Source organism: Sphaerodactylus townsendi, linkage group LG15, assembly GCF_021028975.2.
Source record: "Sphaerodactylus townsendi isolate TG3544 linkage group LG15, MPM_Stown_v2.3, whole genome shotgun sequence".
Lineage (NCBI taxonomy): Eukaryota > Metazoa > Chordata > Lepidosauria > Squamata > Sphaerodactylidae > Sphaerodactylus > Sphaerodactylus townsendi.
Window position 1 is genome coordinate 23,424,235 of NC_059439.1, and position 62,302 is coordinate 23,486,536.

Sequence of the window (62,302 nt, forward strand, 5' to 3'; positions counted from 1 at the left end):
TTCCTTATATGCAGGTGCTGTAACCACACAGTCAATGAAAAAGACCCAGAATTTTATTGAATGCTTTAGAACACAATATTTTGATTTTCTATGTTAACAGACACTTTTAGAAAAAAAAGTTTAAAAAAGTATTTTTCTTAGAAAAAAAGTATCATGTAAGGTGTTTTTTTTAAAAAAAAATGCAATGAGTGAAATGTTGGGTTGGATAGAAACAGCTTTTCACCTGGTGAAAAAAAGAAACACCATCCCTTTGTACAACCCAAACAATTTATGCTGGAGGTCATGGATCAGCATGAACACAATTAACATACGATGGGGGCTGTAGAAAAGAGGAAATTTGGGTAAGGTGAAGTGGAAAAAAATTGGCTTCATTCAACCCATATCCACTACATGGCTCAACTTGATTTTCCTGCATTTTACAAAAAGACCTCCCAAACAGAGAATTATTAAGAAGAAATGTTTGCTATGTATGGATCACTTCCACCAACTTTATGGGTAAGGTTTACTGTTCACAATTCTCCCAATAATATTTCTCAAAGCCTCTTGGACTTCCTTGTTTCTCAGGCTGTAGATGAAGGGATTGATCAAAGGGGGCAGCACTATATACAAGAGGGAGGAAAATTTGCCCATATCTCTCTTTCCTTCAGACCTTGGAAACATATACACAATCATCAGAGACCCATAGAAAACAGAAATCACAATCAAATGAGAGGAACAGGTGGAGAAGGCCTTTTGTCTCCCAGTAGCAGAGGGAATTTTCAAGATGGCAGCTATAATGTATACATAAGATACTAAAGTAAGAAGAAAAGGAGGGAATGTAAAAATGGCTGCCGAAAAGTAACTCAACATTTTCATGAAACTGACATCACTGCAGGAAAGTTGTAGGAGGGCAAAATATTCACAAAAATAATGGTCTATTTCATTGGGGCCACAAAATGGTAACTTCAAAAGGAAAAAGAGTAACATGAAAGAAACTGCAAATCCATTGATCCAAGATGCAGCTTTTAAGTGCATACAAGTCTGAATGTTCATGACTGTTGCATAATGCAGTGGTTTACAGATAGCCAAATACCTGTCATAAGACATCCCACAGAGTAAGCAACATTCTGTAACTGCCAAGGAACTGCAGATGTACCACTGTGCCAAGCAGCTGTTGAAAGAAATCATTCTGTCCCCAGTCAGGAGAGCCAAAAGTAATCTTGGGAATATATTGGAGGTGTAGCAAGCCTCTAAGAAGGATAAGTTCCCCAGGAAGAAGTACATGGGAGTGTGAAGGCGCTGATCAAAGATAACAAGCACAAATATGAGGATGTTTCCAGTGATTGCCACAACGTAAATCACCAGAAACGACAGGAAAAGTGGTGTTTGCAATTGATGTAAATCACCAAATCCCAGAAGGATGAATGTGGTTATCTTTGTCTCATTTCTGCACATTCTGGTAAATAACCAATCCTGTTGAAAAGAAAAGCATGCCAAAGTTAAGATACAATATGAGGAAGATTAAAGATGCAACTAATGAGGAGTCTGATGAGAATAGTGACAGAATCATACTCCTACTGATAATTTTTCTTCTACTGCAGCATAACCTCTTCCATAGAGTAAGACTGCTCACTTAACAGAAGGGAACTATTAGATAGGAATGGAAAGGAGACAGTGGTGGGATTCAGCAGGTTCGCACCACTTTGGCAGAACTGGTTGTTAAAATGGTGCTTGTAAACAAGTTATTAAATTATTTGAATCCCACCACTGGAACCGGTTGATAAATACCACTGAAAGGAGCCATTACACAGGCAGAAAGCTTGTAGACATGATGACCCTCTATCTACCTGTGGGTTTATGACTGCCTAATTCCAATAAAACAATGGCAGAAAACATCCACGGACATTATTTTCCCATGGTGTCTTATAACAAAATGGGCATTCTAAATGAATCTGTATACCACCCGCCAGGGTGGTGTAGAGAACCAACTTTGCTCCCCCAACCCACATGAAACCTGATGGGTTACTCACAGTTCTCTCAGAACTCTTTTAGTTTCACCTACCTCACAAGGTGCCTGTTGAGGGGAAGGGAAGGAGTTTGTAAGCCACGTTGACATTCCTTATGGTTGAGAAAAGCAGAGTATACTCTTCTTCCAACCAACGAGCTTATAACAATCACTGTTGAAAATCCTGCAGCGTGTATAGATGCTTATTCTGTCACACTATGAGCCATCATTAATTCATCCATGATTTGTTGGAAGGAGTTCAGAATGTGGAACATTTACACAATAAGTAATGGAACTGTAAGTTTTTTTCAAATCAATCCATTTTTTGGCCATTTCTGGAAACTTCTGTTAAATCAGGAGAAAATGGACAACAAATCAGAAATTATTGGGAAGCCAATTGTGTACATAAAAATGTAGCCTTAGTAAAGCTGAATAAATGATCAGTACAAGGAATATGAGGGGTAGTTCCTACACAGTATAGCATCTGCTCGGCATGTGCCCATTTCAAATATGAATTATCCTGATCTATATGTCACTTTGTAAATAGCGACCTCAAAAATCTCCTAAAAACCAGGGTGATGCAATGGCTATAATGGCAGATTGAGACTGACTGAAAATTCAATTTCCATTCAGCCATGAAACTCCCCAAGTGATCTTGGGCCAAAAACCCTCTATCAGAATAACCTAGGATTCCTATAAAGGGAGAACTAGGTATATTACTCCAAGATTGGTTGGGTTAAGTGTGGGATGTACAAGATGTACAAGAAGATGGTAGTTGGAAAAGATAGCTCACCTCTGAAAAACATGAATTGTTCCACTAAGCATTTGAGCTTAACAACAAATCTGGTCCTCTCTCCCTCCCTTCTTTCCTCTCCCTTTCTTCTTCCCTTTCCTTCCTTTCCCTTTCCCTTGCCCTGCCTTCTCTCTTTTTCCCCTCCCCTCTCATGCTTCCCTGTTAGATATCAGGAACAACAGCTTTCCTGAAGCTTTTGTGCTACCGAGAGGAGTTCTTTGTTGAGGTTCTGTCACCATGCTGTTGATTTAATGGAAGGTTTTATACTGAAATACTTTGGATTAGATTTTAAGATGCTGTTTGCCACCCTGAGTCTTGGTTTGCCGGGGTATAAATCTGAAATACAGTTTTAAAAGAGTAAAAGTCTATGGTTCAAAATTATCTTATCTAAATCTCCCAGAGCTGCTGACCTTCACTAGTAGTCCAGCAGAAAGACTCAGTTCTTTCTATTGCATGAAGTTACTCATGCCTACTATTGTTGCACAATCTGTCTTTTATATTTGCTGCGCATGGAAAAGATGTTTCTTGTGCTGGTACACAGATGACCTACTCAACATGTTTAACATTACAAATGAGATTTTATATTTATTAATTTTACACAAGGTGGTCAAACACATCTGGATCAAGACCACAGATGTATTTTTTTAAAAAAAAATCACAAAGCTTTCATGCAGAACTAACTTCCAATGGCTATTGTCTCACTTTGTTTTAAAGGGCATCTCTTGTTTATAATTGCAGTCCAGAGACGGGCAACCATTTTGTAAGCCACTTCTGACTCCAGAATGCTGTATTTACTTACTGATGTGGCAACAATCAAAAATAAATGGAAGATACGATTATACTTGAACAAATACTCTCAGAGAAAGCCAATTGTTCTACCAGCATCTCAGAGGCTCATTCCGCACACGCAAAATAATGCACTTTCAAGCTGCTTTCACAACTGTTTTTGCCATTCCGCACAGCTTCAAAGAGCCCTGAAAGCAGCTTGAAAGTGCATTATTCTGCGTGTGCGGAATGAGCCAGAGATTTGTCTTGGATTTGACTAATGGCTGTGCAGGTAATGATAGGCATAAGCCACACCTGTTGCACCCTTTCTCCAAGAAGTGCTGACAGTGCATTCCTTGCTCATGGCAGAGGTCTGGCCCTGAGTGCCAACCAAAATGGTCTGTTGTGCCACTGTTGGTACCCATAGGGGAGGAGTTCTCTACCCCTGCCATGGTAATTGAACGGATTGATCCATTTAAATAGGAAAAAAAATGACAAGATATTAAGCAAGATCATTTGAGGTATCATGGTTACCTTTTGGGAGGAGATCATTCAATGCTGAGAAAAGGTTCAACCCATTTCTTCTCACTGGATCTCCTTCAGTATTATCAATTTTCTTCAAACAATATCTAGCAGGGTGTTCAAGTTTTGACATCCTCTGTAGCAGGTTTTATAGGTTGTACTAGAAACATAACAATGTGCAGCTTTGTATTTAAATTAAAGAAACTGTATATATTTACCCCAATTAATGTATACCGAGATTGGAATGCATTGGGGAAATTAAATGTCGCTAATGGAACTGCAACAAGTTAAGCTATGTGTTTGAGAATGTGAGTTCATTGGAATAGTTTCTTAAAAAGCTCCATACAAAACTGATTAGTGATCTGGGAAATAATATCTTCCAAAAATAACCCCTGAGATTAATTTGGATTGCTTTTTCACTCCACCCACTCTAACTTACTCCCACATCACAGGCTCTGTCCCTCCTGGGTTTTATACAACTTCTTAGTGTAGCTTTGTTCAGAGGCCAAACCAGATGTCCTCCCTCCTTTTTCCTCAGCAGCAATGCTGGCTAAATGCAACCCACTTGGACTGAGGGTGTTGGGCGCTGTCAGTCATTGCTCCTGGACAGCTAATTGTCAACTGAAGCAAAATTCAAACCAAATTATTTCCCAGGCAGTGGCATTTCTCCCTACTAAGCAGATCCTGGCAAGAGAGGAGCACTGTGAGCCAATCACTTTGGGGAGAAGCCAAAGAAAGCCACAGTTCTGTTCCTCCTTTGTGGAGGGAAACCTTGTTTGTTCATTGCAAGTACTATTACTTGGAAAACAGAGATCTAGGATTAGTTTGCTCAGATGCCTGTTGAATGTGACCATTTTGTCCAGTGTGGTTGAAACTTGAGGATTGTTTAGTAGACAGACAGAGAGGTGCAGTTATAGATAGCTCCCTACTACAGGGTGACTATCTGCTTGAAAAATGAGGAGTGTTCAAAATAGATGGAGAACTGTATTCAGTGAAAAAAATGGTGTCATTATTTTTATATACAGCTGCCCCAGACCTCCTGCATGCATTCCCCATAGTAAATAATGGCTCTGAATTCTGGAACTTGAAAAAAACACATGGATTGGAATCATGAATTGGTAATGTCCTACCTAAAAATAAGTTATTTAAAAATAAGTTATTTAAATTTCTCACTCCATCCACCCAAGATCTGGAATTATAAAGTTTTTTTCTTTGTGCATGTCTTATCAATTTCTGGTAACTGGTGACCAGTTTTCAGATCTTGTGTCTGGTGGCCAGTTTTCAGGTCTTGTAGCATGCTTTTCTAATGAGTTGTACTGGCTACAAACAATGCTTTCACTTCAAGTAGCGTGGAGGTGCAAGATTCTCATGATTTTGTGGACAAGGTCCCTTCATGTTTGAGACTGGAAATCCCACCGACACCATGAAACTTGAGACCCATGTTGACTCTCCTAAGTTTATTTTCTGAACAGTTTTGTCTGCCACAGAAAGAACATCTTCACTTCTAATGCACATGGTGGAGGAGGCAATCATCTGGACCAGTATGATCAATGTTCTTCCATTTTTTGAGATTGCAACATCCTCAATCATCCCAAAGTATCAATTTTGAAACCTCCAGTTTTATTTTCTAACTAGTAATAAAGCTCATTGTATGACCAAATACAAGTGGCTCCTCCCACTTTTCCTCCCCCTGTTGTTCCATATCTCCAACTCCCTCTTCATCGTCCTTCTCTTCCCAGATGCTTGAATCAGCATGCAAAGGTTATTGGTGCCCATTGGGGGGGACCGGCCCCATGTCACCAGCTCTCTCCTCCTCCACCTCTCCTCCTCCTTCAGTTCCCAGTTGCTTGTGCTTCTTCCTGGATGCCTGAATTGCCACACAACTGATAATGGTGCAGTTGAGTCTGCCAGCAGTTGCAACCCTCCCACTGGTAGTGGCCAATGCCTATGCCTGCTCCTCCTGAAGTAGCTGCAGATGGTAGAATGACTGTAATTATTCAGCAGTGGGGGAGAAGGGCAAGCATTAGAGAGAGTAACCCCATTCAGTGTAAGATCCATCCCCACTTTGTGTGTTCACAATGACTAGTTGGAAGTGAATCATGCATGGTGATCAGCTGGAGGTGAGTCATTGTCACCATGGCTAGCTGGAAGTGAGTCACTGCCACCATGGCTAGCAGGGTCATTGCCACTATAGCAAGGTTTTTTTTCATATTGTAGATGAGTTATTTCTGCTACAGACTGATGGGTACATGGACAGTCACACACATTATTTTATTATATGAGATAAGAAATCTAGAAACATAGAGCTAGAAGGGACTACCAAGGTCATCTAGCCCAACTGCTGCACAATGCAATGAATTCAACTACCTCCCCTAGTATTATAATTCTAAAAATGTAATAGTCCAAAGCTCATGCGTAAAGTCTTTTTTGAGACAGAGTTTGTTTAATCTTTCCCATATGATACTTTAATAAGTGAAGCAACTGGGAACAGAAGGAGGAGGAGAGGAGGGGGAGGGGGAGGGAGCTGGTGACATGCAGCCAGGGGGGGGGCAGAAAAGCAGGATGGGTCCTCCCTAGTGAACACCATTAACCTTTGTATGCAAATTCAGAAATCAGGTAAGAGGAGGATGAAGAGGAAGTTGGTGTTTGTGGGCCCAAAGGGGGAGGAAAAGTGGTTGGGTTTCACCTTCTTGATGGACGCCATTAATCCACCAACAGTTTTCTAGAGCCCCTTGTTTTTGTTTGTATAGCGAGCTTTATTGCTAGTTTTAAAATAAAACTAGAGGTTTGAAAATTAACCTCCTACTTTAGGATGATTGAGGATGTTGAAATCTCTAAAATGGAGGAAAGTTGAACATGCTGGACCAGATGTTCCTCCACTATATGCAATAGAAGTGAAGATGTTCTGTCTGTGGCAGACAAAACCTAGAAAATAAACCTAGGAGACTCAGCTTTTGCCACAAGCTTCAGGGTGTTGCTTGGATTAGCAGTCTCAAACATCAGAACATACTGGTCCACATAATCTTGAAAAACCTTGCACCCCATGTTCCTTGAATTGGAATCTTTGTTTGTAGCTGGTATAACTCATTTGAAAAGGAAGCTACAAGACCAGAAAACTGGTTACCAGTTTCAAGAAGTTGGTAAGTGAAGATGTGCACTAAGAAAATAAACCTGTTAAAATTTCAGATCTTGGGTGGGTGGGGTGAGAAATTTTTGTCAGGATGGCTTATTTTTAGGTAGGACATTGTCAATTCATGATTCCAGTCCATGTGTTTTGTCAGGTTCCAGAATTCAGAACCATTATTTACAATGTGGAATGCATGCAGGAGGTCTGGGGCAGCTGTATATGAAAATAATAGCATCACATTTTCACTGAATGTAGTTCTCCCTCTAGTTTAAATGCCCCTTATATTTCAAGCACAGCCCCCCTACCCCCCAACACCATCTATATCTGCATCTCTCTGGCTGTCTATATCTATATCTATATCTGCATCTCTCTGGCTGTTTTCTAAACAATGTTCGTGTTTCAACCACACTGGACAAATTGGTCACATTCAACAGGCACCTGAACAAACTAATCATAGATCTCTGTTTTCCAAGTCATAGTACTCACAAAGAACAAACAAGGGCTGATTCCGCATGGCCAAAAACAGCAGTGTGAAAATGGTGTGAAAATGGTGTAAAAGGGTTTAAAATGGTGTTAAAGGGTTTATACTGTTTTCACACCGTTTTCACACCACTGTTTTTGGCCCATGCAGAATTAGCCAAGGTTTCCCTCCACAAAGGAAAAAGAGAACTGTGGCTTTCTTTGGCTTCTCTCCAAAGTGATTGGCTGACTGTGATCCTCCCTTGTCAGAATTTGCTTAGTAGAGAGAAATGCCATTGCCTGGAGCAATGACTGAAAGCCCCCAACACCCTCAGTCCAAGTGGGTTGCATTTAGCCAGCATTGCTGCTGAGGAAAAAGGAGGGAGGGGGTCTGGTTTGGCCTCTGAACAAAGCTACACTAAGAAGTTATATAAAAGCCAGGAGGGACAGAGCCTGTGATGTGGGAGTAAGTTAAAGTGGGTGGAGTGAAAAAGCAATCTAGATTCAGGGTTTTTGTTTGAATACATTATTTCCCAGATGGCTAATCAGTTTGGTAATAAGCTTTTTAATAAACTGTCCCAATGGACTCACATTCTAAAACCACATAGCTTAACTTCCCTGGAGAACAGCAGTTCCATTACTTATCTTTAATTTTCCCAATCTATTCCAATCTTTGGATATATCAGTTGGGGTAAATATAAATACACTTTTTTTTGCTTAAATACAAAGCTGCACATGGTTATATTAATGAAGTGCAACCTATAAAACCTGCTATTTAGGATGTCAAAACAGGAAAACCCTGGTAGACATGGTTTGAAGAAAACTGATAATACTGAAGGATATCTGGTGAGAAGAAATTGGTTGAGCCTTTTCTCCGCATTGAATGATCTCTTCCCCCAAGGTAATTTTATGACAACTCAAATCATCTTGCTTAATATCTTTTGTCATTTTCTTCATGTTTGAAAGGATCAATCCATTCAGGTACCATGACAGGGGTGGAGGACATTTTCCCCATGGTTGCCAACAGTGGCATATGAGACCATTTGGGTTTGCACTCAGGGCCAGTTCAAGCAAACAATGCACTGTCAATGCAGCTGTGACCAGTGGTGCAACAGGTATGGCTTATGTCTGTCACTCCCTGCACAGCCATTAGCAAAATGCAAGGCAAATCTCTGAGATGCTAGTGGAAGAGTCGGCTTGCTCTGAGAGTATTTGTCCGAGTATAATTTCATCCCCCCTTTATTTTTGTTTGCTGACACACCAACAAGTAAATTCTGGGGTCACTGAAGCCAAGATGATTGTCTGCCTCTGGAGTACAGTTATAAACAAGGGATGCCCTTTAATACAAAGTCAGAAAACAACCATGAAAAGTTAGTTTCTGATTTTTTGAAATACATCTGTGGTCTTAATCCTGATGTGTTTGACCTGCTTGTATGAAGTATAAATGAAATATCATTCAGAATGTTAAGCAGGTTGAGTAGGTCACCTATGTATCAGCACAAGAAATATCTTTTCCGTGTACAGCAAGTCTAAAGGACAGCTATTACAACAATAGTAGCCATGAGTAACTTCTTGCAACAGAAAGAACTGATTCTACTGGACTACAAATGGAGGTCAGCCACTCTGTGAGATTGAGGTAAGATAATTTTGAACCATGGACTTTAGCTTAAAAAAAAATCATTTCAGATTTATACCCTGGTAAACCAGGCTCAGGGTAGCAAACAACATCTTAAAATCCAGTACAATGCATTCCAGTTTAAAACCTTTCATTGAATCAACAGCACGGGGACATAAACTTTGGGCTTCCCAGAATATAATTATCAGAGCAGAGGAGCCTCTACAAAGACCTCTCAGTACCACAAAACTTCAAGAAAGCTTTCCCCCTAACTCCTTGTTCCTGGTATCTCAAAGGGAGGCAAGAGAGAAAAGGGGAAAGGGAGGTAAGACAAGGGAAAGGGAAAGGGAGGAAGAAGGGGAGGAAGGGAAGAAGGGAGGGAGAGAGGACAAGATTCGTTGGTAAACTCTGGCTGACTTAATCAAATGCTTGGTGGAACAATTCATTTTTTTCAGAGGTGAGCAATCCCTTCAAACTATCAGTTTCTTGTGTATCTTGCTCTTCATCAGTGGCGGAATTCAAATAATTTAACAACCGGTTCTGGTGGTGGGATTCAAATAATTTAACAACTGGTTTTTACAAGCACCATTTTAACAATCGGTTCTGCCAAAGTGGTGCGAACCAGTTGAATCCCACCACTGCTCTTAATCCAACTGATCTTGGAGCAATACACTTAATTCTCCCTACTTAGCTTCATAAGAATTCTAGGTTAGTCTGAGAGAGGGTGATTGGCCTAAGGTATTTTCGGGAGTTTCATAGCTGAATGGAAATTGAGTTTTCAATCAGGCAGTCCAGATCTACCATTATAGACATTGCATCACATTGAGTAGATTTTTGAGGTCACTATTTACGAAGTGACATACAGATCACGATAATTCGTATTTGAATGGGCACATGACAAGCAGATGCTTTATTGTGTAGGAATTACCCCCACTTCCCTTGTACTGATCATTTATTCAACTTTACTAAGGCTGCATTTTTATGTACACAGTTGGCTTCCTAATAGTTTCTGATTCGTTGTCCATTTTCTCTTGATTTAACAGAAGTCTCCAGAAGTGACCAAAATTAAATTGATTGATTCTGAAAGAACTTACAGTTCCATTACTTATTGTGCAAATGTTCCATGTTCTGAGCTCCTGGCAACTAATCATGCACGAATTGATCATTGGTCTTAGTGTGGCAGAATAAGTTTTTTTTTTTTTTCAGTTTTATTACGGCCATTAGGCCAGCAAAAAAGAGCAGAGAAGAACAAGAAAAAGGAGGAACAACAAACAAAAGAACAATCGAATTTGCACTGAAATCCACGAAACAGAAATCCACACAAGTGGCAGAATAAGCATCTATACATGATGCTGCATTTTCAACAGTGATGGCTACGAGGTTGTTGGTTGGAGGAAGAAGAGTTGGGATTCATACTCTGCCTTTCTCAACCATAAGGAGTCTTAAAGTGGCTTATAAACTCCTTCTCTTTCGCTCCCCTTAACAGGAACCTTGTGAGGTAAGAAAGACTGAAAAAGTTCTGAGATAATTGTGAGTAGCTAAAGGTCACCCATCAGGCTTCACGTGGAGAGAAGGAACAAAACTGGTTCTCTACACCACACTGGCTCGCAGTGTGCAGATTCATTTAGAATACACATTCTGTTTTAAAACACCTTGGGAAAATAATTTCAGCAGATTTTTTCTGCCATCCTTTTATTGGAATTAGGCAGTCATAAACCCACAGGTGGATAGAAGGTCATCATGTCCACTAGCCTTCTGAATGTGTAATAGCTCCTTTCCATTCCTGTCTAATAGTTCCCCTCTAAGTGAAGAGTCTTACTCTGTGAAAGAGGTTTTGCTGTGGTAGAAGAACATTTTTCTCCGTAGGAGCATGATCCTCACTATTCTCGTCAGACTCCTGATTAGTTGAGTTGTGATCCTTCTTCATATGGTATCTTCACATTTGCATGCTATCTTTTCAACAGGACTGGCTATTTACCATAATGTGGAGAAATGAGACAAAGATAACCACATTCATCCTTCTGGGATTTGGAGACTTACATGAATTGCAAATACCACTGTTCCTGTTGTTTCTAGCAATCTACATTGTGGCAATCACTGGAAATATCCTCATATTTGTGCTTGTTATCTTTGATCAGCACCTTCACACTCCCATGTACTTCTTCCTGGGGAACCTATCCTTCTTAGAGGCTTGCTACACCTCCAATATATTCCCAAGATTACTTTTAGCTCTCCTGACTGGGGACAGAATGATTTCTGTCAACAGCTGCTTAGCACAGTGGTATCTCTGCAGTTCCTTGGTAGCTACTGAATGTTGCTTACTCTGTGGGATGTCTTATGACAGGTATTTGGCTATCTGCAAACCACTGCATTATGCAACCGTCATGAACATTCAGACTTGCATCCTCTTAAAAGTCGCATCCTGGATCAATGGATTTGCAGTTTTTTCTATATTACTCCTTTTGCTGTTGAAGTTACCATTTTGTGGCCCCAATGAAATAGACCATTATTTTTGTGACTACTTTGCCCTCCTAAAAAGTTCCTGCAGTGATGTTAGTTTCATGAAAATGTTGAGTTACTTTGTGGCAGCCATTTTCACACTCCCTCCTTTTCTTCTCACGTTAGCATCTTATGTATACATTATAGCTGCCATCTTGAAAATTCCCTCCACTACTGGAAGGCAAAAGGCCTTCTCCACCTGCTCCTCTCATTTAATTGTGATTTCTGTTTTCTATGGGTCTCTAATGATTGTGTATATGTTTCCAAAGACTGAAGGAAAGCAAGATGTGGGCAAATTTTCCTCCCTCTTGTATATAGTGCTGCCCCCTTTGATCAATCCCTTCATCTACAGTCTGAGAAATAAGGAGGTCAAAGAGGCGTTACAAAATATGATTCGGAGGATTGTGAACAGTAAACCTTACCCATAAAGTTAGTGGAAAGGATCCATACATAGCAAATATTTCTCCTTAAACATTCTTTGTTTAAGAGGTCTTTTTGTAAAATGCAGGGAAATCAAGTGAAGCCATATAGTGGATATGGGATGAATGAAGCCATTTTTTTTCATTCCATCTTACTCAAATCTCCTCTTTACTACAGCCCCCATCTTATGTTAATGCTGTTCATGTTGATCCATGATCTCCAACATAAACTGTGTTGGATGTATAAAGGGATGGTGTTCCATTTTTCACCAGGAGAACAGCTATTTCTGTCCAACCCAACATTTCCCTCATTATGCTTTTTTAAAAAAAGAAAAAAACCTTCCATGCTACATTTTTTCTAGGAAAAAAACACTTTTTAAACTTTCTTTTCTAAAAGCATTTGTTAACACAGCAAAGCAAAACCAAAATATTGTGTTCTAAAACATTCAATAAAATTCTGGGTCTTTTTCATTGACAGTGTGGTTTCAATACGTACATATGGGGGAATCTCACAGGGCTGAATAAACTACTGAATAAGTTTCTGAACAGATGTTCCTGCAGGATGATAAGATGTTGCATGGAAGGGCAAGTTTCAGTGAAATCCCAATCAGTTACACCCTTCTAATCCCACTGAACAAAATTGGTTTTGGTGGGTGTAACTCTACTTAGGGAGGCAGTGTTATAAATACTCCTGGATAACAAGTAATTTTTGCCCACACAACAGGCCTGATGAGTTATTATTATTATTATTTTATTTATTAAATTTAATAGACCGCCCTACCCCCGAAGGGCTCAGGGAAAAAGGGGTGGGGAATCCTTTCAACTTCTATACATGGAGCATCGTGACTTGTCTTGTCTTGTCTGTTTTGGCCCTTTTTGAGCTTCTTCAAATTTCTTTTGAGCTTCTTGAACATTTTTCAGAATTTACCAGGTGTCTGCTTGTGGAAAACACCTAGGCTGATTATGCATGAAGTGTTTGCTGTGTGGTGGAAATGTCTGCTGAAGCAAGATTCCTTGTATGAATGTATCTCCTCTAGCCCTGCTTTCACTTTCCACTCTTTCTGTGGCAAGCAAATTCACTTATAGCACAATTTAATTTTGCTTCATTGGCACAGCTTTGCCCCCAACCTTTTCCTTCCACCGTCAGCAACCCCACCTAGTCTTACCCCCCACTCTTTTGTACTGCTTTGCATGGCTCTCCCTTACCCTACTCCCTGTTGCCAACTGTAGTAATGCACCGCTGACCCAGCAGCACCGTGGTCGAGCGCTGGAACACCTACGCTCCTACGGCCTTCTGGTCGCACCGCACCCCCACTCCTCATCCCCCTATGAGTCACGGGTCATGAACTGTCTGGCTCAGTCACCGGGCGCAGGGACAATGGTCTTGCCCCCAGGTGAGGATTAGGCTCAGGCAGCTGCAGCTCCTCTCCGCCTGCGTAGCCAGGTGAGATCATGCATCACATGATGATCTCCCGACCTCCCGCTCTCCCGGAACTCCCTCCGTTCCTCCCTTCTACACGCCCCCGATAGAATCACAATAAAAGGTGCCAGGAACCAGCACGCGGGAGACTCGCTAGGAACACGGACCTCAAGCGCTCCCGCTTCTGGCGATCTCCCACCAGATGTTATCTCCGCGTCACCGTCTGCGTTCTTGCGCCTGACCACGTGGAGTCGAAGCTTCAAGCTGAATTGCCGAAACCCGGGAATCCTCGAACCTCCACCCTGCTCAATCGTGCAAGCGCCTGGGAAAGGGGCGGCGGTACGAGGAGTCCGCTGGATCGGCGCATCCAGGGACCACCGTTTCGGTATCGCCCGTCCGCTGGATCGGCGCATCCAGGGACTCGAGTCCTAGGACACTCTCTCGTCCGACGGAACACCGGTGAGTATAGGAGCTTGCAAAAGCAGGGCTTATGACAGAAGCACGTTAATCGAACTGAAAGCGTTAGCGAAAATGCGGCAGGGTCTCCGTGAAAGAGGGGAGCTGCGCCAAAGAATTGGTTGAGGAGATTGAAGCTCAATGTCCATGGTACCCAGAAGGGGGGACATTGAATCTTAAGGACTGGGAAAAGATCGGGCGCACTTCTTCGCCGACAGAGCCTCGTAGCGCGCCGATGTCACTGCCTACTGACGTGGAGACAATGTTATCAATAAGTCGCCATCAGCCTGCAGGACCTATGGCTACCCTTTGCTGTAGGCAGCCCTCCTTTCGATCTTTCACCTTCAATTTCAACCCCGGAATTTTCTCTATCCTCGGGCTAAATTGGGACGCCTGTCCTCCTTCTGCCCCCCTTGCTCCTCCGCCCATTTCAAATTCTCCTTTGGCTCAGTCCGCCCCCTCCCTGCTCCGCCTTTCATTTTCCGAAGCCACCATGCTTTTACTCCGTCAGCACCACGTAATGGCGGGTTTCACAAAACTCTCGCAGAGCGTGTTAGCCACGATCTGAAATAGAAAGCCTGGCCGAGGAAGAGCGATGCCGATATTCTCGCGATTGTGCCCCGGTCCATTTCACAGATACCGAGGGAGGATGGCATTGTTCCCGGGCGGGTTGTCGAAAATCGCCCATTAAGCTATAACATCCTCACTGAGCTCCGCGATAAGCGATGCGGGGACGTAGGAATCACTAGCCCCTACGTGAGAGGCATGCTAGAGGCAATCGCGAGGAATCACTTAATGGTTCCGGACGACTGGAAGACCACCTTCCACATGCTCCTGAGCCCTGGTAACAATTTGTGATCTGGGGAGAGCGAAGTTCCGCCAGCAATGCTTTAGCAGGGCAGCCCGCCTCGGCCTACACCACCGCTGACAGCTTTACGGCTTCGATGCCTTCAGTAACCCCAACAATCAGATTGTCCTGCTCTGAGGCCACCCTTACGGTGCGCCTCTGAGTGCAGCTTACAAAGGCGTTTGTCAAGGTCCCCAATTCTGGCCAGCCCACACAGAGCTTCTCAGCGGCCATACGGGCCAAAGCCCCAAGAGCCCTATGCCGAAGTTTGTGAACAGAGCTCCAGGAAGCGCTCAAGAGGCAGGTAGATAGCGAAGAGGCTCCAAAACGGAGGCTCCTCATGCGCCTGCGGCTAAGGAGAAGCGCCTCCACGGAGTGCCGCAGGAGCAATCCACGGCTCTGGGCAAAGACCCTGAACTGGCCGTGACATGCTTAAGGCTTGCCAGGACATCGGATCTTCCGCCCACCAAGCTAGCCTCCTTGCTGCAGTACCCACTCTCCACCGCCAGGGGACAGCCTCTAGGATGATTAAGCTTTAATCTTCTGGCAGACCCGGACACTTCCGGCGAAGGGAATGTAGGCAGCCCGGTGGGGGGCCTATAACCCCGATGGAGGAGGGTCCTCCCCCAAGAGGAGAAGGCCGCCCAAGACCCGGTGCCCACGATGCCAGAGGCTTCCATTGGAGAAGCGACTGCCCGTCGGGAAACTTCGCCCAGGCTGTCTCCCCAGCCTGCAGGACCAAGGAGGAGAATATTAGGAGCAGACCTTGCAGACACCAGGCCCACGCCAATGACCGCCCCACTTGTGGCATCTGCGGCTCACGTGTTACCCAGCCCATCTCCTTCAAGTTCCCCACGAGGTCGCTTGTCGCCCCAACCCAGTATGCTGGCGTAACCCCACCATCCCTACCGGGACTATTGGGCTGGTGCTGCCTAAGGCCTCCGCCGCTGAGCAGGGAGTGTTCATCATTCCCGGAGATAATCGACTCTCCCACGCACCAGGGACCCATCCATCTCCAGATCTGGACGAACATCCCGCAGGAAGGTTGCCCATCGGAACCAGCTGCGCACAGCTGATCCTTCTGCCCCATGCGCTGCCCGCTGCCGACCCAATAAAGGCGACAGGCCCCGGCAGCCAACATGGGCGCAGCCAGCACCACCATCAGCGGCGGTGGAAACACTCCATCGAAGCTCCCGCCCGTTACCTGGAGCTCGCTATAGAGGGATGCATGTTTAAAGGGCCTGGTAGACACCGGCGCTGATGTGACTCGTCATCAGGACAGCCGAGTGGCCTGGACCAGTGGTCGACCGAGGCTTGCCCGCACATCTGGGGGGGGTGGGGGGGAAACAAACCCAGCGGACGGAAGACATCCGCCCGCTCACGGTCCACATTGTGCCCAGGACTGGAGGCGACAGCTCACTTTCGCACGCCTCCCCATCGTCTTGGACATCCATGTTAATCTCTGGGGAAGAGACCTCATGAGCCAGGTCAAAACGACTCTAGTCTGGGATGGATAAATCCATCACGCAGATCACGCAATCACTGATTGTACCTCCTCGAATTGCCTTCGAACTTCCGCCAAAGGAAGCCGTACTCCCCTCCCGTTCCTCTCCCTTCCATTTCTTCAACCAAAAGGGCAGGGGAGGGCCAATTGGCTGACTGGCCCTCCCTGGATGCAAAATCTGGGCCCATCCTGGTACCGCAGCACTGCCAGGATAGGGCCCCAGGTTAAAAAGCGAGGGCTGCCAGCAGACCAAATTCACTCACAAACCAGTTTGGGTGCCTCCAGTGGTCATGGTATTATAGCACCATCATCACTTCTAAGACGCTTGGCAGCGAAACCGCCCTTAAGGAGTGGTTTCAGCCCGGCGGCATTTCCCCAAGATAACTGGATTACAAAATTTTAGCACCATCCAGCCCCCCTGCGTTGGCCACTCAAGGTCACGTGTAAGTACATATTCCCTTACAAGGAAAAACCCTCGCATGTGGAGTCTCTCTGCCTTCAAACGCCTGAATGCCTCGTGGTTCCCCTGACCAGCACTCCATCCCCCCAAAAGAGCTCCAAAAGCCCGCTTTCATACTACTGGATTAAGCATGCATACCCACAATTCCCCCAGGGTCCGCCCACCCCCTGCCCTCCCTGTCAAATAATTTTAAGAAAGAGGGATAGGCGGCCCCCAGCAGAATTGCATTAAAAGCAACCTTCAACTACACGCAGTCTGTAAAATAGCCTCACACATTTAACTCTAACTCAAAATAAACTCGATCTTGATCCCCCGCCACCCGCTCTAGAACCGAGCCTGGCGGGACCCGGCCCCCTCCCATAACCTGGGGAAGGGGATGTGTTTCAGTCCTTATTCCTACAGGCTCCTGTGGATTCCGACTCGCCATGACGGGCCAGCCCATGGAATGGCGCCAGGAGGAAACCAACCCCATCCCAGAGATGGAACACATCTCTCTGAAGGATCCCTTACCGTGCTTTGCCCCTCGGAATCGAAGGAACGCCGGCGCCGACGCCCAGATGGTCCAAAGACCCGGATGACCTGGGGAAACGTCAAAAGCAAACCGGCCAGCCAAGCTCAAGAGCTGCTGCGCCAGCAAGGCCACCCCCCGAGACACCCGAGAACCTCTGTGCCAGCTCTCTTTGCAATCATCACCGCCAACTCGGCGGCCACCATCCTTTGCCTCGCTCTATGCTGCCACTCCTGCCGATGGCAATCGGAAAGCACCCTGACCGAAAGCTTTTCACCAGACCAACATCTGGGAGCAGTTTTTAGCTGCCGCTGCCAGCGCCCCCCCCCCCCTCATCTTTTCTGCCTGGGCCAGTCGCACCTAGGAGTCGGGAGCTTCATGCGTATGGCTTCCTGCCTGCTCCCCGTTTGCAAAGCCCCTGGAGACTTCTTTTTTATGGAGTTCCTGGTTTAAGTCCACTTCATGAATGCCTCATCCATCAGGTATTCCATGAGCCGCTGACTGGGGACCCGCTGCCCAATCCCCTCCGGCCCGTGGCGGCTCTCTCCCTTATCACCAAGACTGTCGCTAATCCACGAGTCCAACACCTGGCGCTTCGCGACCGTCGGGCGTAAAAGCTTCAACTTCAAGGAGCCGCACTCCAGGCCCATTTCATCGGCTCTTACGCCAACTCGGAACTGTACAGCACATGGAGGACATTCCCCCGTACTTGGGAACATCCTGCCTCTCTAAGGGCTGGTTCTTGGACCTGCCACCAGGGAAAAGAACTTTCAACTACATCCCCATACCGGCTCTCTGCGGGACCCTCGTGCATGCCTCTAGCCGCCTCACCATTATACCACCTCAGGCTCCGCCCCAGGAGCCGGCACCGCCACGCCAAGCCGCCGCTATCGCTCTGCCTTTCGGATCCCTCCTGCCGGAGCGACAGCTGGGTTGCCCTCTCCACAGCCGATATCGCCTCCCTCGCTGTTTCCCTAGTGGGAGTCCCTGGACTCAGCCTCTTACAATGCTAAGACTATTACCGGCTGGCCTGTGCCTCTTGCGAAGTCCATCAATTCTACCTCCAATCCACTCTGGATGCCCTAGCCTCCAAACAACAGGAACTTCGCTGATAAAGCGGCCCTAGATGTAATCGATGTCAGCTTTCATTGATTACTTGTTGTTCTAATACAATATTCTACCAAAGTTGTGAGAATGTACATAATATGTGTTGTTTTAATCTCTCCTGATAACTCCCAATTGATTTATATGAAAGAGATGGCGCGGAATTGCAAAAAAGTTGTATCCAGTCTAAAAGTATGATGTATTGCCCCATTACCGGTGGTCAGCCCTCTGGGAGTTGGCTACGTCGGAGGAGGATCGGTTGAAGTGCTATCGCATGCCTCTGCATTGGTTTGATTTGTATGCCTCGCCATCACGGGTCTTGTTTTGTTCAATGTTAGTATCTAATTATTGCCTGTAACGCGGTGTAAGAAGCCCCATCGACTTTCCCCTGCCCGCCAACCAAGTTTCTATCTTTGCACAAGCAGCTCGATCCAACTTCGACCAAACAGCCGGAGGGGACAAGCGTCCCCCTAAATCGCCCTCAGCATTTTTCGACCTCCCCTTCTAAAATGTAAAAGCGAGGAGATCGTGGGTAATGCACCGCTGACCCAGCAGCACCGTGGTCGAGCGCTGGAACACCTACGCTCCTACGGCCTTCTGGTCGCACCGCACCCCCACTCCTCATCCCCCTATGAGTCGGGTCGCATGAACTTCGTCTGGCTCCAGTGTCCACACGGGCGCAGGACAATGGTCTTGCCCCAGGTGAGAGATTAGGGCTCCAGACGGCTTCACGCTCCTCTCCTCGCTACGGCCGCCAGGTGAGATCATGCATCACATGATGATCTCCCGACCTCCACGCTATCCCGGAACTCCCTCCGTTCCTCCCTTCTACACGCCCCCGATAGAATCACAATAAAAGGTGCCAGGAACCAGCACGCGGGAGACTCGCTAGGAACACGGACCTCCGCGCTCCCGCTGCTGGCGATCTCCACCAGATGTTATCTCCGCGTCTCGTCTCGTTCTTGCGCTGACCACGTGGGTCGACTTCACCAACTATTTCTCACTGCTTGTCCTGTCCTATCATTTTTATTGCCCATAGCCCTTATATACATTGTAATTTTATATACAAGCAATCAGTGATTCCAGACCACAAAAGGAAAAGCAAGAGTCTCGACGCTCAGGTTTACCACACATTGGGAGACAGACAATAGTGAACCTGGAGAGTTAGCAAATAGCAATTTACAATGTCCTTTTGTGGTTTTGCAGTTTGCACACCCCCATTACTGCCCACTCACTTCCCCCCACTCATAAAAGACAATCAGCGTTCAGACAAATTGTATAGATGCCATATTCAAGACTTTTCTCCTGGCCTTTTTTATTTTGGTACATTGATCTATTGATAGATTGATGAATTAATATATCATCAATCTATAGGTAAAATTAAAGATAAAAAATAAAGATTGTATTAAAAATTAAAGCACACATTCTCTATTTTGCAGGATATAGAACCTACGAAATATGACCTCCCCACCCCCACCCCCGATACAAGCAAAAAACCAATGGATAATGCCTGCCCCTCTCCAAACAGGGCACTGAGTAATAAAGTACAACATACCCTGAAAACAAAACTCCCCAGCAAATTCTTTTTGAAGTTGTATAATCGTCTAGAGTGGGTTTTTTTTAATTTAAGCAATATTTATATAATGACGCTTGTCTTGATTTTTCATTCCAATCGATGTTTATTTGCTTTTAAAGGTACTTATTTGCTTTAAAATATATAGTATTTTGTTGGAGAATGAGCAGTTGGTTCTGCATAGTTTAAAAATAAAACTGATTTATTGATTTACACTTTTGTTGCCATACTCAAATATTCCTCTAAGGACAATAATTACACTAATAGTCTACAACATTTAGAGCTATTTCTGAATTTACCATTGTGTTAATTAGGGGGAAACTAAAAAAAGCTGTTGATTGCATTAGCTTAAATACAGTGCCAGAAAATACATTGTTATTTTAATGAAACACACTCTATAAAAGAGAAGGCTAAGGGGTGCCATGATAATGATGTTTAAATATTTGAAGATATTTCATGCTGGTGATGGAGCAAGCTTGTTTTCCACTTGTTTTCTGCTGCTCCAGAGACTTGGGTCCAAGGAAAAGAGATTTCACCTAAACATTAGGAAGAACTTCCTAATGGTAATGGCTGTTTGAAAATGAAACATGTTGCCTTGGAGGGTGGTCGAGTCTTTCCCCCCAGTTTTTAAACAGAGACTGGATGGCCACCTGCCAGTAATGCTTTCACTGTGTCTTCTTGCATAGCTGAGGTTAGACTTGGTGGCTCTTGTATTCTCTTCCAACTCTATGAAAACATGCTGTGCAAAACATCGAAACTGGCATGCTTTTTCGACATTCATGAATCACTATTTTGGGACAACCAGCAATACTGAAGGAGATCAGGTGAGAATAAATCAGCCAATATATTATTTCAGCATTGAATAATATCCTCTGAAAAACAAATTTATTACTCTTCAAGATTAATGAAATAGCATTACCATATAACCTTCATAAAACCATCAAGTCCTTTGCCTAAAACAGTGGTGGTGAACCTATGGCACGGGTGCCAGAGGTGGCACTCAGAGCCCTCTCTGTGGGCACGCACAAACAGAGTGCCCCCCCCACATCTAGGCTGGCCTGGGCTGCTGGGTTCGATTATTAGCATTAAACCTAAGACCCAATTTTGGGGAAGCAGTGTAGGTAACCCTGTTAAGCGCTATTAAACCCCACTGATTTTCATGCGAAGAACTAAAGCACGATCCTTTACCTGGGAGTAAGCTCGGTTGCTGGCAATGGGGCTTGCTTCTGAGAAAACCCTCCTAGGGTCGTGATTCACCTGTTGGAAGAGTTGCACGGTTGCTTCAAAGAAAAGCCACCGACTACCACCCAGCCTACTCCTGAGTAACGCACGCCTCGGAGCCCACCATTTTTACTGAACGAAAACCTCAGTCTTCAGATTAAATTGCCATGTTGGCACTTTGCGATAAATAAGTGGGTTTTGGGTTGCAATTCGGGCACTCGGCCTCGAAAAGGTTCGCCATCACTGGTCTAAAAGTATGTAACTGCACCATTCAGTCGTTGAAGTGTCCTCAGCTGCAACAAGATTCCTTCTGGCAGAGAAAATCTCTACCATTGGAAGCGGGATAACATTAAATCAAAGCATTCAGTTCTTTCTCAAAAGTATTAATCTTTTGTATTTGTTTTGTGTTTCATTTTTTCAGCAGGAGTTGACTGTCAGAGTAGCCTGATGTTAGGAAATAAGACAAGGATAACAGAAATCATCCTTCTGGGATTTGGAGACTTGGCTGACTTTCAGATTCTTTTTTTCTTGACATTTCTAGTGATTTACATTGTAGCCATAACTGGAAACATTCTTATCTTAGTGCTTGTTATCTTTGATCGGCACCTGCATACGCCCATGTACATTTTCCTGGGGAATATCTCATTTCTGGAGGTTTGCTACACCTCCAATATATTTCCAAGAATGCTTTTGAATCTCCTGACTGGGAAAAGAGCGATTTCTTTCAGTGGCTGCTTCACCCAGTGGTATCTCTGTGCTGTTTTGATAGTTTCAGAAAGCTGTTTGTTCTGTGCAATGTCTTATGACAGGTATCTGGCAGTCTGCAAACCTCTCCATTATGCAGTTATGATGAAGACTCAAAATTGTGTCCAGTTAGCAGCTGCATCTTGGATCAGTGGATTTACAATTTTTTTGGTCTTGCTCATTCTGATGTTACAATTAAATTATTGTGGCCCTAATGAAATTGATCATTACTTTTGTGACTTCATGCCAATCTTAAATCTCTCCTGTAGTGATACCAAAATGATTAAACAGTTGAATTATGTTGTGGCTGCTGCTTTTGTGCTTTCTCCATTCCTTCTCACCTTGACATCCTATGTATATATTATTGCTGCCATCTTGAAAATTTCCTCCATTACTGGGAGACAGAAGGCCTTTTCTACCTGTTCCTCTCACTTGATTGTTGTTTGCATTTTCTATGGATCTATAATTGCTGTGTATATGCTGCCAAAGGCTGAAGGAAAAAGAAACACAACAAAATTTCCCTCTCTTCTGTATATAGTGCTGCCCCCTCTTGTCAACCCTTTTATCTACAGCTTGAGGAACAAGGAAGTCAAAGAGGCTTTGAGAAATATCATTGGGAGGATTTTGCATTACAAACTCATCTCATAAACTAGTGGATGAAATACTATTTATTGAAAATGTTTTATTTATTATTTATTTGAAATAATATTATTTATTTACAAGAATGTTGTCTGTTTTTGGTACATTGATTCTGAAGCAACACTTTCTAATACTGGGACAGTTGAGCTGATTTATACCAAACACATATCATCAGAGGTGGGATCCAGCAGGTTCTCACCAGTTCCTGAAAGTGGGTTACTAATTATTTGTGTGTGCCGAGAGGGGGTACTAATTGGGTCTGTTTTTCCATCTCCACACCCTCGCCTCCCCGAGAGGCATCCTGCCTTTGAACGTGAAGGTTCCATATAGCAATTGCGACTAATGATGTAACTCCCTGGACTGGGTTAATCCCTTTCAGGTACTGCAATTCATTGATTCTCAGCCTTTTGTACCTTTTATCTCACCAGTCTTTATCAAAGAACCTGTGTGTTTCACCATTGCTGTGTTCAGATTTGTGAGTTGGGGAATTTTCTATAATGTGATGATAATTTAGAAATGACCTGGTGCAAAAAAAAATGGGGGTCATGGTGGGGTGGCTTACCATGTGGGGGGGCATCCAACTCAGGTTTTGCCCAGAGCTCAGGTTTGCCTAGGTATGCCTATGCCCCCTTTGCTGAGGCGGGGCTGGCGAGGGAACCTGTTAATAAAATTTTTGGATCCCACCACTGCATATCATCCACTGTATATTTTAATGTAATCTTTCTTATGTATTGTCGAAGGCTTTCACGGCTGGATTCAACTGGTTCTGGTGCATTTTCCGGGCTGTGTGGCCATGATCTGGTGGATCTTGTACCTAATATTTCGCCTGCATCTCTGGCTGGCATCTTCAGAGGTGTATCACAGAGAAAGGTGTAAAACAGACTTTTCTCACTGAAACACCACTGAAGATGCCAGCCACAGATGCAGGCAAAATGGTAGGAACAAGATCCACCAGACCACGGCTCCACAGCCCAGAAAACCCACCAGAACCAGTAATCTTTCTTATGTTTCTTTGAAAACAGATAAATCAAGTGTTTCCCCTGTGGAATAAATAGAACTGTAATCTAGCATCCCTTTTGAAATGTTTCATTATTCCTATGGAGTATCAGGATTTTGTAGTCAGGTTTTTTTTCATGAAATTCACCCAATTTCCTTGTGTTCCAGGCGGTTTTTTTCTTTGCAGGCTCCATGATAGGCAACACAATCTTATTGTATGGCTAAAGCAGTGGTTCTCAACCTTCCTAATGCCGCGACCCTTTAATACAGTTCCTCATGTTGTGGTGACCCCCAACCCTAATTATCCATTTTACAGATGGAGAACACTGATGCAGAGAGTCTTAGGCGACCCATATGAAAGGGTCGTTCGACCCCCAAAGGGGTCCCAACCCCCAGATAGAGAACCACTGAGCTAAAGGAATCCATCTTCCTTTTTATTACTAAATACAACAATCACTCTATTATTTCTATATAATTATTCTGTCACTTTTGTGGAATCACAGGATTTACTATAGTCATTTTATTTCATGAAATTTAGCCCCATTTTCCTCATTAGTACAGCCTGTGTCCCAGATGACCTTTGTCTTTGAAAGCTCTATGACCTGTAGCATAGTCTTATTGGGTGATTCGAGCAGACACCACTCTTTTTATCAAGAAAAAAAAATATTGTATGAAACAAGAGATTAATAAAAAGTCAATGTTAAAAAAAATCAGGGGTATGATTTTTCAGGTGTGAAAGTCCAGTTTCCGAAAAAGTGAGCATACATGATTTGCCTGCAAGATGAGTGGATTTTCAGTGAAAAATCCTGCCCTGTTGTGGCTATATCCACAGAATGCATTGTGTGGGGAGGAGCTGTCATGACAGTTAGATCATGGTGATCATATCCTATCCAGCAGAGGTATGAGTCAGCAAGAAAGGAATGATCTGACAGCTAGAGAACAGCTAGCAAACTGGTTCTATCCAGATGCAATTGACCTATACAGAGACTGGTGGAACCATGTATATAAGCAACAGCAATGTACTGTGTGTTTGTTCCTTAGGGAAACAAGTGCCTGGCGAAGCACTTTGTTGGATTGCTTAATATACTCTGTATATAGTATCTTGTACGTAGAGCAACTCAACGGTAAAAGCCTTCTGTTGAAAGAAACAGCTGTGTGGAGTTTTTCTTCATGAAGGTGGGGGTTTGCTGTACATAGCATATCTTTTCCTACACCGTTTTTGCCCTTCTTTTTTCACTTTGTACAAGGGCTGTGGCTTGCCAACACCATTTCCCATCTAGCTATTTGATGTATTTATACCCTTGGCTGTCTGAATTCATTCTCTTTACTTAAGGACATAAATGGTCACGCACCCCCAGCAAGAAACTGGCATCCCAATTCATTGCGCAGTTGCAAAATTCACTTATTTTGTTGACCCTTTTTAAAGCTTTGATGCACCCTGGGGTTAACCTCCTGGCCATTTTAGATCCTGCCTCATCAAAGGATGACGTGGGCAGTTTTTCTGTTGCGTGTGGATGTGTGGAGATTCGTTCCACTAATAAAACCGACACTTATTTGTTGGAAAGAAATCGGCCACAGCCCAATTTATTTAACAATATCATAACTTCGAAGCTGGGCAAGCATAACAGAGCACATCCTGGCCCCCAGGCAGCAAACCGCTGAACCTGGTTATAGGGCAGCTCCAGCTGACCCCTCAGGCCCTTCGGACAGAACCCCCATCCGGCACATCCCCCAAGGGAACTGGAACAGGAAGTTACTAGGTGCCACATGGATGCAAACCCAATTTGTGACACCCCTTCCGCCGGGCAGTGAGCTCTCAGCACGGCCCCAAGGCTTGCCCTAACAAGCTCTATCACCACCTCGGACCTCATATGGAGGCCCCCAATGTGGGAAGGTCCAGCATGCAAGGTACTGCCTTCCCCAATAGGATGTGCTCTTATGCCCAAAACACACCCAGTGAATTGCGACAAAGCATAACAATAATACCCAGTAACCGGATAAACAGGGAGGGAAGGGAGGGCCTTTTGTGGTGCCAGCCTCGAAGAGGCAGGTCTCTGCCGGAGCAGCCTTTATATGGGCTGCCTGGCCCCTGTCACATGGCAGTTCCAAGCCACATGACATCTCAGCTGGCCGGCAGGGAGGAGGCATTGCACTCCTTCCTCCCCCACCGCAACTGCGCTTCCCGGCTGAAGCCTGGGGGGCGATTTAGCACACTTTCTACAGGCTGTGCATGGGCAAAAATCCGAGTTAGTAGCTAATAATGGCCATTCATCTTCTTATACATGCCTTTAGGGAGTTGATACCTTCATGCCTTTCCACACTAAGACTATCATTATTGGAATCATTGTTCACTTTGGCCCAATTGCTTGTGCTTCTTCCTGGATGGCTGAATTGCCACATAACAGATAATGGTGCAGTTGAGGCCACCAACTGTGGCAACCCTCTCATGGGGAGTGGCTAATGCCTGTGCCATCTCCTCGTCAAGTAGCTGCAGATGGTAGAATGACATGCAATTATTCAGCAGCGGGGGAGAAGGGCAAGCTTGAGAGAGAATAATCACCACATTCTGCTGCTTAGTTTGTGTTCTTTTACCCATTCTATGTAAGCCCCGCCCCCTAAGCCATGTGTGTATAATGACTGGTGGGAAGTTAATCATGCATGGTGATCAACTGGAGGTGAGTCACTGTCACCATGGCTAGCTGGAAATAAGTCATGGCCACTATGGCTAGCAGGAAGTGGATCGTTGACACCATAGCTAGCTTTTTTCATCTTGTAGATGACGTGTTTTTCCTGCCTTCTGATGGGTGGATAGACAGACATACACATTATTTTATTGTAATAGATTAGAAACATATAGAATTATATAGAATATATATAGAAACATAGAGCTAGAAGGGACTTTTAAAATCATCTAGCCCAACTGCTGCATAACGCAGTGAATTCACAACTACCTCCCCTAGTATTATAATTCTCAAAATATAATAGTCCAGTGATAGTGAACCTTTTCGAGACTGAGTGCCCAAATTGCAACTCAAAACCCAATTTTTATCCCAAAGTGCCAACATGGCAATTTAACCTGAATACTGAGGTTTTAGTTTAGAAAAAACAATTGGTCTCGGTATGCAAGCGCTATTCAGAAGTAAGCTTGGTGGCAGTCGGTGGCTTTGCTTTGAAGCAACTGTGTAACTCTTCCAACAGGTGTATCACAACCCTAGGAGGGTTTACTCAGAAGCAAGCCCCATTGCCAGCAACCAAGCTTACTCCCAGGTAAAGGATCACATTTTAGTTCTTCACATGAAAATCAGTGGGGTTTAATAGCGCTTAACAGGGTTACCTACACTGCTTCCCCCAAACTTGGTCATAAGTTTAATGCTAATAATCAAGCCAAGTGGCCCAGGCCAGCCTAGATGTGTGTGTGTGGGGGGGGCATTCTGTTTGCGTGTGCCCACAGAGAGGGCTCTGAGTGCCACCGCTGGCACTCGTGCCATAGGTTCGCCACCACTATAATAGTCCAAAGCTCATGTGTAAAGTCTTTTTGAGACAGCATTTGTTTCATCTATTCCATATAATACTTTAATAAGTGAAGCAACTTATTCTGAAAGCAACCTAATAGCAAAAAAGACAGATTTGAACAAAATCACTGTTTAATGCATTAATGCAATTAAAAAACCAAAAATATATTAGGGAACCTTCCTGTTTCAAAAATCAAAACACCCACATGCACCAATGCAGCTTGGTGAAACTGATGAATAGTGTTTCCAGCTTCACATCTGAAAATATCTGGAGAATTTGGGGGCGGAACCTGAGGACAGTGGGGTTTGGAGAGGAAAGGCACTTTAGTGGAGTATAATGCTGTAGAATCCACCTTCCAATGCAGCCATTTTCTCCAGGTAAACTGATTTCTGTCAGCTGGAGATCAGTTGGAATTGCGGGAAATCTCCAGCCACAACCTGTAAATTAACAGCCTTACTAATAAACACCAGCCAAACTAACAGTGAGGAGATTTTTTAACATATGCCTGTCTAATTCTAAGGGCGCAAAATATAAACTTTACCATAGACAAAGTAACACATCTCTCGTTGCCAGCCAAGATAAGCAGCAGATGAAAATCATGCGAACAGCCAGGAATCCTGTTCAATAACTATATTTAGCAGAGGAAAAGTGATCATTCCCACAACATCTCAGTTTTGTTACACGTTAACTTCAGCCCTGTTCACAAGTTACAATGAATGCACATACAATTTGAGTATGTACACTCGACTGTTCTTTCTGCCTAGATTAATTCTCACAGTACAGTCAATTCAGGTAGAGCTGAACATGTCAAAGAAACCCCATATTTATTTAGGTACTTGTCCCTCATTTCATGTGTACAATAAACACACATTAGTTCTCATAAGACATATGTAAGCATGTACAGCCAGGATGTACACAATCACATGTGAACAGAGCTTATATTAACTAATGTCATCTGACTTGCTTTGTATGGCAGAGCCTACCAACCTTATTTCTCAGTGCATCCTTTACCTCTTTGTTTCTCAGGCTGTATATGAAAGGGTTAAGCAAAGGGGGCACAACTGTGTACAGGAGAGAGGAAAACTTTCTCATGTCTTTCTTTATTTCTTGCTGTGGTATCATATATGCCGTCATCAGAGACCCATAGAAAATAGAAATCACAACCAAGTGAGAAGAACAAGTAGAGAAGGCCTTTTTTCTCCCTGTAGAGGATGGGATTTTCAAGATGGTTGCTATGATGTGTACATAGGAAACCATGGTCAAAAGAAAAGGAGGGAGTGTAACAACGGCTGCCAAAACAACGCTCAGCATCTTCATCAAACTGGTATCGCTGCAGGAGATTTTTAGGAGTGGGAAATACTCACAAAAATAATGATCGATTTCCTTGGGGCCACAAAATGTTAACTTCAACATCAAAATAAGCAATATTAAAACAATTAAAAAGCCATTAACCCAAGATACAGCTGCCAGCTGGATACAAGTCTGGGTCTTCATAGTTGTTACATAATGGAGTGGCTTACAGATTGCTAGATATCTGTCATAAGACATCACACACAGCAAACAGCATTCTATTATTTCCAAGGAACCAAAGATAAACCACTGGGTGATGCAGCTGCTGAAGGAGATCATTCTGTTCCCAGTCAAGAAACTCAAAAGCAGCCTTGGAAACAAATTGGAAGAGAAACAGGCCTCTAAGAAGGAGAGGTTCCCCAAGAAGAAGTACATAGGGGTATCAAAGTGCCGATCAAAGACAACAAGTGCAAAGATGAGAATGTTTCCCACAACAGTTGCAATGTAAACGACTAAGAATGCCAGGAAGAGAAGAACCTGAAACCTATATATTTCTTCAAATCCCAAGAGGATGACTTCTGTAATCGTTGTCTGGTTTTCTAACATTATTACAAGAGTGATATTTCTGTCCTTGTGGTGGTCTGATCAACGTGATGTTGAGCAGAATTTGGCAGACAGGCACTGGTAACAGGCAACTTCAATGATCATTCTTCCCAATTACACTCTCCAGTTCTTGTGCTGGTATGGAGGGGAGCTGAGGAACCAGAAGTCCTCTTTATCGCTCTCTTCTGATTTCTGTGTCAGGAAAAATGTAATGATCTTTGCACAGTTTAATCTTCAGGTTACATGATGTTACCTAAGATGAGAGGGGCACAGGACATGATGTATTTATGATGTGTCTTTATATCTAGTCTTTCTCTGAAGAATGCAGGGCAACACACATTTATCTCTTCCTCTCATTATGATAATGTTATAAAGTTAGGCTAAGAGAACGTGAAGTGGCTGAGGACTCTTAGGCCATGTCAGGACTTGAACCAGCTGACAACACCAGATTTTCAAATCCCTTGAGATCTGGGGGTGGAGTCTAGTGAGGGCAAAATTTTTGGAGAGACCTCATTGGGGTGCAGTTCCACATAATCCACACTTAAAAGCGGTCATTTTCTCTAGGGAAACTGATCGGCAGAGAGCAGTTATAATTCCAGGAAATCCCAGGCCCACCATTTTAGTCTCATATCCTTTTCACTTTGGCTCCTTCCGCACATGCAAAATAATGCGTTTTCAAACCACTTTCACAACTGTTTGCAAGTGGATTTTGCAATTCCGCACAGCTTCAAAGAGCACTGAAAGCAGTTTGAAAGTGCATTATTCTGCATGTGCGGAATGAGCTTTTGTTACAAGTGATAGTTTGTGTGATTTGCACCCAATAGCTAGCAGTACAAATATATTATATTATTCATGAACTAAATAAAACTTTTTCTTGACATGAACCATGCCTTACAGTCTCAATTTTAATCTAAAACTAAGTATGAACTATTACTCTAAACAATTCAATCTTGTCCTTGATACTGAGTCTTACATTCTTAATGGAATCTAAGCATATGCTCTAAATGAGTTCATCATGTTTATATGCTTTGTTTTTCAACATTTCAAGCTAATCAGTCACTGGCTTAAGACCTGATCTCAATGTCTTCTTGGGCTTCGTGGCTTCAAAAAGTACTATAGTAAATGCATAAATAATAACAAACATGTAGTCAAATGCCACTTGCAAGGGCTTACTATGCATAACAATGAGTTACACCACTGAAAGGCTCTGACTTTATACAGAGCAAGTCTTTCTCCATTCTACAATGTTTACATATTTTCTTGAAGACATAAGAATAACAACGCTTTCATATGCTAGGCTACAGACTTGTTACAGGCATTAACGGGTTGTTGTGGGTTTTCTTGGTTGTGTGGCAGTGGTCTGCTGGTTTCAGCAGTTGAAATATTAGGAGCAAAAACCACTAGACAGTGGCCACACAGCCCGGAAAGATGACAACAGCCAGCTGATCAAAAACTCCTGTTTCTCTTGATGTGGGCAAAAGTCTTCAATGAAGTTTAGTCCAACATCTCACACAAACATTTTCATTTACAGAATACACTTCAAATATAAGGGGCTTTCTTTGCTTGAAAAGATGATATCCTGACTTGAAATTTTATCTGGAGAGAGAGAAAGAACCTGACAAAGTAGAGATGTTAAGGAAGGAAGCTGGTAGAATAATGGACAGTTACCTTTCTGAGAACCTTATTCAATGCTGGAAGGCTTCATGGATCCATTCCTTTTGGGTGGACAAGGGTAGAAGAACACATTTTAGGATGTTTTACTCTAAGTCACTCAATAGCATTATTTCTTTCAATTCCAGGAAAATACACCTAAGAGCTTGCACCAGTTTTGATTGTATACTATGTTCCCCAGAATGCATTCAATTAAGATGTAAAGGTCTCTTCTAGTGTATTTGAATAAAAGAAATTGACAATTATATTTCTTTTTGCCTGCTAATTAAAAATGCAGGTCTCGTTGCGGTGTTATCCTGAAGTAATACACTAAAAATAAAACTCAAGGGAATTTAGGTGATGAACATGAAAATGTAAATCTCCCAGGGTATGGGTTTTGTTTGTTAACCCAAACTCCTCTTTCACCTGGAAAATAGTCTTTCAACAAACACTAATGTATTGGAGAGAAAAAAGACATTTTTATACAGTTTTCTCACTCTACCCTAACCACACTCTGTAGGTAGAAGGGAATCACATGTAGAGTTATTTATTTATTTATTTATTAAGTTGTATTTATTTATTCAGCTTTTATACTGTCTTTTCCTGACAAGTGAGGCTCAAGGCAGCTTCCAGTAAATTTCCTAAGAATTAAAATGTAGAAATACCAGTAAAATCTGCATTAATAAAACTTGATGGTGCTTTAACACAACAGGAAAGGGAAGGCTGTTAAAATTCTAATATGGAAGTGAAACAAAATATAACTATAAATAGAGAAAAGGAAGGAGCAGAGGGGAAGGGAGAAAAGGAGAAGGAAGGAGGCCAACAAGATGGAGGCCACTGTTGTCCTCAACCATAGGCCAATTTGTCAATTTTGGGCTCTTGTTGGCATAAGAACTTTTTTGTTGTTCTCCATTTGCATGTTTTAATGTGTTCTAGATGTAATATGTTGGATAGAACTTTGCCATTATGTTTGTTAGGAGTTGGTGTGAGGGCAATAGCGAATGACCACTGGAAAATTGTACTTTAAAAAAACACCTATTCAGGTCCTAAGGGGATTCATGAGTAACTGTAGAATGTCTGGCTTATCTTTTGTGCATTAGGGTGCTATTCTTATAATCCAGTATCAGTTTTAGATGACATTTCTTATAGCAGGCCTATCCATTGGAAGTAACGGGGGTGGGGATGGGGAGCAGCTTCATTTTGTAAGGGGTCAATGTCGATGTCTACAACTGACTTGCACTTTTCTACTGAAGAGCTACAGAGATGGGCATTTGGTATGCTGCCAAGTTGTTCAATATCCCATAGTCATTACTAGTGAGTATGTTGGAGAAAATTATGACCATATTAGTGTGGGTTGATGCCTCCAAGAACCTGCAGGTTGTTAGACAGTAATGTGCTTGGATTAGAGTGGCCAACTTCCAGGTAGTGTCTGAGAATCCCCCAGAATTGCAGCTTATCTCCAGACTACAGGGTTCAGTTCTCCTGGAGACCATGATGCTTTTGGGTATTGGACTCTATAGCATTGTACCCCACTGATGTCTCTACTCCCAAAATCTCCAGGAATTACCCCACCCAGAGCTGGCAATCCTCTCTGATGTTGTGAGAAAGATTTGGTAAGAACCAGGGGCGTACCTAGGCAAACTGGCGCCCAGGGACAAAACCTGAGTTTGCCCCCCCCCACCCGGCGTATGGGCAGCCACCCTCCCCCACCATGACCAAACAATGATTTTTTGTACCAGCTCACAAAACACCTCCCACTCCCATCAAAACATATATGGCTCTCTCCCCACCAACTCTTTTCCTAATTTCCTAATTACAACCACCCTATGAGGTAGGTTGTTAGCCTGAGAAACAACTCCAAGCCAGTGCAAGTGGGTATTAAGCATGTAAATCTCTCACAAATCACCCCCAGCAAAACATTTACCAAACAAATGTCAGCATCATCTCTCACATAACACCTCCAGTGGAATCCACCCCCAAACAGCATCACTTTCAATGGTGTTTAAACTAGGGAGCTCAGATTCTTTTAAAATCTACCTTACAGGGAGAATCTGGGGTCCCCGGTTAAAACAAAATGGAAAGTGATGCTGTTTGGGGGTGGATTCTCCCCAACCCTGAAACAGCATCACTTTTGAGGGTTGGAGATTCAGATGAAACAAATAGCAGATTCGGCTGGAATCTGGGCAAATTTGGGCACATTCGGACAAAAATTGTCCGATTATGTCCTGCCCAAATATGAACAAATGTGAATGCAAGGTATTTGGGCTTTTGGGGGGAATTATTGGTGTTTTTTTGGCTTGCATTTTTAAAGCTAGCGGCACCATGATTTCAGGGCATCATCCAGAGACTGCCCTGATGATATCACCCAAGTTCTTACTAAGAACCTGTAAAGCTTGAGAGATCAATAAAGTGGGATCAAGGTTAACAAATGAATGGGACATATTTCATGAAGGATCAATAGCAGGGAAAACCATATTATCCCTGGTGACTTTGCAACTTGAGTAAAAAAGGCATATGGAACAGAGCTGACTCAGTAATTAGCAGGAGTGGTCAAGCAGCAATCCTCCACCATCTTTCAAAAAGATGGCTAAATCTATCAATGTTGTGGAGAGGGAGATTTACATAAATTTGGTTTGTCAGATATAGCCTCTTGATTACTTTTTTTCTCATTTCAAAGTAAAATTTCTCTTTCATTACTCTTTGTTTTCCCTTTGAAGAAAAATCACACCACTGTGTGGTTCTCTAGTAGGAGGATACAATGGTATATAGGAAGACAGCACCTGCCTCTGAGAATCTACAGAGTGAAATTCTGATATTTTGTAGAACCTTCCCCCCCCTGCCCTTCCTCTCTGAATTTCTCTGATCCGAAAAGGACTCCACATTCCTTTAAGAGGGAAGTAATGGATTGTAGAATGCAAGGAGAAATTGGGTAGAGAGTAATTAAGAAAAGTTATCTTGACATTGCAAATTGGATCATAGTCCTTAATCTCCATCAATATCACCATAGTTCATCTCTGAGGAGAAGAAATATGGTAATATTTTCCCTTTAGACAGCTCATTATATGTATCCTTTAGAAGATGTACACAGCTAGCTTCCATTGCTATCTTGGGACATGTTCCCTGCATCTCTGTAAGATAAGTAATGGACCAGGTGATATTGTATCTATGATAAGTCACACACTAGAAAAAGGTCAGCAGTGCACAGGAGGACTGAGCTATCTCCCGGAAGACTCCTTAAGATAGTGTTATTTTGGAATTTGCCTTCTGGATTTCATGAATTTTAGAGCAGACAAGTGTCCTCATCTTGCTTCTGATCTCACAAAGGTAATTTAAAAAATCTGTTGCAAATGTAGTTCTGCTCAGGTGCCTTTCACTTCAAAGGGAATGGGCAGGATAGAAAAGACATGTAATCCAGAATAACCTAAAGGAAGTCCCATAGCAAAGTCAAATCTAGGCATTTTTTTCTCCATCAAGGTAAATTACCATGTCAGGTGTTCTATCCTTTCATCTTCCTCCATGGTTATTGAGTGTTTCTAAACCTTAAGGTCTGCAAGTCCATTAACATCTGGAAAATAACCTCAAAGGTGAGTAACAAAAAGTGGTGGGTGGGAGCTGATGATCCACATGCACAATCAGAGTTAAATACATAGATCTTTCCAGATTCTTTGAATCTGTTAAAATGTGACATATGTCTGCATGAATGGGGTTTCTTGGAAAAAAACACCCTGAATTTAAACTCAAACTAAAGATGCCAACATTTCCGCAAGGTTCTTGAATGTCATTGGCTGACTTTTGCAGATCAAATCAGCTTCTGAAGGTACAAGATGGAGCCTGTTCTTTGTTTTGGAGAGGTGTTCTTCTGGATGTTCAACAAAGACATTAATTTGATGGCAGTGTCATTTCTCTGCAATGTTCTCAGTGCATAAAGTAATTACTGTTTGTTTAATGTTACAGTGGCTCACAGATCATTGTTTTGGTGGCGAAATTGATCGAATGGAACATCAAAAAAGGGGGAATCTAACTCTTGTCACCCACTTTATACTCCTTGGTTTTCAAGATCTGAAGAATCTTCAAATCCTCCTTTTTCTGGGATTTCTTCTCATCTATATTGTGACAATAGCTGGAAATTTTCTTATCGCTGTGGTTGTTGTGACTGATCAGCATCTTCATACCCCCATGTATTTCTTCCTCGGCAACCTGTCTTGCTTGGAGATCTGCTATAGCTCAACCCTCATCCCGGTAATGCTGGAAACTCTCTTGAGGAATGGAAAAACCATTTCATTCAGCAGCTGCTTCCTACAATTATTTTTCTTTGGCTACTGTTTAGGGGCAGAATGCTATTTGCTGTCTGTGATGTCCTACGATAGGTATCTGGCAATCTGTAAACCACTGCATTATGGGATGACTATGAGCACCACTAAGTGTATCCAGTTAGCAGCTGTGTCATGGATCAATGGTTTAATAGGTATTTCCATTATAATGGTTTTGATGTTGCAGCTGACATACTGTGGACCTAATGAAATTGATCATTACTTTTGTGACACTGTTCCACTAAAAAAACTCTCTTGTAGTGACACAGGGTTAGTGGAATGTGTTAATCTAATCTTGCTGTTTGTATATACAATGCCCCCATTTCTTGTAACTTGCATGTCCTATGTATTTATCATAATGGCCATTGTAAGAATTTCATCCACCACAGGAAGGCAAAAGGCTTTCTCTACCTGTTCTTCTCATCTTATTGTTGTTTCTACTTACTATGGTTCTTTAATGACTGTGTATCTGTTGCCAAACTCCTCTACATTGAACAAAGCTTTTTCTCTCTTGTATACAATCCTTCCCCCTTTAGTCAATCCTCTCATATACAGCTTGAGAAACAAGGAGGTGAACCAGGCCTTGAGACAAGCTCAAAGCAAGTTGGTCAATTTAAGAATATTTCACAGTGTGCTAGCTTACTTAGTGAATGCTAAAGAAAAATAAAAGAAAACAAGGAGGAACTGTGTGATGAATTCCAACATTTAGCCTCATTTTCTGCAACTGAATTGCAGACCACAAGGAGTTAAGTCAGGACTGCTTCTGATTGGCTGGCTGTGAAAGGCAGAATTCTAAAGGCTGCGTGAGGAGATTTTTGAAGGAGACTGCCAGGGGGAATGTATGTGTGTTTGCAGCTCAGTTCTCTGGGGATTTTGAATTGGTTCCAAAGTGAGCTTGTGAATGGGGGTGTGCTGACTGGGCTTCATTCTTAGTGGATTAAGCTACTCTGTTTGAGGGACTGAAGGGTCAGATTAGAAAGAGAATCTAGGTCCCTGGGGTGAACAAAACCAGTGACACTAAATAAACACATGGGTTGCTTGGTGGTTTATCTCTGAAAAAAAAACCCAGTCAGATACTAAGCAGTGAAGATGAGAGTGCTGGATTGTTATCATAGAGATGTAAAGAGAACAATAGTCTTCCTGAGGGATAGCTGGAATTATTTCTCTAGTAAGCAATATGTGGGCTAGACATATATAATGGAGAGATTGTCTGCAAGTTAGTGCTTAAAGAAACTATCTTGAATTACGTACCTGAGGGTAAGACAAAACATATGAGAAATTTCAAGTGAAGCAAGAGTTCCAATAAGATGTGTGGCATTTTTCATATCCACAACCCACCTTCAGTGGATTATTTAATTTGGCTAAAGGTTCATAAATGTGCAACTATCATTTAAGAACATAAGAACATAAGAACAAGCCAGCTGGATCAGACCAGAGTCCATCTAGTCCAGCTCTCTGCTACTCGCAGTGGCCCACCAGGTGCTTTTGGGAGCTCACATGCAGGAGGTGAAAGCAATGGCCTTCTGCGGCTGTTGCTCCCGAGCACCTGGTCTATCAAGGCATTTGCAATCTCAGATCAAAGAGGATCAAGATTGGTAGCCATAAATCGACTTCTCCTCCATAAATCTGTCCAAGCCCCTCTTAAAGCTATCCAGGTTAGTGGCCATCACCACCTCCTGTGGCAGCATATTCCAAACACCAATCACACGTTGCGTGAAGAAGTGTTTCCTTTTATTAGTCCTAATTCTTCCCCCCAGCATTTTCAATGAATGCCCCCTGGTTCTAGTATTGTGAGAAAGAGAGAAAAATTTCTCTCTATCAACATTTTCTACCCCATGCATAATTTACTCCACTTGTCTTAGTTTTTGGTGGAAAATGAATTCCAACGGGCGACAAATCAGACCTATTAATTTATAATCAGGATGAATAATTCCTTTTGTTCATTACAAGTTCCTTAGAGTTTAAACCAGGCTTCAGCAAGATGATGTAACATTTGGGGAGAAAGATGCAAGCCAGTATTCCAGTGTTGGAAGCCAAGATGGCAAAGACTTCAATAGCTACCCTGTTTTTTCCCTTGGTGCTCAAGTAAGTTGTGAGAAAAGAGATCCAAACACTGCAAAACACAAGCATGCTGAAGGTGATGAACCTGGCTTCATTGAAAGCATCAGGTAGGTTTCTGGCAGAGAATGCTAAAGTGAAGCTGATGATGGCCAGAAAGCCCATGTACCCTAGGACACTGTAGAACATGGTGATAGAACCTTCATTACATTCCATGATGATTTTCCCAGGCTGCGAGTTCATGTCAACATCTGGGAAAGGGGCAGAGATTGATAGCCAGGCAATACAAATCCCCAGCTGAAAGAGGGAGAAGAACAAAATGATAGAGTTGGCCATTTTTCCCCCCAGCCATTTTTTCAACTTGTTCCCTGGATGTATTGCCATGAAGGCCAGAAATACAGTGATAGTTTTTGCCAACATGCAAGAAATTGCAACTGAGAAAATGACTCCAAAGGCTGTTTGCCGGAAAAGGCAGGTCGTCTTCCCAGGCTGGCCAATGAATAACAGGGAAGCAAAGTAGCAAAGCAGAATGGAGATGAGAAGAATGCAGGTGAGATTTTGATTATTGGCTTTGACGATGGGAGTGTTCCAGTTCTTTAGAAAGATCTGTATAACCAGTATTGTGGCAATGGCAAGGGTAATGACAAGAAATACCAAAATAATCCCCAAGGGCTCTTGATAGGACAGGAAAGTTATAACTTTGGGGATGCACCAGTCTTTGTTCTTGTTTGCATACTGGTCTTCTGGGCATTTGATACAGTGAACTGCATCTGGAAGAGACAAGAAGAACAACAACAGTTCAGCAGTCACAAAAACAGAGCTGGGACCGGCCATCTTTTCTGCTGGTGAAAATGGAAGGAGGGATTTCTCTCTGAGCATCTTCTCAAAGACTCAAAGACTCTGGCCATTTCCGCATGGCCACGATCAGGGTTGGGTTGGCATACATGACGCCGACCCAACCCCCCTGGGACCGTTCGCATGAACGGTCCCAGAAACTACTGGGACGACAGCGCCACGCTGCGCTGTCGCCTGATCGATTTACCTTCTCCACGACCATCCGGCGCATCGCGGAGGCCAGGGGACACGCCCCCCCACCCTGTGCGACCACTCCGGAGTCGCAGAGAAGGTAAGTCGATGGGGAAAGGGGGGAGGGATGGCGTCTTCCAAAAACCTCGCTGGGGAAGCGAGGTGGGAAAACGGCGGCTTCACAGCAGCTGTGCCCCCCCGTGAGAACAGATTCCTGGGGATGCCGTTTTTGCCATCCCCAGTGCGTTGTTTACGGCCCGTGCGGAAAGGGCCTCTGAGCTGGAGAATATGGGACCCACATGAACAAATGCCACGTAGGACATGGTCTGTAATAAGGAGAATTGGGCTAGATTGAATGAAAAAAAAGGCTGGATCTGTCAAACGGAGGCTGAATAGAAAAAATAACACCGGATATAAGGGAGCATAATCAAAATAGATGTTTTGTTGGAGTTGCATATTTCATTTTTAACTAATATATCCTAGCCTTTAGGAAGTGATTGGATAGACTGGTTAAGCCAATGCAAATACATTTAGAAATATTAAATTGCGCTCCAAGCAATTCTGCACCATTACTTACCCGACTGGTTAGAAATCATGTTTTCCACACACGGAGAGCAATCATAGCAGCAGAGTGGTTCCTCTTGCCGAACTATCCTGCTATGTCCTAGAGGGCATGTCTCAACACATTTGGAACAAGGCAGCATCTTGTCATAGAAAATGGAAAAGCATGTAACATAACATTCAGTAATTGGACACCTGCAAAAAGCCCTAATCTGTCCTTCCTGTAAATGACAAACCTGCATCACTGCATTTCACAACCTTACTTCTACTTGATAGTATGTGGATTCCATTTCAAATCCCCAATGGGAAGATCTTATCTTTTACTTAACATGGAGCATGTCAAATTTGGAACAATGTCAAGAAAAAAATACTTACCTCTATAGCATCGTTGATGTTTATCAAAGGACATAGAGGTATATGAAGCAGTTTAAGACTATTAGTCAATCTGTTATGTATCCCATAGGTCCCCAAACTTTTTGAGCCTTCCAGCACCTATGCAATGTGCACACACAGTAGGAGGTGGAGCTACAAAATGGCTACCGCAGGAGGCAAAGCCAGCTACAAAATGGTTGCCACAGATTACGTTCACTCACATAAGGAAGGTCCTCATGCTGTGGTAGAGTTGCGACCAAAGCATTATTTTGTTTTGTTTTTTAAAAAACCTGCGCAGCCAATTAAATATCCAATAGCCAACCAGAAGCCTTGATAAATTCAATAAAATAAAGCCCTATATATGGTGCTGCCCACTCTCCACAAAGTTTTCAAGGGTGCCAGGAAAATGTTATTGGATGTCATGATGCTCATGGGCACCACATTGGCAGCCCCTGGTCTATTTTGATTGGCATTGATTCTCCACATTTTCAGAGAGTCTCATAAAAAGTTTCTATCACATGACAAACTTCAGCTATGCAATTACAATATTCAGAACATATTAGCTAATTCAGCAGCAATGTTAGAATCTAAATTTTAATCCTACCTGATTAAATCTATTGTTCCACACAATGGTATCTTGATCAATAGTGAAATCTTGGGCTGCTGAAATACTTCCAACCTGAACACCAAGGAAGGAATTGTTCGGGAAAGTGACCCAGTTGATAATATCATATGCTACCAACAATTCCCCATTCACAAATGATACTTCTTCCAATGCACTGTTGTTAAAGCTGAGGTTTTCCAAAAAGAAGTGGAGCTAGATTGGAGAGTTAATAAACTGAGTCCATTATATTTGTCTGCTCAAACTGACATTCAATAAGGTGCAATAAACCTTCTTATCCTAACCCCACTTCTTTTTTTGCTTGTGCAACATATTGTGCAATCAGTACCAAAGTTCCCAGAAGTCAATTTAGATGGTTCTCCATGCTCAGAATAACTTCCTGAGGAACAATATGGGATAGGAAGGAAACTGTTGTGTAAGATCTTGTTTTCATATGATGGGTTGGGAGATGATGTACAATCTCTTCATTATGTGAAACTTTTAATTTCTGTCAGAAACCATGGCTGGTACTTGAATCATTGATGGAAATACAATTAGATAACTCTCTTTCCTGATCAAAAGCTGTACTAAGTAAGGCACTAAGTAAACATTCTTTGACTTACATTGCTGCCTTTGATCACAGAGAATTATTATTACATTTCATGTTGGTATAGTTTGGGGATTATGAATGCACTGTTTTAATATCTTGGACCTTTTTGTACGATACAAATGATTAATACTGTTTGACACCTGAGGAAGACCAACAGTGAAAATGTGCCTGGTTACAATAAATAATGGCCTTAAAATTGTACTTGTGAGACTACTATTTGGGTCAAGATTTTTTAAAGAAATCTGAGAAAACCAGATTTGTATTCCCAGTTTGCCATGGAATCTTGCTGGGTCAACTTGAGCCAGTCACACACTGCTGGCCTAAACTACTTCATAGTGTGAGTGTGAGGATAAAAGAGTAGAGGAGGATGTACTCCTTCGGAACCTCAGTCGAGAGAAAGCTGGGGTACAGATGAAGTAAACAAATGAACATTGTATTTTGTTGTGTACTTTGACACACCCGGAGAAATGGGTTTGGCATTCATGTTCCAACTTCAGAAATTCCAAGCCTCCCCCTTGGAGTCCAAGAAAGCATATATGGATCCCCCCTCCATATATATAAATCACCTTTCCTTTTGGTTCAAGGCAGCTTATGATAATATTAAAGGTACATAATATATGAATTTTACTGTTCGTGTTGGAAGCCACCCTGGACCCATAAGTGAAGAAGAGCATATAAATTTTATGACTGACTGACTGAATGAATGACAACGTTACCCCCAACCAGTTGTTTGTTGAGTAACAACATTACCTGCCAAGGCTGAACATTCATATAAAAGTTGCCTTTATATCCCATTGTTTTTGGCCTTGGCAAGTAGACGATATCCAAAGCGTGTGCTATAGCATAGATAGCATTATAAATATTGTAGCTCTGAGTGCTTATTTCCATCTCAAACATAAACCTAGACAGGCTGTCCAGTTTTTCCTTTCCTGTACAAATTTTGCACTTGTTGATGTTTTCAGCGGGAAGGCAACATTGGAATGCCATTTTCCAGAATGTGCAGACAAAATACATCAGTGCCTCATCAAGCTCTAAGGTCTGGAGAAAGTCCTGGAATCCTGTCACTGCTTTTTTGTGACCTATAAAACTTAAGGCACCTTGGAAGGTTGCTGGGCAGAAGCGATTCAGGTGCGGTGTGCTTGTGAAATCCCACTGTGCTGTTGTGATCCAAACTTTCCCAATATGTTGGTGCCTTTTAAATTCATAAACATTTAAGAGATTTTCCAATGGAACCAAAGATTGAGAATTTCCACTGACAGCAATCACATTCACTTCAGGCAAAAGAAGGGCTGACTTTAGCTTTAACATTAGTTTGTGTGGTCGGAGGCTTATTACTGGAATTCTATACATGAAGGCAACACAAATGTTATTTTGTTCAAGCAGAAATGTCAACATCTGGGTAAAACTTTCTCCATCATTGTCATCTGAAGCAATGAGGCCAATCCATGTCCATCTGAAATACAATAGCAGTTGGACAATCCCCTTGTACAGAATAGTTTCACTTGGAGCCATCCAGAACAAAGAAGGGTGATGAGTTTTATCTCTGAATGAGGATTTATGTGCACCATAAGCGAACTATTGGGGAAAGCATGAGGTATTCGACACAGAAGAAATAATTGTAAATAGCCATACTAATGCCAGTTGTAATTTTCAGTGCTATGTTCCACATTTTCACTGTTAGATTAAATTTCATATGCTAAGAATTACACTTCTTTTCTACCAAGTGTGAGATTCAGTTTCATTTACTTACAAGTGATTTACCGGTTAGAAATATGTATGGTATCATTTCCTTCTCCTTCTGTATTCTATCCCCCATATCATCATCCTTGACATGTAATTGGGTTGCTACAACACAAAACAATGCCTAAAATCTTACCAGATAACCTTGCAAGACCTTGCATGGAATTTTGTTAGGGCTCCCAGATCTCCTGCTGTAGCAGAAGACCTGTCAGCAGCAGCCCCTAGCCCACACTGCTGTCCAGTAAGATGGCAGGGGATAAAAAAAGGTGTGAAATCATATTTTTTCAGCAAATCCTAAAGCAGCATGCAGACACAATGGTGCCATTTTGGGGAGGGACATCATGCCACAATCCTTGGGTCCTTAAATGTTTTCAAAATATGCATGAATACAAAACAGTTCCAAACAATAACACAATATCTCGTACTTCAGTTCAAACAGGCTGTGGGTTCAGTCCTGTTTCAACCTTCTTCATCAATGTAAGCAATTTTCACGCAAGACCTGTAAGGGTTTTTTTGGGTGGGAGGGGGAGGTTGTCTGATAAGATGAAGAATGATCTGCTATCTAGCTCAGTCTCTTCAGAGCAGTCACTGAGGCAATTTTGCACTTCTACTGAAACAGCAGCAAAGGACTGCATTGCTACTAAACTTCTTGAACAGAATAAAGAACTAGGAGACTACATGACAAACATTTAGGTTTTTGATTGAATAAGATCACAGCATTATTGCAAGCCAGGCTGGTATTAGTCTTTTTGCATGGGAATTTAATGTACTGACTATGATTTATACATAGCCACATTAATCCAGTTAATGGATATTTGATTAGAACATAACTTAACAGTAAGATGATTCCATTGATATCCCAGTTACTTACATACGTACCTGTGAAATCTTATAGATACTCAAGATGGTGGCCATTTGGATGGAGTTTGTTATAGAACGTCCCCCAATAACTGACAAAACATCTTTTTTCCTAGTAAACTGTAATACATTAACTTGCTTTCTGAATAGTAAATCCAGAGTTGTTTTGTATGGGCTCCTTGAATCAAATACATCATCATAGATATGGAATCCTAGGGTAATATTGGGCAAGATCTTAGGATTCTTATTGATTTCATGGATGGCAAAAATCAAGGCTAGGATATGCTGGTAATTTTTTTGTGCTGGTCTGCAACGGAAGTAACACTGAGAGTTAGAAACTTCTGTCAAAGGTGAGATCTAGTACATAGTCTCTTAATCCTGACTGCTGCATTCCCCATGGAAGGCTGATTTGTTACAAGGTTTGGGGGTTTCCCATAAGGATTACAGTTGCCCATCTGAGCTAGATTTGGCTATAAATATGGGACACAATCCTTTTGAAGCGTGCAAAAATAATTTTGGGGGATAAACAAGCTGTGGCCAAGAAATGCTACCAGAAATAAAATGGTAGCTGTGTTTACTTTCCACTCCCACCCTTCCCTTTTCAACCCTGCAGAGCTTGTTGAATTCTGAAGGTAAAGGCCAAGTAGTTTCCGTGCATGTTATTCCAACACATGGGATAACATCACATCACAATGTTTACTAGACCAACTACATTAGTGAGTTAGTTTGCTATTGCCTTCCCCAGTCATCTACACTTTACTTCCAGCAGGCTGGATTCTACCCTTTGATTTAACAAGCAACACAAGTGGGAATGAAATGTCAAAGTATAACATTGGCAGCTATGCACCTGAGGCTGATATGAGCAGCGACAAGTGTAATATTACCTTTAAAAATAAATAAAGTAAAATGTCTTTCTCTGGTGTACATAAACACACATGATACAGTACTGAAGACGGCTATGAGGGACAATTAAATAAAATGGGCTGCCACAGGCATGAAAATATACAAATTTGAAATATCCACATTTCTTCTGCAATCTGTCTTAATTTAATTTCTTTTACATTGATTTTCTGACTCCTCTACTGAATAGCTAAGATGAGAACTCTTGATAAAAATTTCTAACACCTTTCTTAATACAAGTTTTTGAGCCTTTAACGAAACTACTAATAGTAGAAATTCAACTAATAGATCTTAAGCAGATACATTAATGTGGAAAACTGTTCCTGTGGCTATGTCTCCTCCTCTCACAGAGCTGTGGACAACTCTAGTTATCAGTTGAAAAATGGGGTGGTTACTACTATTTCTCAGCTGCTAAGAAGAACTTACTGAAAAGAGTAATAGTTTCTGTATGGAGATTTCTGAAAAATGTGTTGCCTAAACTGAGGACGGGTCAGAGAGAAGATTCCTCCAATTACAAAATCTCCTGGCCTATGTAGATGGTTGTTATAAATTTTGCACTTCATGTCCTTAGACACAAGAAGTGGGAATAGAAGCAATAACAATAACTTGATGGAAAATGCATAGCTACCCAGTCCATAGCACATCTGCATTTTGAACTATACTTCCAGGTACAATGGTCTCTACTTCATGTCTCTTGCTCAAACTTTATACATTTTTCCATGGAATTAAACAGAAATAAAATTAGTGGACATAGAGATTCAGTGAGCAGGTTTGCCCCATTTGTGGTTGATTTTGTCTTGCTCGTCCGTACAGCACACCACTAGTTCTGAATAATTTTAGAAGTCAGATTAGAATATGTTTTATTGCTCACTTTTCAAGAAGGATAGCTAATAACAGTGATTTCGATAATTACAGTGTAGGTGCCTGCCTGATGCATCTGGAAGTGGGGGGACATAGCTGTAAACAGCATGAAATTGCTATGGGTGATTTTTTTAAAAAAATGCTATGGGTGATTCAAAGATGTGTAAAAATGCACAATCAGATGTTGGCTAATATTCCTTGATGTTAAAATGCTGACTGATTTCCACCACACTTCTTGTACTACTTTTCAAACCCCTACATCAGTGTGGAGGCTACACTGAGGCCACTTCCGCACAAGCAGACTAATGCACTTTCAATCCACTTTCTCAATTGTTTGAAAGTGGATTTCGCTATTCCACACAGTAAAATCCAGCTGCAAAGTGCATTAAAAGTGGATTGAAAGTGCATTATTCTGCATGTGCCGAAGTGGCCTGAATATTTATCTGTCGTGCTGCTATGACTTCATATTGCACTGCCGTAGGGATTTCATGGCCAACCTAAGCAGATCGCAGAATTGGTTTGGGATTGTGGCCCACTCCCTCTGAAATACTGGAAATGGTTTATATACTTAATTAGTGGGTTGTTTCCACTTTTGCTGATATCAGATGTAAAGCTGCCGAGTAAATAAAACCATGAATACTCTGGGGAGAAAACTCCCTATGGTTGGAAAGCTTCGTATGGATATAAATTACTCCTACATGCAACTGTGCAAGTAGAGCTGCTGTTATGACCATTCAAACAATTTTCAAGTGAGTAAGAGATTTTTGTTCATATAATAATGAGAAAATAATATTTCCAAAGACCATGCAATGTGGATGTAGTGAGACCTTTTGAATGTGGCAAGGTCAATTACATTGGCTGCTTGGCGGGCATCCCTGCATGGGCTATGCAAATGGGATTTCCTAGCTGTTATCTTGGTAGCACTTGTAAATAGGATAATTTCAGCAATTCATTGGGCCCTTGATCACTGAAGTGTCTACCATGCCAAAATTATGAAACTGGGTTTGATTCATATATTTCTTTCTCAGTCAGTATTCAACAGCTGCAAAAGGAAATCCACACATACCAGCATCATGTAGCAAAGTCAATGGTTTCTTTTCAAAAGCTATTTATAAGCATAAGCATAAGCATTTTATTGTCATTGTGCACGCACAACGAAATTTACAGCAGCATTCCTCGATGCACCCAATTTCAGACTCATACCCCATCCTCACTTTCCCCTTCCTCCACCCATCCCTACACAGCCCCAAACACATCAACACGAAGCCGCAGAGTTTAGCATAGCCACAGCTCTAGAGTAGAGAAGCTGTCTCTAATAAGCCTCTTTGTCCTAGTTTTGATAGACCTGTATCGTCTGCCGGATGGTAACAGTTCAAAAAGAGGGTGTGCTGGATGAGATGGGCTTTTTTTAGGCTTCGGGAATTATAGAGTTCTTCCAAGGAGGGGAGAGGGCAGCCGATAATCCTCTGTGCAGTAGTGATCACCCTTTGGAGCGCCTTTCTATCTGCCACTGTGCAACTGGAGAACCATACACAGATGCAGTAAGTTAAGACACTCTCTATAGCACAGCGGTAAAAGGACACCAGGAGTTTTCCATTCAGTTGTTTCCTTAAAAGTTGTTGTTTCCTATTTCTAGCAAGCCATCAAAGCAGACATTTCCAATGTAGATATTTGAAATTAAACTATCATTAAAATAACTTAAAATGTTGCTACAGCATATGTTTTACGAATGTGTGCCTAAATTCATCATCAATGCATAGTTGTCTGTATCCTGAAGGCTGGAATCAGCAGATTGACAGCACAATCCTGAAAGGAGTTTCGCCCTTCTAAAAACCATTGGAGCCAGTAGCTTTAAAAATAACAAAATAGCAGGAACTGAGCAACCATATTCAGAGTTATTCCATTTCAGTTGACTTGACTGGATTTCAGAAGACTTCTTTTTTTTGCTATCAAATCATAACTGACCCACAGTGATGTGCAGGGTTTCCAAGACAAGAGATATTCAGAGGTGGTTTGCTATTCCCTGCCTCTGCATCACAACCCTGGTATTCCTTGGAGGTCTCCCATTCAAACACTAGTCAGGGTCAGGGCTAAGAGTATGTGACTGGCCCAAAGTCACTCTGTAAACTAATCCAAAACCCTAACCACTACACCATGCTGGCACTCTCTTGGTGGGATTAGTCTGAAATAAATCTGTTTGTGATCTTTTTTCTGCAAAGAGAAAAAATAGCTTTTAAATAATATTTCTATCTGTAATTCTCATTCTTTTAACAATTTCCTTTAAAAAAAATGTATCATCTCCAGGGCGGATTCCCCATGGGCCAAAAACAGCAGTGTGAAAATGGTGTTAAAGGGTGTTAAAGGGTGTAAAAGGGTTTACACCATTTTCACACCTCAGTTCTTGGCCCTTGCGGAATCTGCCAAAGCTTGGAATCAATTGTCTCTAAAAGGTCACTAGATTTGGGATCTTTGGCCCTTCAAACCAGTTCTGAAAACTTATTTTCCTATACATCTCTACTGTTCTTATTATGGCTCCTTGTTTGTATTGGAACAGCCTATTTATTCATCTTGCATTTTTTAATTGAAAGGCAAATGTATACTGGCTAAATAAATCTACTGGTATCATAGGAACATCTCTCTCTCTCTCTCTCTCTCTCTCTCTCTCTCTCTCTCTCTCTCTCTCTGGCCCTTTAAACACATGCAGAATAATGCACTTTCAATCCACTTTCAATGCCCTTTGCAGCAGTGTGGAATATCAACATCTAATTGCAAAGAATTGTGAAAGGCCGTTTCCGCATGGCCCATTAACGACGGCCTGGGGTAAAAGCGCCCGCCCCCCCAGGCCGCCATTACGATACCAAGCGCCCGCTGCTGCAACGCCAGCAGCTTAGCGACCTTCAGTTTCCGTTCCCTCCCCAGGGCGGCCTCAGGCTGCCTAAACAACAACCACTTTAAAGGGTTGTTGTTGGGAAAGACGCTGTCTCCAACTTCATGCGCCCCCACTTTCACGATAATGTCACGCAAATAAAGAGTGATGATCTGCTGGGAAACGATGCGCAGCCCTGCCCACACTGTCCTCCGACCTCCAGGTGGTCCGGAGGGCGAAGCCGGAGCTTCAGCAGGCAACTTGAGCGAGCAACAATATCAATGAAGCGCAAAAATGAAAAGATGTCGACCATCTTGGAACGCCGCCTGCGCGTCCATGTCGACCTCTGCTTGGCCGATTCGCATGCTTGCATCGCGAGCGGGCTTCCACCACTACGCCGCCAGAACTCTTGGCATTGATGGTGAAGCCTGGAGGCCGTCGCTTGGAAGGAAGCTTGGCCAAAGTGGATTGAAAGTGCGTTATGCCCCATGTGCAGAAGGGGCCTCTCTCTCTCTCTCTCTCTCTCTCTGGATCCCTGTTGAGCACTATTCTACTAAAAGCTAACAAAATGACAATTGATTGGGAATGATGGTTGATTTATCATCCAACTTCCATGAGGTCATCAATATTATTTTCAATATTATTTACTAGTTTTCTTATACTGCCCAATCCCCGGAGTGCTCTGAGTGGTGATATCTAGAATGCATTGTGCTTTTTGACTGTATTCGTTGCAAAGCAATGTTTATTGACTTGGGAACTGCATGTATTGCCCATATATTTATGAATCTTGTTCAAAGGAAGAGGTACAGGAAGTAATTTTAACTATTTAAAGACAGGTCACATAAGAGAGCAGAAGAACTAATGTAAAAGAAAACAGATTATGAAACATTTTATGTGAAAAAAATTATGAACATCAGATTATGTTTTTCTCTTTCTTTTTAGATTCAATCTATGGAAAAGAATGTGTGGGAAAACCAAACGATGGTTACAGAATTCATCCTTCTGGGATTCGGAGACAACCCAGATCTTCAGATATTTCTCTTTTTGATAGTCCTTATTATCTACACGGTGACCATGGTTGGGAACATCCTCATCGTTGTTCTTGTTGTGACTGACCAACACCTGCACACACCAATGTACTATTTCCTGGGAAATCTTTCCTGTTTGGAGACCTTCTATAGTTCTACCATTCTCCCCAGGATGTTGGCCAGTTTTGTGACTGGAAACAGATCCATTTCTTTCATTGGCTGTTTTCTACAGATGTATTTCTTTGGTTCTCTTGCTGCAACAGAATGTTTCCTCTTGTCCGCCATGTCATATGACAGATACCTGGCCATCTGCAAACCTTTGCATTACACAACCCTGATGAACCATAGAGATTGCCTACATTTAGTTGTTGGGTCTTGGATAAGTGGCTTTCTAGGAAACAGCATATTGTTTCCTCTGCTGCAGTTAACATTCTGCGGAAGAAATGACATCGATCATTTCTTTTGTGACTTCAACCCCTTACTAAAATTAGCCTGCAGTGACATTCATAAAATAGTCATTTTGGCTTTTATCATTGCTTGCATATTCACATTGCCTCCTTTTCTCTTGACTGTGACATCCTATGTTTGCATCATTGCCACCATCCTGAGAATCCCCTCTTCTGTAGGAAGGCAGAAGGCTTTCTCGACCTGCTCCTCCCACCTCATAGTGGTCACCATTTTCTATGGCACACTGATGATTGTCTATATGCTGCCTAACACCCAAGCACTGGGAGACCTGAACAAAGTCTTCTCGGCCTTTTACACGGTCTTGACCCCTATGGCAAATCCCCTTATATACAGCTTGAGAAACAAAGAGGTCAAACAGGCCTTGAAGAAAGTTCAAGAAAAAATAATGCCAGCTAGATTCCTAAGCTAAAATCAAGGGTGGAATGTGTTCCTGTCCTCTCGGTACATTCAATCTGCTATAACATAAAGAGTAGCCTGTGTTGTAATAGTTCATAAAACATCAGTACTTGATAAGCTGAAAGGATTGGTTTCTGCTGCTAGCTTGATAGATATTCTCAGCTTGTGCTCCATTAAGGAGGGTTTTTTTTAGATCTGTTTTCTTAACAGCACTACGTTAAGGACTACGTTAAGGACATTTAGATATGTTTACTTAACAGCACTATGCAGCAGTGGCGTAGTGGCTAAGAGCAGTGGCTAAGAGCAGGTGCACTCTGATCTGGAGGAACCGGGTTTGATCCCCAGCTCTGCCGCTTGAGTTGTGGAGGCTTATCTGAGGAATTCAGATTAGCCTGTACACTCCCACACATGCCAGCAGGGTGACCTTGGGCTAGTCACAGCTTCTTGGAGCTCTCTCAGCCCCACCCACCTCACAGGGTGTTTGTTGTGAGGGGGGAGGGCAAGGAGATTGTAAGCCCCTTTGAGTCTCCTACAGGAGAGAAAGGGGGGGGGGGATAAATCCAAACTCTTCTTCGTCTTAATTTGTTTTCATTTTCACCTGACTGTTTGATATACGATGAACACTTGCTTTTTTTCCTTTTGAGTGATTAATATCAGCACTTAGGCCCCTTCCACACATGCAGGATAATGCACTTTCACTCCACTTTTACAATTGTTTGCAAGAGGATTTTGATATTCCACACAGTAAAATGCAGATGCAAAGTGCACTGAAAGTGGATTAAAGGACATTATTCTGCTTGTGCAGAAGAGGTTTTAATTAGTTGCCCAGCTCTTTATCTTTTTTTTAGCTTTCTTCTATTTCTCCTTCTGTACATATCAGCTATATAGACGTGGGACGTTCTTAGCATTTTTCTTTTATATACTTTTTTAAATGTTTCTCTTGCTTCTATGTAGGCAGTACAATATATAGGTTTATCTAGTTCCTTGAAATATTATTTTGGGTCCAGGTCCTAGAGACATTCAACCTGTTGTAACATAAAGAGTAGCTCATGCTTGTACTAACTTGTAAAACATTGGTTAGTAGAAAGGGAAAAAAATGATCTAGAGATTAAAATTGAAATTAGTTCATTTCTGTTTTACAGGTATAATGAAACTCTGGCATCTGTCAGTTCCTCTATAGAGCATTTCAGGAATTTACCCATGTGGGCAGCTTATAGTACCTCCCTGGTTGCAGTTAGCAGCTTCTGAGAAATAATTTATGAACAATGTGTGAATGCTGGATTGTTCTGTTCATATTAACCATTGCTTAGAATTAGGTAACAACAAAAGAAAAAGTTAGAATTGGGTAATTTGTCCTTAAAAAAACTGATTTAAGTAAGGTCCATGCATAGTGGTCTATTATACTGTCACATTTCAATTTGTGGTTTTCCATTGATGACAGGAAAATCCAGGCAGTGAATAATTACACAATATCCAGTGGCATGGGCACCAACTCTTCTGATTCTTTAACTTTGGGAATATGGGTGTCATAAAATTAATCCAAAGTAATTTCTAGTAGCTTCATTAGGGGATATGTTTTTACATGGGATGAAATTGTCACAAGTCATATCCTTCACCCAAGTGATGTTCCCTCCCCCACACACACAACTGAATTTGCTTTTTCAATACAATAAAGACCTCTGAAAGATCTCAGATCCTGATTCAGTGATTCTCTTTCATGTACAGAGAAAGACAGGATCTTCTCTTAAATCTTGTATAAGCGTATGCTTGTTTGTAAGTATGTCTTTGGTCTTTACTGTCATTCCTACTGAACATATCAGAAGCCCTCCAGGCTACCAAATCCTGCTGCAAAAGGCCAGGTCAATCACAGGAAAAACAGGACTGACCTGGCCTGTATCAGATTTGGGGAAGACACTGATCTGGATTGTTTCCGATCCTACCTGAAGGTCTGGTTTTAGAAGGTGGTTCTGGAGAACTGGAATCCAGGCCATTAGCCTTTAACCTGTGAGGTCCCTCAAGGTTCCATATGCCTTTAATTCTTTAATATCTACATAAAACTGCTGGGTGAGTTCACCAGGATAAGATTTTTGTAAACAAAACAAAACAGAAATATCTTATAATTTATTGCAGTAAACTATCATGCACCCAGCTTTTTAAAGGATTCTCATCAAATTCTCCTTCTTACTAGAGTCCACATAAACTTTGTTCATGCATATCCCATCATCCCTAACAGAGCCTTTGTGGGTAGTCAGAAGGTTCCTTTCTTCTCATTTTTACAAGTAGAAGAGCTAGTTACAGATTTCCATATGTACAGATTTTCTCATTCAGTGGGGAGCCCATTCCAATACATAAGTGGGTCACACAAGCAGTATCACCACCAGTTGTAGGTGGATCCAACCAGCTTTTCTGCAGGTTAAAATGGAAAGAGTATGTCTCCTCTTAACTGTCCAAAAGGCTATGCTGGAGATCATGTGACCCATGTTGGAAAAAAAATGGAATTTTACAGGTTTCCTGGCTAATCCCAGGAAAGCTGTAAAAACTCTGAGCTGGTGCCTAAATGCAGTTTTGGTGCAGATGTGGGCCAATTAGAATGTTGTATTTTGTATGTTTGAGTTTGTTAGCCACCTTGGTGGTTCTTGTGAGGGCAGGAAGGCAAGATAAGATTTTTGTAAACAAAACAAAACAGAAATATAATTTATTGCAGTAAACTATCATGCACCCAGCTTTTTAAAGGATTCTCATCAAATTCTCCTTCTTACTAGAGTCCACATAAACATTGTTGCATGCAGATGGTGAGACCCTTCTCCGGCAAATGAAAACACTACAACGACAGGCTTGGAAAATGGATTGGGCCGCAGCCCAATTTATTAATATATAATAACAAACTATATACAGAGAAGCTGGGCAGCTAACGGGTCGCAACAGCAAGCGATCCCCAATCTCTATTGGGGCCACCTGCTGGAAGCGGGAGCCCCAGGGGCGAACCCCCGGCTTCAACCCTTCCTGCTCCTGCTGAGGAGACGGGCACCGGCTAAGCCTACCGGCCGCCTACTGACCCGCCATCCTCCCCAAGCTTGCTGGGGTGTCGGGCACCGGCTAAGCCTACCGGCCGCCTCCAGTCCCATCCCGTCCCAACCCAACCCCACTCCCTGGGGTGTCGGGCACCGGCCAAGCCTACCGGCTTGCCAACCGGTCCGCCACACCCCCCGGCCCTTCCACAGGGCACAAGCATGGGAGAACTGGCCGGATGGCTCTGTTTCTCCCCAGATGTTGTGACTCCCGTTGCCATCCCACCAGGCTGCGACAAAGCTAGCGAAATAACAACCTTGTAACGTAGGGAGGGAGGGTGGGCCACGCCTTTCCGAGTCTCGCCACCAAAAAGGACGATCCTTGGGTGTGGCGCCCTTTTATACCTAGGCTCCTCCCGCCTTTTCAAGCTCGGAGCCAATCAATGCAACCCTCCTGTAGCATGCTGGCCAGCAATACTTTGCAAGCAACCCCTTTTTGCCTCCTTTACTCACCACAGCCGCAATGGCTAGCCCCGGTGATTCGGTTGCTGCTATTTCATGCAGATCCCTTCATCCCTAGCAGAGCCTTTGTGGGTAGTCAGAACGTTCCTTTCTTCTCGTTTTTACAAGTAGAAGAGCTAGTTACAGATTTCCATATGTACAGATTTTCATGCATAGTGTTGGGTGTACACACGCTGGTTGCATGAAATGATTTTCCATGACAAGCACATGGTGAATGCTGACAGCTGTGACAAAGTCAGTTTATAGGGTGCACAAAAGAAAGGGGGAGATTGAATCGATCCAGTTGTCCCCCGCCCTAAACCTTTGATAGGTGCTACTACTGGCCGGAACACTGCATGCTCACCCAGAGACTTAGAAAGGATTCACTTAAGTCCATGTAGCATAGGTTTGCACATAGCTCCACATACTAATGCAATATGGGTAGCTGAAATTCGTGTATATCCTTTTGGATGTATCTCCAATTCACATCATGATCAACAAGTGCCCACAGTTCCTCAGAAAGGAGTGGTGAGCAGCCCAATCCAGGAGGGTGGAGGCGAAGGGAACCTGGGGAATTGGTTCAGGCTTGCATTGGTGCCCACCTCACTGGCACAAGTGGCATAATTACTGGTAGAGGGGCTTAAAAAATGAGGTGTTGGCAAGTGGAGTACACCACCACAGCTTTAGGAGTGCCACCTGAATACCTGGAAAGAGGGCTGAGGCCTCGGAGTATGCGCTGTGCAGAGCCCTAAATTTTGGCTATCGGCACATCTGTGAGGAAATTATAAGAGCTAGGGGAGGTACATTGTACCCTGGGAGTGAAAGGGTGGCATAAGTCCATTTGGGTTGTGCCTTGCTCCCTCCCCAAACTTTCTGGAAGCATAGATTGGGCTGTTTGTCTCCTTAATCTTCGCATCTGCAGCCACCTGATTCACATGGCTATTATATTTAGTTGGGTCCTGAAACCCTGAGAATAAACCTTCTCAGCATCTGAAAAGAATTCTGTGGGGAATGTGGTAAATAATGCTCCTTTTTACTAACTCTGTAATTTACAATGCCAGTAAAGGCTTTGGAATTGGAATGTGGTAAATATCCTTCATAACCTCCCCAAATATATTTACTACATACTGTCTCTGACATGCCTTTTGTCCATGGGAGCTCCACCATGGCCAGCATAACCTTTGTGGGTGGTCAAAGAAATATCTCCATTATTTGCCAGTTAGTAGGATACCACCTAGTGTGTTTAATGTCTCCAGGTCTAAAGAGTTTAAAGTTTAAGAACCAACATTCATTCATTCATTCATTCATTCATTCATTCTTTCTTTCTTTCTTTCTTTCTTTCTTTCTTTCTTTCTTTCTTTCTTTCTTTCTTTCTTTCTTTCTTTCTTTCTTTCTTTCTTTCTTTCTTTCTTTCTTTCTTTCTTTCTGCTACATGAGTTTGATAACTTCAATAACAACAACCTTAATTAGCATATATATAGTACTATGACTTCAGTCATGAAACTTTGTGACTGGAATGTGCATGAAAGAAATGTAACTGTAGACATAATGGTGAGAAGTTCCTTAGAAGTCTCTAGGAGTTTTTCTTCACTTAGGGACAGTCTGCAGTTCTCTCTAAAATAGAGGATTCCTGAGAAATTCATCTGCCCATTGTTCTTTAAACTAGGCATATATGAACTGGGAGATGAAAATGGAAGAATTATAATTCCCATTTTTCTATCAAGAAATATGCCATGTAAGAGAGAAATCAAAAAAAGCATTATAAGTTGAAGCAGTGTTTTAGATTCTACTTTTCCACTTCAATAGCAGAAGAAATCATCTGGTTTGTGCTACTTGAATACTTGTTGAATATAGCAGTTTTACCTGTTTTCTTGAGAGATTTCCTAGGAATCGTGGAACCTGTGGTGAATTGTTTCATTTTTGTGGTAAGTAAAACTTTTCAATATAACACAAGAACGATCATCCCAAGAATAAATCCATCCCTGCATCCACATCCCTGCTCTCATGCATCCCTGCATCCCTCCGTCCATCCCTGCGTCCATCCCTGCATCCCTGCATGCATCCATCGTCCTGCCCGTCCTAAAGTCCCTGCATCCCATCCATCCATCCTCCCATCCATCCATCCTCCCATCCATCCATCCGTCCATCCGTCCGTCCGTCCATCCATCCGTCCATCCCAGAGCATCCGTCATCCGTCCATCCCGTCCGTCAATCCCATCCGTCCGTCCGTCCGTCCAAATACATCCATCCATCCCGTCAGGGACAAAGAGACAGAGGGAATGGCATGCGGACGTATGTCACCATTAGAATACGCCATATCATACAAGATTTCCGTGTTATTTTTTTCTGGTAAAGTTAAAATCTTATACTAGTTAAACTGTTTCCGTTAACTAATAAAGGAATGATTTAAAATATCACTTTATAAACTTTAATGTGAGTTTCAAATGCTCAACTTTGGCTACATTAAGGGTCTAATGTAAACTAACAAGTCCTAATTGTTTTCTACCTGATAATATATAAGGATGTTTAGGATGTTGGCAAGTTAATTCCATTGATCCATTTGTAATCAAAGGGTGGATGAATGTTCTTAGATCTATTAGCATTTTATAATTTCAAATTGTCAATTTGTTAAAGTTATACAAATCCCATAGATTTCAAAGGAAGGAACATTTCCCATTAAATAGCAATGAGACTTTCCAGTGCCATCCCAAGCAGAGTTATAACTTTCTAAAAAAAGTTAACTTCAGTGGAGTTTGAAGAATATCCCTGTGCTTAGGAAGACAATATAAAAATGTTTAGCTTTGGATGATTATGTCCAAAGGAAGCATCATTTTAATTAGGGTATCAAATTCCGATTTTACACCCTGTTATTTTTTTTTAAAAAAATTAAAATCAGCATTTCACATGCAATTACTATATTGCAAATTAGCTATAATCCGTATAATACTTAAATGGTTTTTTTTTTTTTACAGTCCTTCAGTTGCTATAACTGTTTGCCTGGCAGGACAGTTAGAGGTACTTTAAGACATTTTCTCTTTAAATAAAAATAACTCTTTTAAAGCAAGCAGTTGATACTCTGAAAAAGATAGCTTTTGGCGCTGCTGGCTTTTATTGCCTAGCTGATTTCTTTGGGATGCAAACCTTAATTGCACAGATGGTGCAGTTCTGGAGCAGAATTACAGCCTTCAAAGTTTACTGAACTCAATGAGTTTAGGGAGTGTAATTCTTCGGAACTGCATGATATATACTTGGGGTCTGTAAACTGGAGGTAGCCATAAATATTTCTCTCGGGTCATAAAGAATTTTTTCAATCACCACTTGGAAATATGATGTAGGTCACCTGTGTGGGAAAAAAAAAAATGTTCAGTGATAGGGTGCCACCCCTAAAATAATCCTGTTCAGGATTTTTATAGGATCTCAGGGACTTGAACAGAGTTGATTTCTTCAACTCCAATATTATTCCCCCTTTGAGTTTTCAATATTCAACATATTTTGGAGCTTACTCAGTGTATGACAACCCTTTTTTTGTGGGGCGCCCTTTATTTGGGAAATTCTTTGAATATGGGAAGAGTCCTAACTAGACTGCAAATGGCCTTCTTCCCCCAACCCCCCACATTCATAATCATCATGGGAGATTAGGATAGCAACTTTACTGTGAGATGTTTGATGACGAATTAGGGTTTTGCATGGAGTCACAGATAGGGACAGAGATTTTGAAAAAATCCCATCAAAATCTTCCCCTCCTGGTGTGATTTTCCAGTCCTTGAAAGACTGATAACCACTTCCTTTAACTGACTCTTATACACCAGCTAATGATCCAACTGATGTTGGTCCAGCAATAACTACGAGCTCTGGTGAATAAAGGAAGGGATTGGGCAGCAAACCTCAGAATAGCAGTGCCAAAAGACATCATCAGGAGAAGTCCTTTGCTTCTATGCACACGTAGTTGTCCTGCAGGGCAACACATTTTAGTTTCTGTTTGAAACACAGTTAACTGAGACTAGAGGGGCTCACTGGTGTGCCAACAGAGATCCTCTTTTCAATTGTTAACATTCCATCCCATGTGAAGCTGCTTTTTACTATTCACCTATTTATTTAATGTGGTTAATTTACCAAATCCCACATTTTTCAGTTTAGCTTGTAGAGTTCTCTCCTTTGGCTGTCACTGACCAATTATTGCAGATTCAAGTATTATCCACACTTAGAGACAGAGAGTCTTCCCTAAGAGTATATGAAATATATATAGAAATATTGAAGTTATGCAGATTAACTAGATCTCAACACTTTTAAGTGTGTGTTTTTTTATGATTCCACAGTCTCAAAATACTAAGTGTAACTTCTGCAGGTTTATATACAGTGAGTTCTTCATAATGGGTGAATTGGATGGCAGGGGATGGTCTGGGTTAGAAAGCATCAGTGAAAAGGAATTTTTGTGGTATGTATGAAGGCTTTTCCAGAACCAGCCTTTGTGTGATTTGTATCATATGAGTACACAAGTAACACCAATGAGTGTTATATAGGGAGTCATTTATATAGGAGTCAAATGTTCTGAGGCACTAGCAGTACTGTGAGCATAAACCCCTTAAAAGTTCATTTTATACATATTAGATTTGTATATAGTATGCCAATGTGGTGTAGTGGTTAAGAGCAGGTGGATTCTAATCTGGAGAACAGGGCTTGATTCCCCACTCCTCCACCCGAGTGGTGGACTTTTATTTGGTGAACTGAATTTATTCCCCTGCTTCTACACCCGAAACCTACTGGGTGACCTTGGGCTAGTCACAGTTCTCTCAGAACTCTCTCAGCTCCCCCCACCTCAGAAGGGTCCGTTCTTCCCAGCACAAATAAGACATCCAGAGGACACTAAAAAGACATATTGGGGAGGATATCTGCAGTGTTTCCCCCAAGACATCCAAGATGTCTGTTGCGGGGAGAGGAACGGAAAGAAGTTTGTAAGCCACTTTGAGTATTTTTACAGAACAGAAAGGGGGATATAAATCCAAACTGTTTGTCTAGGTGCTGCCATATGTGATATTTTTACTTTCAAAAGGGAGTCAAGAAATATTTGCTCATACGTAAGGGCAGTATGGAAGATATTCATCCCAAATAGTTTAAACACAAGAATTTTTCACCCATGAGAAAGGCATGTTCATGCTTTTGATGCAAGTCTAGCCCATTTTCTCAGTGAGTTGGATCCTACCAGCATTGCTATGGGTCCATAAAGGGAAAGAGGTGATATCTCTTAAATCCCCTAATCACTGCAGCATCCATCCCACATGACTCTTTATCCATCCAGATCTTCCATTTCCCAGCATGGTCAAACATTCACTGTAGATACTGAGTAGATTTACTTAATGCTGAGAATAAAGCACAGACAGTTTAAGAACTCCTAAATTCTTAAATTAACAGTTCATTTAATTTAATTTTTCAGGACTGTTTTCATAGCAAGAACACTGGACTTCCGAGAATTAAAAGGAAACTGCTAAATTGATTGTCATCATTTCATCATTCAGCGAAGTGTCAACAAAGACTGCCCTTTGATTGTATTTTTTTTCTTCCAGATGAAGAAAATAATTTTACCAAGGTCAACTAATTTTACTGAAGTGACTGAATTTGTCCTTTTGGGTTTAAGCAATCATCCTGACCTGCAAGTGCTATTGTTCATTGTATTTCTCTTGGTTTACATAGTCATAATGGTGGGCAATATGCTAATTTTCATTCTGATCCTGGGAGATCCATATCTTTACACACCAATGTATTTCTTTCTCAAGGTCCTCTCGTTCTTGGATGTCTGCTATTCTCCAGTTACCACCCTCCCAAAATGCTACGGTGAATTTCACCAGCCGGGAGGACAACAGAATTTCCTATACTGGCTGCGCTGCCCAAATGTTCTTCTTGCTTTTCCTAGCATCTTCTGAATGCTTCCTCTTGGCAGCTATGGCCTATGACCGTTACGTGGCCATATACTGCTCTGAAACCCACTGATGTACATGAATGGGATTTATGGAAGTGAGAAAGTCTGCGCTTATTGACAGTCCTCTCATGGTTCTTTGGCAATTTGGTGTCTGCTTTTAGACAGTGTGGGTTTTTAACTTGCCCTTTTGTCGGATCAAAGATCAAATCCAATTACTTTTTTTCTGTGATATTCCACCCCTCATTAAAGCTTTCTTGCATTGACACTTCTTCATATGAGGATGCAGCTTTTTACAGCAACAATCCCTAGTTAGTTTTGACCCCTTTTAAATCATCCTTGGCTGTCCTACATACTGATTGGCTTCCATTTCCAGCGTTCTAAAAGATGGCAACAGTGGAAAGCCGTAAAGAAGAAGCCTTCTCCTACCCTGCTCTTCACACCTCTTGGTGGTGATTTTGTACTATGGGAGTGGCAGCCTGATCTATCTAAAGCCCAAATCCACTTATTCACAGGACAGTAACAAAATGTTGGCTTTGACGTACACTACCATAACACCCATGTTGAACCCAATTATCTACAGTCTGAAGAACAAAGAGATCAATAAGGCAATGAAGAGGATGGTGAACAAAACAATTCAAAAAACACTTTTCCATAGGACTTAACTTATTTATCATGGCTGTTTGGTGGTGTATAATGCTAAATTGGCTATATTATATTTTAAAATGCTATGCAATCCCCAGAGTCCAAACAAACACAAGAATCCAGTTTGTTTAAAAGACAGGGGCATGCACAGTGGTGGGATTCAGCAGGTTCGCACCCCTTCTGCAGAACCCGTTCTTAAAATGGTGCTCATGAACAACCAGTTGCTAAATTATTTGAATCCCGCCACCGGCACCGGTTGTTAAATTATTTGAATCCCACCATGGGGGCAGGCACCCTACCACTCTACACAGTAAAGGTTGAAGTCTTACAAGAGGTTGCTTATGGGGCCTTTATCTTTAGAATGGAAGAAGCCACCAAAGTTAGAGGATGGTTTCTTAAGGAGACTTTATTTTTAATGTGTAGAGTGATAAGATGCATGAAAACTTGTTGAAATTGGATATAATCCCATTCTTCTTTCTAAAGTAGAAGTCCAGTTCTTACCCTCTAGAGACGGCAGCTACTTTTTCCATCTATGCCTATCTTTTTAAAAAAGAGAAGTTCTCAGGAGATGGCAAACATGGTGGCAGATGGAAAGTTCTTTACAGCCTGTCTGTTGGCCAGCAAGCCAACTCCAGTAGAGAAATGAGGAATTGAGCTTTGAGGCTGTGGTCATGTGGCTAAGGCAGAACAATATGAAACTGAATCCAGCCAAGAAAGGCTGATTGGAATGGTTGATACTCTAGAGGAACTAAATCCACTCGTCCTAGATAGACTTTGCTTTTTACGAGCAAGTTAAGAGCTTGGGAGCGCTCATGGACCCTGCCCTACTGTTTGAAAAGCAGGTTGGTATGGTGGCCAGGAGAACCTTCTATCAACTGCATCTGAATTGCCAACTTTCTTTTTACCTAGACTCAGCTGACCTGGCCATGTTGACTCATTATTCTCTGACCTCACAATTGGATTACTGCAACATCCTGTATATGTCTCTGACCTTGAAGACAAACCAGTCTATCACCAAGGGGCTAGCCACTGGGGACATATGCTGCCCACCTTGAAACAGCTACAGTGGCTGCAAATCTGTTTCCAATTTCAACTCATGGTGTTTGTTTATGACTTTTAAAGTCCTTCATAACCTGGGAAGCCATATTTGAGGGACTGTGTGCCTACTATAGTCACCAAGCAGCCATCTGTTGACCATCCCACCAGTTACCCCGTCTAGCATCAACCTGAACCCAGTCCTTTACTATCATGGTTCTGAATCTGTGGAATCGACTTCTAAAGAGGTGACAAGGGGTCTCTCTTTGAAGATCTTCAGGAGGTGCTGCAAGGCCTGCCTCTTTGTTGAGGAGGGTTAAATGGCATACATCTTTTCAGGGGGGACAAGGGAGAGATTTGGGGTTGGCTTTATTATTTTTGTTATTTTTAACAGAACATGTTTTTTATCGTTACTGTACCACAAGGACCGGAGAGATGCATATTTTAATAAAAGAAACAGTCGAAAGCAGAGGACTTGTGAAAACTTACAGCAGGCATTTTCTTTTTTCCGGATTCCTTCTTTTCTTTCAAATCTATCAACCTTTTCCCCATTCTTCATCCTTCTGTACTTGTTTTTCCTACCTTCAGCCTATCCTTCTCCTCTCAGTAGAGCCAAGATGCCATAGAATGTGCCCTCCAAAGCTGCCATTTCTTCAGGGGGTATGGTAATTCAATTATCAATTGTAATTCCAGGAGAACTTCCCGCTTGACCTGGGAGTACTTTTTTTCTTACATTGAAGGTGCCAAATGGTTGGGAATCAGGGTTCTTGAATAATCATCTCATCCCATACTGTCTAACTCATGGCCAACCCAATCCTGCTATACCATTCATTTAATACATACAAATATAAACAGGGATTCTATCTTTTTTAAACTCTAGAATTGCTGTACTTCAGACCGCAGACAAATCGCGCCCCAGGCTTCAGCCTGGTGGCGCCGTTGCAGAAGGGGAGGAACGAGGGAAAGCCTCCTCCCCCTGCCGGCTGGCCAGAGTCAGGGGCCTGGGCAGCCTATAAAATGCTCTGTTATGCCTGCCCAGCTTCAAAGTTTTGTTATATGTTAATAAATTTGGGCTGCGGCCGATTTCTTTTCCAACAAACTTGTGTCATGGTCATCAATTGAGCGAGTCTCCACACATCCACATGCAACTACGGAAAGGGGGGCCACTTGGCTACTTTGGTTGTATTCTATGCCCAAATGGAGATTGTTTCTAATCAGAAAGGAAGACAACTCTAATAGAGTGTTAACTCATTCAGTGGGGAGCCCATTCCAATACATAAGTGGGCTGCACAAGCATTATCACCACCAGTTGTAGGTGGATCCAACCAGCTTTTCTGCAGGTTAAAATGGAAGAGTGTGTCTCCTCTTAACTGTCCAAAAGGCTATGCTGGAGATCATGTGACCCATTTTGGAAAAAAAATACATGGAATGGGAACAATATTGAAATTTGGGTGAGATTGAACAGAGAAGTTGGTTTGGGAAAAAAAACTATTTTTTAAATAAATATCTTTCTTTAAAAAGCAGAGCAAAAACAATGTATTCATCTTACTGACATGAGTGGAATTTTTGCTTCTCAACCCAGCAGTTCTGAAACTTTTATGCCTCTCTAAGTATTTTCCATTCAGTACGTGTGTTCATGGCCCAAATCAATATGTCAAAAAGAGAAGAGACTAATGAATTGTAAATATATTCAATTCTCAGTGTAGTCATAGAAAAAAAGTTGGTTTTATACCCCACTTTTTCTGCTACAAGGACTCTCAAAGCAGCTTACAATTGCCCCCCCCCCCAGCAACAGGCACTTGTGAGATAGATGGGTCTGAACTGTCACTAGCCCAA

The 62,302-nt window shown here is 42.3% G+C and overlaps 7 protein-coding genes across 7 annotated transcripts; 4 read left to right on the plus strand and 3 right to left on the minus strand.

Moving 5' to 3' along the window:
* Window positions 1-489: 489 nt before the first annotated feature.
* On the minus strand, window positions 490-1,434 carry LOC125444187 (olfactory receptor 6C3-like). Its single transcript, XM_048516624.1, has one exon. It carries the CDS (start codon window positions 1,432-1,434, stop codon window positions 490-492), a length of 945 nt encoding a protein of 314 aa, XP_048372581.1.
* Window positions 1,435-6,163: 4,729 nt separating this feature from the next.
* LOC125444188 (olfactory receptor 2AP1-like) lies at window positions 6,164-12,192 on the plus strand. The gene is made up of 3 exons (XM_048516625.1): window positions 6,164-6,184; window positions 10,752-10,763; window positions 11,230-12,192. Exons 1-3 carry the CDS (start codon window positions 6,164-6,166, stop codon window positions 12,190-12,192), a joined length of 996 nt encoding a protein of 331 aa, XP_048372582.1.
* Window positions 12,193-18,066: 5,874 nt separating this feature from the next.
* On the plus strand, window positions 18,067-22,668 carry LOC125444189 (olfactory receptor 2AP1-like). Its single transcript, XM_048516626.1, has 2 exons — window positions 18,067-18,355; window positions 21,698-22,668. The coding sequence occupies exons 1-2, from the start codon at window positions 18,067-18,069 to the stop codon at window positions 22,666-22,668; spliced, it is 1,260 nt and encodes a 419-aa protein (XP_048372583.1).
* Window positions 22,669-25,996: 3,328 nt separating this feature from the next.
* Window positions 25,997-29,339, minus strand: LOC125444190 (olfactory receptor 6C4-like). Its single transcript, XM_048516628.1, has 3 exons — window positions 29,315-29,339; window positions 28,156-29,099; window positions 25,997-26,143 (listed from the first exon to the last, which is right to left on the minus strand). The coding sequence occupies exons 1-3, from the start codon at window positions 29,337-29,339 to the stop codon at window positions 25,997-25,999; spliced, it is 1,116 nt and encodes a 371-aa protein (XP_048372585.1).
* Window positions 29,340-34,704: 5,365 nt separating this feature from the next.
* LOC125444191 (olfactory receptor 2AP1-like) lies at window positions 34,705-35,692 on the plus strand. Its single transcript, XM_048516629.1, has one exon. It carries the CDS (start codon window positions 34,705-34,707, stop codon window positions 35,686-35,688), a length of 984 nt encoding a protein of 327 aa, XP_048372586.1. The 3' UTR covers window positions 35,689-35,692.
* Window positions 35,693-36,938: 1,246 nt separating this feature from the next.
* LOC125444192 (vomeronasal type-2 receptor 26-like) lies at window positions 36,939-47,847 on the minus strand. The gene is made up of 4 exons (XM_048516630.1): window positions 47,692-47,847; window positions 39,643-39,717; window positions 38,683-38,809; window positions 36,939-37,849 (listed from the first exon to the last, which is right to left on the minus strand). The coding sequence occupies exons 1-4, from the start codon at window positions 47,845-47,847 to the stop codon at window positions 36,939-36,941; spliced, it is 1,269 nt and encodes a 422-aa protein (XP_048372587.1).
* Window positions 47,848-48,443: 596 nt separating this feature from the next.
* Window positions 48,444-49,379, plus strand: LOC125444193 (olfactory receptor 1020-like). The gene has a single exon (XM_048516631.1). The coding sequence runs from the start codon at window positions 48,456-48,458 to the stop codon at window positions 49,377-49,379; it is 924 nt and encodes a 307-aa protein (XP_048372588.1). The 5' UTR covers window positions 48,444-48,455.
* Window positions 49,380-62,302: the final 12,923 nt, after the last annotated feature.

What these genes read in the sequence shown, in the direction of transcription:
- LOC125444187 (XM_048516624.1), bottom strand. Translation starts at nt 1,434, where the DNA reads ATGTGCAGAAATGAGACAAAGATAACCACATTCATCCTTCTGGGATTT.
- LOC125444188 (XM_048516625.1), top strand. Translation starts at nt 6,164, where the DNA reads ATGCATGGTGATCAGCTGGAG.
- LOC125444189 (XM_048516626.1), top strand. Translation starts at nt 18,067, where the DNA reads ATGGAGGACATTCCCCCGTACTTGGGAACATCCTGCCTCTCTAAGGGC. An exon ending in CCTCCCTCGCTGTTTCCCTA is followed by an intron (nt 18,356 to 21,697) that starts GTGGGAGTCCCT and finishes TCATTTTTTCAG; the next exon opens with CAGGAGTTGACTGTCAGAGT.
- LOC125444190 (XM_048516628.1), bottom strand. Translation starts at nt 29,339, where the DNA reads ATGTCCTGTGCCCCTCTCATCTTAG. An exon ending in CTGTGCCCCTCTCATCTTAG is followed by an intron (nt 29,100 to 29,314) that starts GTAACATCATGT and finishes CACGTTGATCAG; the next exon opens with ACCACCACAAGGACAGAAAT. An exon ending in AGGATGCACTGAGAAATAAG is followed by an intron (nt 26,144 to 28,155) that starts GTTGGTAGGCTC and finishes TACCATCTGCAG; the next exon opens with CTACTTGACGAGGAGATGGC.
- LOC125444191 (XM_048516629.1), top strand. Translation starts at nt 34,705, where the DNA reads ATGGAACATCAAAAAAGGGGGAATCTAACTCTTGTCACCCACTTTATA.
- LOC125444192 (XM_048516630.1), bottom strand. Translation starts at nt 47,847, where the DNA reads ATGCAAGCATGCGAATCGGCCAAGCAGAGGTCGACATGGACGCGCAGG. An exon ending in GCCCTCCGGACCACCTGGAG is followed by an intron (nt 39,718 to 47,691) that starts GTCGGAGGACAG and finishes CTTGGTGTTCAG; the next exon opens with GTTGGAAGTATTTCAGCAGC. An exon ending in CATGATTTCTAACCAGTCGG is followed by an intron (nt 37,850 to 38,682) that starts GTAAGTAATGGT and finishes TGTCTCTTCCAG; the next exon opens with ATGCAGTTCACTGTATCAAA.
- LOC125444193 (XM_048516631.1), top strand. Translation starts at nt 48,456, where the DNA reads ATGGTTACAGAATTCATCCTTCTGGGATTCGGAGACAACCCAGATCTT.